The sequence below is a fragment of the Culex pipiens genome, chromosome 1 (assembly GCF_016801865.2).
Source record: "Culex pipiens pallens isolate TS chromosome 1, TS_CPP_V2, whole genome shotgun sequence".
NCBI classification, from domain to species: Eukaryota; Metazoa; Arthropoda; class Insecta; order Diptera; family Culicidae; genus Culex; species Culex pipiens.
Genome location: NC_068937.1, coordinates 72926443 through 72996846, shown reverse-complemented (window position 1 = coordinate 72996846; position 70404 = coordinate 72926443). Strand labels below are relative to the sequence as shown.

The 70404-nt window shown below is 42.7% G+C and overlaps 6 protein-coding genes and 1 long non-coding RNA gene across 9 annotated transcripts; 5 read left to right on the top strand and 2 right to left on the bottom strand.

The window, feature by feature from the left end:
* The first annotated feature begins 3267 nt into the window (after nucleotides 1–3267).
* On the top strand, nucleotides 3268–9715 carry LOC128092490 (uncharacterized). The gene is made up of 2 exons (XM_052706387.1): nucleotides 3268–7312; nucleotides 7373–9715. The coding sequence occupies exon 1, from the start codon at nucleotides 3406–3408 to the stop codon at nucleotides 5194–5196; it is 1791 nt and encodes a 596-aa protein (XP_052562347.1). The 5' UTR covers nucleotides 3268–3405; the 3' UTR covers nucleotides 5197–7312; nucleotides 7373–9715.
* Nucleotides 9716–13726: 4011 nt separating this feature from the next.
* On the top strand, nucleotides 13727–17525 carry LOC120429055 (putative U5 small nuclear ribonucleoprotein 200 kDa helicase). Its single transcript, XM_039594198.2, has 2 exons — nucleotides 13727–14985; nucleotides 15059–17525. Exons 1-2 carry the CDS (start codon nucleotides 14941–14943, stop codon nucleotides 15353–15355), a joined length of 342 nt encoding a protein of 113 aa, XP_039450132.1. The 5' UTR covers nucleotides 13727–14940; the 3' UTR covers nucleotides 15356–17525.
* A 22808-nt stretch (nucleotides 17526–40333) lies between these two features.
* LOC120429052 (paraneoplastic antigen Ma3 homolog) lies at nucleotides 40334–41215 on the top strand. Its single transcript, XM_039594193.1, has one exon. The coding sequence runs from the start codon at nucleotides 40334–40336 to the stop codon at nucleotides 41213–41215; it is 882 nt and encodes a 293-aa protein (XP_039450127.1).
* A 138-nt stretch (nucleotides 41216–41353) lies between these two features.
* LOC120429051 (uncharacterized protein K02A2.6-like) lies at nucleotides 41354–44544 on the top strand. Its single transcript, XM_039594192.1, has 3 exons — nucleotides 41354–42424; nucleotides 42468–44112; nucleotides 44534–44544. The coding sequence occupies exons 1-3, from the start codon at nucleotides 41354–41356 to the stop codon at nucleotides 44542–44544; spliced, it is 2727 nt and encodes a 908-aa protein (XP_039450126.1).
* Nucleotides 44545–44719: 175 nt separating this feature from the next.
* On the bottom strand, nucleotides 44720–51542 carry LOC120429050 (zinc finger BED domain-containing protein 5-like). The gene is made up of 3 exons (XM_039594191.2): nucleotides 51411–51542; nucleotides 50638–51350; nucleotides 44720–44759 (listed from the first exon to the last, which is right to left on the bottom strand). The coding sequence occupies exons 2-3, from the start codon at nucleotides 51213–51215 to the stop codon at nucleotides 44720–44722; spliced, it is 618 nt and encodes a 205-aa protein (XP_039450125.1). The 5' UTR covers nucleotides 51216–51350; nucleotides 51411–51542.
* On the bottom strand, nucleotides 51427–54551 carry LOC120429054 (uncharacterized). Its single transcript, XM_039594195.2, has 5 exons — nucleotides 53375–54551; nucleotides 53042–53311; nucleotides 52711–52980; nucleotides 52318–52650; nucleotides 51427–51780 (listed from the first exon to the last, which is right to left on the bottom strand). The coding sequence occupies exons 1-5, from the start codon at nucleotides 54020–54022 to the stop codon at nucleotides 51604–51606; spliced, it is 1698 nt and encodes a 565-aa protein (XP_039450129.1). The 5' UTR covers nucleotides 54023–54551; the 3' UTR covers nucleotides 51427–51603.
* A 221-nt stretch (nucleotides 54552–54772) lies between these two features.
* LOC120429057 (uncharacterized) lies at nucleotides 54773–57470 on the top strand. Of its 3 annotated transcripts, none has more exons than XR_008211821.1 (3): nucleotides 54773–54822; nucleotides 55148–55234; nucleotides 56965–57470. It is a non-coding gene; the product is annotated as an uncharacterized LOC120429057 (long non-coding RNA). The 3 variants fall into 3 exon arrangements; XR_005607203.2 differs by lacking the exon at nucleotides 54773–54822 and adding an exon at nucleotides 54838–54915 and having other exon boundaries at nucleotides 56965–57469; XR_008211822.1 differs by lacking the exon at nucleotides 54773–54822 and adding an exon at nucleotides 54860–54905.
* The last annotated feature ends 12934 nt before the right edge of the window (nucleotides 57471–70404 follow it).

Below are 70404 nucleotides of genomic sequence, written 5' to 3'. Positions count from 1 at the left end.
CGGGGTCATTATTTCACCATGAAATGGGGTTTCAAGCTAAAATTAATCCGATAAATTAACTTTTGAGAGTTCTTTTTTTTTATTTTGTTATATTCGCTAACGGAATTGATTTATTTATTGAGAATTTTTGAAGTGTGAATAACAAAAACTGTTATTATTTTCACAGAGCCAGGAAGTCGGAGCTGACGTTGAAGTTCGAGCTGGAGTGTGACCTCGGAGACTGCATCGGATTCATCTAATTTTCAGCAACTTTTACTTGGAGTCGGAATCTGTGAAGTCGGGTATTTTTGGAGAGCTAAAGTCGTCGTTGACGTCATATCCTGCATCCAGTGTCGGAGTTGTCTTCAAAGTATGGATTCAAAGTCGCTTGGAGGTACCCGACTCTACAGCCCTGACTAGTACAGAGGAGTTATGGCAACTGCAGGTTTATTTGCAAATTATAAATAAACCAAAACAATAACTTTTTTTGTTATGGAGACATACCAGTGCAATAACATTTTTTGTTATTATGCTGCTCCACCTCTCCGCACAAAATAACAAATCTTGTTATTCCTTCATGATTCCTTCTGTGTTATTGGTTTGTTATTGCAATAACAACATAATAACAGTTTAAGTTATTCTTCGAACAAATCTTTGTTATTGATTTTTGTTATTTTAACAACTAATCCGATCATCCCAATAACATATTTCGATCTTCTCACAATATCAAAAACTGACCTTCCCAAGTTATTTCCGTCTGCTCGGGATTGCAAAACCCGTTGTTTTCAATCTTGTGAAAACACAATTTTGACCGATTCCTAGTTTGTATATGGACAATCAAACACAAAGGATTTCAAAACACTATTTGGACAAGTTTGAAAAAAATATCCGCGAAAGAAAACCATCTTTGTTCGATGAGATTCATTTCCATCTTGGTCAGTATTTGAAAACAATCACCTTTTATTTGTTGACAATTTTCCGTATGTGGGTTTGATTTTGAGACACCCATTAGATCCGAATCGAGGTATTTTGCACCCGAAACGTCGACCTGTCAAGGTTGCTCGAATATGTGAGTACGGGGTCTAGCTCATTTCCCCGAATGACAATTCCCCGAATGCCATTTCCCCGAAAATCATTTCCCCTAATTGGCCACATCCCCGAAAACCACTTCCCCTAATCAGGCACATCCCCGAATGCCATTTCCCCGAATATCATTTCCCCTAATCGGCTATATCCCCGAATGCCATTTCCCATAATCGGCCATTTCCCCGAATGCCATTTCCCCGATGTGACACTTACGCCAACTGCCGTTTATTTAAATTTTAATTTTCCTGAATTTTCATATTCCCTAATCTTTATTTTCGCTAAAGCCTTTTCCATGACTAACAGTTATTTTCTCTCTCAATTTTGGGTCTAGCTCATATCCCCGAATGACATTCCCCCGAATGCCATTTCCCCGAAAATCATTTCCCCTAATTGGCCACATCCCCGAATACCACTTCCCCTAATCAGCCACATCCCCGAATGCCATTTCCCCGAATATCATTTCCCCTAATCGGCTATATCCCCGAATGCCGTTTCCCCTAATCGGCCATTTTTCCGAATGCCATTTCCCCGAAGTGACACTTACGCCAATTGCCGTTTATTTAAATTTAAATTTTCCCGAATTTTCATATTCCCTAATCTTCATTTTCGCTAAAGTCTTTTTCCATGACTAAAAGTTATTTTCTCTCTCAATTTTACCGAACAAACAGCTTTTTCGGGTATGCTGTTGATGAAATGTTGTAAATTGGGTTGTAAAGCCCTTTGTCAATTTTTATGAAAAACGGTAAGAAGCACGAAGCATTTCTGATAACGTTTTTTTATTTCATTTTTATGCAAAAAAAAGTTATTGACAAAACAACATTTTTTCGATGGATCAACTATGGTCCCCTTGGAACGAGCTGTCAAGAAGGAGCTTTTCTGCCAAGAAGGGCCGGGAAGTGAATTTTTAAAAATTGAATTAAAAATCCATTTTAAATACTTTTCGGTCGTTCAAAGGGTCATTGTACTTAGAAATCATTATGAACAATAATATCAGCTTAATTTTAGGAGAAAGGCCCCCGTTACGGTGTCGAGAGAAAACCGGAGCTGGGTCTCGGTAGCTTCAAGGTGGCAGCCCCACCCCGAGACTAGGTATCGCAGCCCCAATCCGGCTGCATACCGAAATCAAAACCATTACGAACAATCAAGAAGGAATAAGGATCCGGAACAAACGGCATAGACCTAGGCACGAAAAGGACACCGATTGGAAACTCGGAACATGGAACTGCAGATCGCTACGTTTCGATGGGTATGAGTACGCTCTGTTGAACGAGCTCAAACCCCGCAACTTCGATGTTGTAGCGCTGCAAGAGATGTGCTGGAAGGGAGCGAAGATGTGGGAGGATGATGCTTTGGAGCTCATCATGTACCAGAGCGGCGGAGCCGAAAACAAGCTGGGAACCGGCTTCATAGTGTTGGGCAAGATGCGGAGTCGTGTGATAGATTGGGAGCCGATCGACGACCGGATGTGTAGATTGAGGATTAAAGGCCGTTTCTTCAACTATCACATCTTCAACGTACATTGCCCACACGAGGAATCATCCGATGCCGAGAAGGAAGCGTTCTACGCGAAGCTGGAGCAGAAGTTCGACAGCTGCCCGCAGAGGGACGTCAAGATCGTCATCGGAGATATGAACGCCCGCATAGGAAGGGAGGAGATGTACAAGCCGGTGATCGGGCCGAACAGCCTGCACACCGTCACGAACGACAACGGCCAGCGGTGCATCAACTTCGCAGCCTCCCGCGGTATGGTGGTACGGAGCACATTCTTCCCCCGGAAAGACATCCACAAAGTCACCTGGACATCGCCTAACCAACGAACAAAAACACAAATCGACCACGTCCTCATCGACGGCCGATTCTTCTCGGACATACGGAACATCCGCACGTACCGCGGTGCGGACATCCACTCGGACCACTACCTGGTGGGTGCAAGCATGCACTCAAAACTGTCGACGACGTATCACCGACGACGGAGCCGGCTCCCACCGCCGTTCAACACCGAGCGGCTGCAGGACACGGCTGCGGCTCAGCACTACGTGCAGCAGCTGGAAGCGAGCCTGCCAACGGAGGAGGAACTCGGCGCTGCCTCGCTCAACGATGGATGGAGCAGAATATGCTCGGCCATCGGCAGTGCCGCTGAAGCCGCGCTAGGTAGTACGGTCCGAGTTGGAAAGCAGCGCTGGTTCGACGAGGCGTCTTGACGAGAAGAAAGCAGCTTATGCGGTGAAGCTGAGAGCTGCAACTGATGAGAACGTGGCCAGATACAAACAAGCGCTGAAACAGCAGAGAACGGTCTTCAAGCTCAAGAAGCGCCAGCTGCAAGATCGCGATCGCGCCGAAATGGAGCAGCTGTTCCGGCAGAACGAGACGCGTAAGTTCTACGAGAAAGTTAACCGGTCCCGCAAAGGCTATGCGCCGCAAGCCAACACTTGTCGGGACGCCGAGGGAAACCTTCTTATGGACAAAGGCGAGGTGTTGAACAGGTGGCAGCAGTTCTTCAACGAGCACCTCAACGGCGATGTAGCGCATGGAGACGGCTTTGAAGCCCAACTTGGACCGCCCGCTGCCGACGAACAGTTCCCGGCACCTGATCTGGAGACGGTGAAGAAGGAGATCAGGCAGCTGAAGAACAACAGGGCCGCCGGTAAAGATCGGTTACCCGGTGAGCTCTTCAAATATGGAGGAGAGCAGTTGGCGAGGGCGATCCACTTGGTGATTTCTAAGATCTGGAGGGAGGAGAAACTACCAGCAGAATGGATGGATGGTGTCGTGTGCCCCATCTACAAAAAGGGCGATAAGCTGGACTGCGGCAACTACCGCGGTATCACGCTTATCAACGCGGCCTATAAAATCCTCTCCCAGATCCTCTGCCGTCTGCTGACACCGTACGCACGGAGGTTCGTGGGCCCCTATCAAGCGGGGTTTACTGGCGCTCGGGCCACCACGGACCAAATTTTCTCGCTCCGGCAGATCCTCGAGAAATGCCGTGAGTACAACGTGCCCACACATCACATCTTCATCGATTTCAAGGCAGCGTACGATACAGTCGACCGCGAACAGCTATGGCAGATCATGCACGAGAACGGATTTCCGGACAAACTGACTCGGCTGATCAAGGCTACCTTGGATCGTGTGATGTGTCACGTGCGAGTGGCAGGGGAGCTAGCGGACCCCTTCCAATCGCATCAAGGGTTACGACAAGGTGACGGCTTATCCAATGCGCTGTTCAACATCGGACTTGAGGGAGTTGTGCGAAGAGCGGGTATAGACACGAGAGGCACGATTTGCAACAGGACAGTCCAACTTCTTGCTTATGCGGACGACATTGATATTATAGCGAGAGACCTAGAGACGGTGAAAAGGGTTTACACCGCCTTAAAGACGCAAGCAGGACGAATTGGATTGGCCATGAATACGACGAAAACAAAGTACATGAAAGGGAGGGGCTCAAAGGACGTTGACCCCCCAAGACTCACCCCTCTAGCTGTGGATGGCGATGTGCTGGAGGAGGTGAGCGAATTCGTGTACTTGGGATCGCTGGTAACGGCCGACAACGACACCAGCTTAGAGATCCGGACTCGTATCCACTCCGCGAATCGCGCCTACTTTGGATTACGGAAAACCTTGACATCTGATCGAGTGCAACGCGCCACGAAGCTGACCCTGTACAAGACACTGATTAGACCGGTTGCCCTCTATGGCCACGAGACCTGGACGCTGCGGCAAGAGGACGAACGAGCCCTTGGAGTTTTCGAACGGAAGGTGCTGCGAACGATCTACGGTGGAGTACGTACAGCTCAGAACGAGTGGCGAAGGCGCATGAACCACGAACTGCACGCGCTGCTGGGAGAACCGACCATCGTCACCCTGGCGAGAATCGGGAGGCTCAGGTGGGCCGGCCATGTCGCGAGGATGGACGAAGACCATCCTGTCAGGATGCTCTTTGACCGCGCGCGACCGGATGGCGGCACTGGCCGAAGAGCAGGAGCGCAGCGTGCACGATGGGGTAATCAGATCGAGGCGGACCTAAGAAAGATCTGCAACCTAGGAAACTGGCGAGCTGCAGCCCAGAACCGAGCAACATGGAACAACCTTCTTGATACAGCACGGGCACCGCGTATGGTGTTCTAAGCTGTTTGGTATGGTATGTATTAATTTTAGGACCCAATCACAGTCCAGACTCGATTATCCGAAGTTTCGATTATCCGAATTTCGATTATCCGAAGTGAAATTTTTCCGTGGTCTTCAGATAATCGAGTTGTTGTGTGTTCAAGAACCCAAAAATCGAACAAATAGGTACATAAGGCTTGTACAAATTTTAATAAAAGTTTTTGTTGATTATACTTTTCGCCAAATCCAAAACAAGCAATGTGAATAAAATGATCAGTGTGAACGGGGTTCTGTACTACGAAAATCGCACGGTATGTTTTTTGAATCATAAAAAATAACAAAACTTCTATTGCATTATTATTATCATGTCTATAAGTTAAAAGTATTTGGTTTGAGAATATATAACAAAAAGTCTGTAACAATATTCATTGTGTTTGAATGAATAGTACCAAACCTTTCAACACCCTTTCCCCCCTAAAATGCTACGTCTGTTCTTAGTGAATCCAAAAAGAAAGTTGATCATTCAAGGCCAATACGAACCTTTCAAGAAATGTTGTATGTAGTTTGATGTGATAAAAATTGCCATCATTTTTTTTCTTATCAAATGCTATTTCCCCGAACGGGGTCATGCGAAAATGCCCGGTGACCAGGAGCGCGCGCGCTCCTGGGCACCGGGCATTTCCGCTTGACCGCGTTCGGGGAAATGGCATTCAGGGAAATGACTATTCAGGGATATGACTAATCGGGTAAGTGGCATTCGGGATTGTGGCCTGTTCGGGAAAATGACTTTCGGGGATGTGGACGATTAGGGGAAATGGGAAATTCGGGTAAATGGAATTCGGGGAAATGACTATTAGGGGAAGTGTCTTTTCGGGGAAGTGGCATTCGGGGAAATGTCCCTTCGGTAATATGGGTTTCGGGGAAATGTCATAGATTCCTCAATTTTACCGAACAAACAGCTTTTTCGAGGGCTGTTGATTAAATATTGTAAATTGGGTAGTAAAGCCCTTTGTCATTTTTTTAACAACGTTAAGAAACACGATTAAAAACCATTTCTGATGACGTTTTTTATTTCATTTTTTATGCAAAACAAAGTTATTAACAAGACATTTTTTTTTCGATGGATCAACTATGGTCCCCTTGGAACGAGCTGTCAAGTAGGAGCTTTTCTGCCAAGAAGGGCCGGGAAGTGAATTTTTAAAAATTGAATTAAAAATCCATTTTAAATCCTTTGCGATCGTTCAAAGGGTCATTGTACTTAGAAAAATAAGCTTTATCATTGTGAACACTAATATCAGCTTAATTTTAGGACCCAATTACAGTCCATACACACAAAAAAATATTACGGTAATGACAAAAGTAACTTACTTTTGAATTAAAAAGTTGTTAAAATTTGCTACATTAAAAGTTTTTTTTCTTGTTTTGAAAATGAAAACTTTTACTGCTACAGTTTTTGAAAATCTCATTGCTCACTGATTTAAAAGTTTTTACTTTTAATTCGACTGTAAAATTTCTTTCATTTTGACGTTCTCGTGTAACCGTGTACGCCTAAGTCGCAAATGTAAACAAACACTTTGGTGGGTCCGGTGGTGCTGGTGAGTCTAGGACGCAAAGTAAAGCCGACCGCGGCAGCAGCCAGGACTCGGACGCGGATACCTTCGTGAGCCAAACAGCAGCAGCGGAACGCCTTCGAAGGAGGGTGGTGCAGGAGCGGGACGAGGTCGAGTGCTCGAAAAGGACAAGACCAGCTTCCTGCAGGAACTGCAGCTGTTCCACGGCCGGAATTCCTAAGAAGGAAGCTTGGGTGTTTTGTGGGGTTTGTGATTGATTTTGTTTGTTTTTGTAGGATGAGAGGTAGGAATGTGGATTCGCACCGGTTGTATTGGGTGCTGGTGGCCCGGGATTGAAGGTCAATTCGCGTGAGGACTGGGGCGAGATCATCGAGGAGATGGCGCTGCCGAAGCGTTGCGTGAACAACGAGATTGCGTTGAAGAAGATTAACTTCCAGTTTTTGGACAAGTACGCGAAAGTTTATTTTCACGATGGGCCTCCGACGAAGAGGAGGACGACGAAAAGCTACATAATCGGAGGTGGTCAGCGCAGATGTTGCACTCGGTGCCGGCGGTTTACAGCACCGGTGAGTATTGAAAATGTGTGCAGTGGTTAGCCAACTTCACTTACTTTCCATCTTTTTTAGCAACTTCCCGCCCACAAACACTCACGTCGCGACGGCGCAGCTTCAGCCGAATGAATCTGGACAGTGAGCCAAAAAAAATCTGTGTCATTCTCGAATTAGGATTACGTGCTCAAAATCGAACTCCGTTCCGAGGGCCTCATCAACTCCATGTTCCGGATGTGCTTCCAGGATAGGGAACTCCCCGTTCAGGCACTTTACTTTCCAGCCGGGAAACGTCGACCACCCTTCCCGAATCAATGGCCAACTCCTCCAAGACTGTCCTGATTGAGGCCGGAAACGTGACCATCGTGTTACACTGCTGTCGCGTCGAAGCCTCCATCCGGAACCGACCAAACTGGGGTATTCGGAAGTGACCGGTGGCGTACCGTATGAAGCAGAAGCTAGTGGAGAAGCGTTAAATACATAAAAAGGATTTTTCTAACATACTGTTTAATTTTTTTAAATAAATGTAAAAAACCAAGCACATTTTTCTGAAATTATCCCTGTAGTGCTAAATGTTGTGTATTCTTGCCATAAAAGGTTTCTTTTCCAAATAAAAGTAAAATACTTTTACCAATACAACGATTTTGTTCCATAAATGCATGGTAGTATCAAAAACTTTCCAACTTTTAAATTGAAAAGTTTGAACTTTCTACGAATATTCACCAACGCGAACTTTTAATCCAACGAACGATCTTTTTAAATTTAGAGTAATTTTTCTTTGTATGTACTCGATTATCCGAAGCCTCGACAGTTTTCATGCAGATTCTGATATACTTTCATGCCGCCATGCATCAGAATCATGCGACCGCCGGTTGGGTGTAGGCCGTCATTCTTGTAGGTCAGTGTAATCGGACACTCATCAACCTATTGTTTTTTCGTCTTCTTCTTCTGACATCTGTCATTGATTTTTTTTTTTGCTATCGAAAAAGTAATTTTCACGTTTTTATTGGTCTATTACCAAAAAAAGCTTAAGAAATATGCTAATTTATCTAATTAATTCCTATTTAATGTAAATCATATATCCAATTTATTTCTGCCAAACGTTGACTGCAAAACTACCCGAACTAAAAATAGTTATATTTGGTTCTCTTTCTATCGCTCTCATACTTCGCTGTTCCACTGCCTGTGCCTCGACCTGAACAAGTTGATGCTTTAGCCACTCGTTTATATAATGCAAAGATGGCTCAGTCGGCAGCGGGTAGCAGCAGTAACACCGAACATCCTACCCATCGTCCGTTCGATTACAGTCCAGCCTCCAGCATTATTCCACTTGGCCGTCGACGAGAAAGCGTCCCCTACCTGTGAAACATCTTTTTAAAATCTGAATTTCCTTTTGCTGCCCGCTTCAACCATTTTAAAATAGAACATAGGCCACACCCTTTTCCTACTGTAATCCAAGTCGAGCTTCTCATTTCCATTGGCCAATCAGAATTAGTTGATTTGAACTAATGTAAATTCCAAAACTAATGTAAATTTTCAAAATAATGTAAATTTTCAATGAATCTAATGTAAATTTCCAATGAACGTAGTGTAAATATACATCAGTTATCATGATACCTTTTGGTACATGATAAATAATGTAAATTTACAGGAATATTTTTTTCTGTACAGTTCCATGTAGAGTTGCTTTCGTCGTCACCTGGGTGCTGAATAGACAGAATGCGTAACGTGATTTTCGAAAGCTCCCCATTGCTCCCCACTAATACAACTGCACTACAGCTGTAAACATAAACAAAGTAGAAGGCTATGCTCAAGCTCAAGCGTGACATATTTTTTGCTGCTCATGTGAATTGTTTCGAAACTTTTTGGATCTGTTAATGTTAAAGTTTTCGCTAAAAAATTAAGTGCTTCGCACTTTTTTTGTTTGTAGTCTAAACGATGGGCGGCCAAAAGATGCCTATTTGCTTTCCACTAGATGAAAAATTATGTCAGAAGTGGGTGGAATTTTGTGAATCAGAAGAGCAACCGAATAGAAGTTCCGAGATTATGTATCTTTTAATGGTAGTGATAATATCGGAGTAAGATTATTCAATAGTATTTGGCAGGTGCCATTCATAGTTATTAATAATTCTTCGCTAATATTTCAAAACGAGTCATTAACATTGGTTTTGCGTGAAACCCAAAAAATGTTAGCGACGAATTATGCCAAGCGCGATTTCATCCCTCTTCTTAAAATATCCGTTTTTTTTCATAAAATATGTTGACTTTGAATACCTCAATAGCTCGACGCCATCAACTTTTTTTATTCCTCAAAATAAATTATAGATCGAACACAATACTTGCCACTTCTTGCTATCATTTTGCGAACAGTAAATTGGTTCCGCTTTGACAGTTCTAAATTGAGGCCGTTTTGCGAACCACTATTCTGTACCCAGGTCGTCACTTACAAGGTCATAGCCGTCCCAAGTGGCATTTCTTGATAGCAGCTCTCCAGTTCCAGGAACGTTTTGGGGGAAGCCACAAGAATGTTGGAATCAGTGTCTTGCGAACATTCGAGGTGAACGGACACTGTAGCTCTCCGAGCCAAAAACGTGTTTTTGACTCGGAAAACACGTTTTAGACCAGTTTTGAGCTCCCTGTATCTTTTGACAGGAGCAAGATAGCTCAATACTTTTTTCAGGAAAGTTTTAGAGAATTTTCTCAATTTTAACGCTTTTGTGTTGGTTTAAAAACTTTAGTGGAAAATAAAAATGATAAAAATCAAAATGTAAAAATTATGGTTTTCCCATACAAAATTGAAATGCAATGCGCAAAGTGTGGACGCAACTGTCGTAACTCTGGCTACATTCTGCCACACGCGGGAGCGAACCTTCGTTTCGTTTTATAGTCCCACCACCCACCACATAAAACTCAACCGCTCGCTTCAGGATTAAACGCCAGACTGAAGAACTCTTCTGAATCCCGAAACCCGAAGGCCGGTCCCGACACAATCGGTCTACAAGCGATCAAACACACGCGTAACTCTCTCAATTTCCCACAACCACGCCGCGCGAGTTCATCCCGAAGTTCATCAGCTACACTCTCACGACACATCCGCGTCTACGTTCGTTTTCGCTCTCTCTCTTTCCTCTACCAACGTGCGCGTTGCGCACACTTCAATCTACCCAGACGACGCGCTACACTTATACAGTTGCACCCGCGGAGCAGGCTCATTTCATTGCACACGAGGTTGCTCTCGCTTCGTGTGCATCTCCGTTGTCTAACGGAGAATCAAGAAACATTCGAATTGCGGCACTAACATTTCGAATGGTCACAGGCAATATCTCTGCAACATTTTGTGCTCATTTACGCATTCTTTAAATTCTACCATCATTGCCCGCCCTATCTGCGACATTTTCCTTCTCCTGTACTCCGCTTTGAATAAACAATTCAAATTTCGCAATTTTAACAATTCCCCTCCAGCGCATTCATCATCAGGTTTAAATTTTCCTTACAATTCAATCAAAATTCTAAAACATGATTGTTCTCTCTCGCAATCACCATCCTCTATTCTCACTAGAATTCAATCAACGGCTCCAACATAAGTCGTGTGGAGTTTCAAACTACCATTTCTTAAATCTTTACTCAAAACTGATTGAAATTCTCAAACCCAACGATTTTTCTCGCTCGCAAACACCATTTTTAAATTCTCCCTAGAATGAAATCAAAGGCTCCAACGTAAGTCGTGTAGGATTTCAGGCTATAGTTACTTAAATCTTTGTTCAAAACTGATTTAAATTCTCAAACCCAACAAATTTCTCGCTCAAATCAACATCTTATATTCTCCCTAGAAAACAATCAAAAGCTCCAACATAAGTACTGTAGAGTTTCAGGCTACCATTTCTTAAATCTTTGCTCAAAACTGATTGAATTTCTCAAACCCACCGATTTTTCTAGCTCAAATCAACATTTTAAAATTCTCCCTGGAATACAATCAAAAGCTCCAACGTAAGTCGTGTAGGGTTTCAGGCTACCGTTTCTCAAATCTTTGCTCAAAACTGATTGAATTTCTCAAACCCACCGATTTTTCTAGCTCAAATCAACATTTAAAATTCTCCCTAGAATATAATCAAAAGTTTCAACGTAAGTAGCCTGTACGGTTACTTAAATCTTTGCTCAAAACCGATTGAATTTCTCAATCCCACCGATTTATCTCGCTCAAATCAACATTTTAATTTCTCCCTAGAATACAATCAAAAGCTCCAACTTAAGTCGTGTAGGGTTTCGGGCTACCATTTCTTGAATTTTTGCTGAAAACTGATTGAAATTCTCAAACCCACCGATTTTTCTTGCTCAAATCAACATTCTAAATTCTCCCTAGAATATAATCAAAAGCTCCAACGTAAGTCGTGTAGGGTTTCAGGCTACCGTTTCTTAAATCTCAGCTCAAAACTGATTGAAATTCTCGAACCCAACGATTTTTCGCTCGAATCAACATTTTTAATTCTCCCTAGAATACATCCAAAAGCTCCACGTAAGTAGCCTGTACGGTTATTTAAATCTTTGCTCAAAACTGATTGAATTCATCAAACCCACCGATTTTTCTCGCTCAAATCAACATTTTAAATTCTCCCTAGAATACAATCAAAAGCTCCAACGTAAGTCGTGTAGGGTTTCAGGCTACCGTTTCTTAAATCTTTGCTCAAAACTGATTGAATTTCTCAAACCCACCGATTTTTCTAGCTCAAATCAACATTTTAATTTCTCCCTAGAATACAATCAAAAGTTTCAACGTAAGTAGCCTGTACGGTTACTTAAATCTTTGCTCAAAACCGATTGAATTTCTCAATCCCACCGATTTATCTCGCTCAAATCAACATTTTAATTTCTCCCTAGAATACAATCAAAAGCTCCAACTTATGTCGTGTAGGGTTTCAGGCTACCATTTCTTGAATTTTTGCTCAAAACTGATTGAAATTCTCAAACCCACCGATTTTTCTAGCTCAAATCAACATTCTAAATTCTCCCTAGAATATAATCAAAAGCTCCAACGTAAGTCGTGTAGGGTTTCAGGCTACCGTTTCTTAAATCTCAGCTCAAAACTGATTGAAATTCTCAAACCCAACGATTTTTCGCTCGAATCTACATTTTTAATTCTCCGTAGAATACATCCAAAAGCTCCACGTAAGTAGCCTGTACGGTTATTTAAATCTTTGCTCAAAACTGATTGAATTCATCAAACCCACCGATTTTTCTCGCTCAAATCAACATTTAAAATTCTCCCTAGAACAGAACCAAAAGCTCCAACGTAAGTCGTGCAGGGTTTCAGGCTACCGTTTCTTATATCTTTGCTCAAAACTGATTGAATTTTTCAAACCCACCGATTTTTCTAGCTCAAATCAACATTTTAATTTCTCCCTAGAATACAATCAAAAGCTCCAACGTAAGTCGTGTAGGGTTTCAGGCTACCGTTTCTTAAATCTTAGCTCAAAACTGATTGAAATTCTCAAACCCAACGATTTTTCGCTCGAATCAACATTTAAAATTCTCCCTAGAATACAATCAAAAGCTCCAACGTAAGTCGTGTAGGGTTTCAGGCTACCGTTTCTTAAATCTCAGCTCAAAACTGATTGAAATTCTCAAACCCAACGATTTTTCGCTCGAATCAACATTTTAAATTCTCCCTAGGATACATTCAAAAGCTCCACGTAAGTAGCCTGTACGGTTGTTTAAATCTTTGCTCAAAACTGGTTGAATTTCTCAAACCCACCGATTTTTCTAGCTCAAATCAACATTTTAATTTCTCCCTAGAATACAATCAAAAGCTCCAACGTAAGTCGCGTAGGGTTTCAGGCTATCGTTTCTTAAATCTTTGCTCAAAACTGATTGAAATTCTCAAACCCAACAATTTTCTCGCTCGAATCAACATCTTATATTCTCCCTAGGATACAATCAAAAGCTCCAACGTAAGTCGTGTAGGGTTTCAGGCTACCGTTTCTTAAATCTTTGCTCAAAACTGATTAAAATTCTCAAACCCACCAATTTTCTCACTCAAATCAACTTTTAAATTCTCCCTAGAATACATTCAAAAGCTCCAACGTAAGTCGTGTAGGGTTTCAGGCTACCATTTCTTAAATCTCAGCTCAAAACTGATTGAAATTCTCAAACCCAACGATTTTTCGCTCGAATCAACATTTTAAATTCTCCCTAGAATACATTCAAAAGCTCCAACGTAAGTAGCCTGTACGGTTACTTAAATCTTTGCTCAAAACTGGTTGAATTTCTCAAACCCACCGATTTTTCTAGCTCAAATCAACATTTTAATTTCTCCCTAGAATACAATCAAAAGCTCCAACGTAAGTCGTGTAGGGTTTCAGGCTACCTTTTTCTTAAATCTTAGCTCAAAATTGATTGAAATTCTCAAACCCAACAATTTTCTCGCTCGAATCAACATCTTATATTCTCCCTAGGATACAATCAAAAGCTCCAACGTAAGTAGCCTGTACGGTTACTTAAATCTTTGCTCAAAACCGATTGAATTTCTCAAACCCACCGATTTATCTCGCTCAAATCAACATTTTAATTTCTCCCTAGAATACAATCAAAAGCTCAAACGTAAGTCGTGTAGATTTTCAGGCTACCATTTCTTAAATCTTAGCTCTAAACTGATTGGAACTCTCAAACCCAACGATTTTTCGCTCGCACTTTTAAATTCTCCCTAGAATACATTCAAAAGCTCCAACGTAAGTAGCCTGTACGGTTACTTAAATCTTTGCTCAAAACCGATTGAATTTCTCAAACCCATCGATTTATCTCGCTCATATCAACATTTTAAATTCTCCCTAGAATACAATCAAAAGCTCCAACGTAAGTCGCGTAGGGTTTCAGGCTATCGTTTCTTAAATCTTTGCTCTAAACTGATTAAAATTCTCAAACCCACAAATTTTCTCGCTCAAATCAACATTTTAAATTCTCCCTAGAATACAATCAAAAGCTCCAACGTAAGTCGTGTAGAGTTCAGGCTATCGTTTCTAAAATTTTTGCTCAAAACTGATTGAAATTCTCAAACCCAACCATTTTGTCGCTCGAATCAACATCTTATATTCTCCCTAGAACAGCGATTCTCAACGGGGGTACCGGGGCTACTTGATTTACATGGTAGGGGGTACCAGCCTAGAAGAAAGTTGAGAATCGCTGCCCTAGAATATAATCAAAAGCTCCAACGTAAGTCGTGTAGGGTTTCAGCGACGACACGACAAGCCACTCGCTTCCAAAAAGTGGGCACCAAATCGGCTTACCCCTCCGCTTCCTTTGGAACTCGAAACGTCAAACCGGTCGAACTGACGTTTCCCTGAAAAAAATGATAAAATCAGCAGCACTGCTACTTGACATTTAGAAATGTCATTTTTTGTTTGTTTTTCGCAACGTCGTCAAATTCCTTCCCAACCTGGTTCTCAACTGGTTCTTTTACTCCGGAATGGAATAATATGGCCACGATGGCCTTTAAAACGAAACTCGGATGATTACGCGTTGTTGGCCAATTTAAGGATAAGATCACCGACCTTAGGACGGATTCGGCTGTCGCTGCGGGAGCGGGCGTCGGAGTGACTGTACGGGTCGGAAGAGGAGAGCGACAAGGAACGTGATGGACGAAGTAAATCAACGGAATGATTTACGCGGAAAATCTCGACAGCAACGAGGAAGGCAAGAAGGTAAAAGCACTCTACATACTGGGACAGCTGGTCCATTTGCTTAGGTTTGACTGTTTTGATTTTCTCTTTTCAGATTATTCTGTTCTGGACGATGCTGGCTTCGTTGCAGAGCGTAAGTGAGATTGATATTCGCGAAAAGGCCGATCCGTTCCTGGCGAAGATCTTGCACCAGCTGGACACGGGACAGCAAGAGTTGGATGATTACGATGGTGAAAAGAGATCCCATCTGATGGCAAACAAACGATGCCAGTTGCCAAAAAGAAGTTTCTGCGAACAGCGCAAGGGTTACGAAAAAGTTTACGTGCCGGCGTTAAAGCCAAAACCCTCCGAAGAGGCAATGGGACTGATGGTCATCGGTAAGCAGCTCTAGTACGTGCAACCCGTGTTCGCTGGCTTCAAAACCCTCAACAGAATCGAAAGTCGCCTGTACAAGACGGCCCTCGAGAGCGATGTAAATCTGCTACTTTGCGCCTCAACCAGTGCCGGTAAAACGAACGCAGCTTTGCCACCATGATGCGCGAAATCTTTAAGCACATCAACGACGAAGGAACGATCAACGTGGACGAGTTCAAGATTATCTATATCGCGCCGATGCGATCGCTCGTCCCGAGCATAGGTAAATAACAAGGGAAATGCGTAATAATACCTTTCTCTGGTATCAATACCAAATTTTGGTATTCCTGGACCCTTTAAAATTTGTCTTGAGGATTATGCAAGAGCAAAATGTGGTATCATACCAATTTAAGGTATTGTTTTGATATTGAAAAATTGCAGAATTTGTCAATGGTCGAACACCACATATTGGTATTCTTTTGGTATTACAGTGTTTTATCAAATTCCTCTGAAACTATGGGAAAATTTTGACCATTTTTGACAAAATAATTAATTTTGCACTAAAATGATGTCTCAAAGCGAATGCTTTCATTGAAAACCGGAAATTTCAAACTTTATTTTAAACATTTTTGATATACCCCCTAAAGAAATGACTTGAAATTGTGGAAAATTTTCTAAGTCAGGATGGCACATTTTGGTATTATTTTGGTATTGAAAGGTTTGATCAATTTTCTCTGAAACTTTGGGATTTTTATTTACCAATTTGGACAAGATAATAAATTTTGCGCTAAAATGACTTGAAAAAAACCAAATACTTTGAAAAACGAGTCAATCGAAAGATTATTGAATTTTGTTGAATTTCAATCCAGTTTTATTTTAATAACACTTATTTTTCAATCTTGTTATTTTTCAGAATCTTCAAGAACTTCATGCACAGGCCGTTCATCAATGACAAATGCATTCGGTGTGGTGAAGAATATCACTAAGAACAACATGGAATCATCAGGTGAGTAGATTTGGCTGTTGCATATGGATCATTTCCGTTTTTTCACTAACTGCAACTGCTGCACTAAAAATGGTATGAAAATACCAAATTTTGATATTACTTGTGCAAATATCAGCGACCAAAATGTGATCTTGGTTGCCCAGTAATAGATGGTAAAATACCATCAAATCATACCAAAATCATGTACCGTAAACTGGGGTGACTTTGATAGCCCGGGGTGACATTGATAGAAATTTGATTCGGCCACTAATTTTGATACATCGAATGTAGCAGTCACAATTTTGCATATATGTTCGATAATAAGCTATCCCTTAATGCTTACATACTCAAAATTCTCAAAAAAGTTTAGATATTAATTTGACGGGCATTTGAAAAACCTATCAAACTCACCCCGGGCTATCAAAGTCACCCCAGTTTACGGTATGTGCAAGACCACAGGAATACCAAAATCTGATTTTCAAGGGCGCGGGAATACCTAAAAATAAAACCGTGGTAATACCATGTTCAGGTATTCGAGCAATGTTCAAAAATCCAGAAGACCTCAACTTGGTATTGAAATGGTTTTATGTTGTGGTATTATTTTACCTTTGGAATATCATGGTTTGGTATTGTTGTGCCCTTCCACATACTAGGCTTTGGTATGATTTCATGGTATTTTACCATCTATTACTGGGAAACCAATGGCACATTTTGGTCGCTGTTATTTGCCCAAGTAATACCAAAATTTGGTATTCCCGTGTTATTTACCCCTGCTCGGGGTACAGGAAACAGTGGGTAACTTTGGCAAACGCATCGCGACTCTGACGCGTGTCCAAGTTGACCGGATATCATCAGCTTAGTCGGGAACAGATTGCCTCAACGCAGGTTGCTCGCCGGAAAAGTGGGACATCATCGCCAGAAAGCGCGGCGAAAAAAGTACACCAAGCTGTGTAGCAGCTTTACCTGCAGGGCATGACGGAGGCTAGCACACCGGTCGTAGAGGTCTGCCAAAGAAACTGCGGGTAGATTATCCTGTGACTGACACTACGAGTAGACTGACGATGGTCTACTCGACCAGCGAAGATGAGCGGACTGCCCGTGCCCAAAAACGCGATCAACGATACCAGCATTTGGACGAGAAAAAGAGAAGATCAAATAGCAGTCGGAGAAGCTGAAAGGACAGATCATGCTGCAGAAAAGTTGTAGCGAAGGCGAAACAACGGGAACCTACAGGTGGACGACGGAGTTTAATAGGAAATGGTGATAACTGTGCGTTAAGAGGCGTTGTAGAATGCAATAAAAACTCCAGGGGTGGAGGGGGGGGGATGTTTTCTTGACAATGATTCCGTTCATATGATGTCTTCGGCATACTGGTGGACTGGTGGAACCGTTGTCGCGATGACCCTTGCAGAACACGTGGTCGGGGAATTTGACCAGAGCTTTTTACGGTCGGAAGTTGTCCCGCATTGCCTCGACCGAAATTGAACTTGACCTTATGGAATCCTTACTGACGTCCGGAATGCAGCAGGTTTGTAATCTCTCCAATGCTAGAGGCAACATACTTGACCTAGCTTTCGTGAACGACGCAGATAGAGTTGACCTGATCGAACCTCCGTCGGCTATTCTCAAACCCGACCGACATCACAAACAGTTTGTACTGAAGGTTGACCTCCACCACAATCCCGACCAAGTTAGCCAACACTCTGCTGACGTTGCTGATTTTGACTTCAACCGATGTGACCATGTTGCTGTTACGGATGCATTGAATCAAATCGACTGGGACAACGTGCTGAACTCGGAAGACGCCAACACTCAAGCATCACATTTCTACAGCGTAGTATTTGACGTGATTCAACTGCTCGTGCCGAGGAAACGGATAGCTAGAGATCGATCAATCAAACAACCATGGTGGAATGCTGAGTTACGGCATAAGCGGAACATTCTGCGCAAAGCAAGGAAACGACTGTTTCGGTCGAAATCACCGGAGGATAACGTTTGTGTCGAGCGACTGGAAACGGAGTACGAGCTGCTGAACGAAACACTGTACCGTGAGTACCTCGACAACATTCAAACCCGCTTAACGGATGACCCTTCGTCGTTTTGGAGTTACGTTAAGAGCAGGAAGCGAACTGATGGCATTCCTTCCGTGGTCGATTCGGGTGATCGTAGCTCAAACAGTCCTGAAGAAGCAGCTAATTTATTTGTCGACTTTTTCAAAGGCGTGTTCAACCATGGCTTGCACACCGCTCCAGCAGATTATCTCGACGAAATTCCCTCCCACAACATTGACATGCCATTTCCGGTTCTTTCTGAAGCAGAAGTTCTAGAAGCTTTGGCTGCAGTTGACTCTTCAAAAGGCCCTGGTCCTGATAAGCTGCCACCTTCTTTCATTAAAATGTGCGCTGGATCGTTGGCACACCCTGTAAGCTTAGTCTTCAACCGATCGCTTACAAATGGTCAGTTCCCAGATGTGTGGAAAGTTGCTGCCATTACGCCAATTCATAAATCTGGACGAAGGAAAGATGTTCAAAACTACAGACCGATCTCAATACTATCCTGCCTGCCAAAAGTTCTAGAACAACTGATTCACAAAAGAATGTACGCTGCCGCAGTCCCCATCATATCGGAGTTTCAGCATGGGTTCGTGAAGAAACGATCCACAGTCTCGAACTTGGTGCTGTACGTTAGCTCGATAAATTCCAGCCTTGAGAAACGGTGCCAGGTTGATTCCGTGTACGTGGACTTTGCCAAAGCCTTTGATAAGGTGCCTCATAACTTGGCAATTGAAAAGCTGAGACGTATGGGATTCCCTCGCTGGCTCACGGTATGGCTCTCTTCCTATCTGACCGGCAGAACAGGGTTTGTTCACATAGGAAGCTCACGATCGCTCCAGTTTGCCGTGACATCCGGAGTGCCGCAGGGAAGCCACCTCGGCCCATTGATCTTTTTACTGTTCGTCAACGACATTTGCACTCACCTCAAATCCCAAAAGTTGCTGTATGCAGATGACCTCAAAGTGTTTCGTGTTGTTTCCTCTGCCATCGATTGCGTCGCCCTGCAGCAGGATATCTGCGCTATTAACGAATGGTGTGTTAGGAACGGGATGAAGGTGAATGAAGAGAAATGCAACGTCATCAGCTTCTCTAAGAAACAGGACACGATTCACTACCGATATGAGATGAATTCACACTTGTTAACTCGTGTCGACTGCATCAAAGACCTCGGCGTAATGATGGACCACAAGCTCACCTTCGACAAGCATGTCGCTGTCACTTCCGCTAAGGCCTTTGCAACGCTGGGATTCCTTCGACGTAACACGGTGGACTTCGAGAACATTCGGGCACTTAAAACGCTGTACATCTCTCTGGTACGAAGTATTCTCGAGTATGCTGTGCAAGTCTGGGCACCGCATTACGCAGTTCTGTGTGACCGCTTGGAGAAAGTGCAGAAAAGCTTTACACTATACGCTCTACGTCGCCTGCCCTGGAGGAACCCTGCGTACCTAACAAGTTACGATGACCGCCGAAGATTACTACAATTAGAATCTCTAGAACATCGCCGGATTTTCCTGCAACGTCTGTTTGTGTTTGACGTTCTTACAAACCGAGTAGACTGCCCGGAGATCCGTCAGAAAATGAGCCTTCACGAGCCCCAACGTGCGCTGAGAACCTACCTGCCGTTTAGGATCGCTAGGCACACTACCGTTTACGGACAAAACCACCCGATCGATCGCTGCTGCCGTTATTTCAACCCAGTTTGGTGCTTTTTTAATTTCGACATGACAAAAGAACTATTTAAAACTAAAATTAGAAACGTGTTGTGACGTACCTTTATGTTTTTAATGTTTTATATCTGTTTATACGTTTAGTTTATAAGTATATACAGTCTGTGCGGCATAATGCCGAAGACGGTGACAAATAAAAAAATAAATGACGCGCTGATCGTAGCATCTGGTGGGTTCGTCCTAGTAACCGCAATCAATTAGGCGTTCCAGCAGCGAAATTCCGTGGTTGATTTCGTCGAGGAAATCGTACTGGATAACCGGTAAATGCTGTTTCGGGTCGCTTGCCATTGTTCCGTCACTTTCGCGGCACCGAAGCTTGAGAAAGGGAACAGGTAGCTAATCTGCTTGGCACTGCCACAGTCGTCTAAGAAAACGTTACTTAAGTACCTGTTCCACCCATAGAACCCACCCTAGAACTTAAACAACCGAGCGGCCGCGTTCGAAGTGGCCATGGCAATGGTTGTGGGCGGCCTCACTCAGCTATAACTACTCAAAACTTGTTATTCGGTTCTTCTCTTTCCCCAGAACCTTCTTGGGATCCTTTTCGATAAAGCTATTCTTGAGCAGTTCTATAACGTGATACACCAACGGAAGAAACCTTCGCGACAACTCGATCTACTCTACCGTCGTTTTTCTCGGGAGCATCAACTAATCCCCCATAATCTCCGGGAAAAAAGCTTTGCCAGCATAGCCAGTTTTTCTGAGGCAAATATCCCGCGAATTATCCACGGCTTCCGACAGCTGACGCGCCACAATCGTTCCCCTTCCTAGCTTCCAAGAGCCAGTCCCGATAAATGCCGTACATATTGTCGTGTTAAATCTGGTTAAGCACCTGCAGCCGGTTACGCCAGCCTCATCGAACCGATCCGCTTTTGATAAGTTCTAGCTCCGGCAGCAGGAAGCTAGAATTCTTAGGACAAAAATGGATAGTCCTTCGGAACGGTTCCGGAACTTCGTACGGCCTGAGCAGCTCCAAGCGTTTTGGTACCTTGTCCTCCAGACATTCTAGAATCTCCTTGCAAGCCAAATGGTCGCTGTTAAAAACGGAAGTGTTTCGGAAGAGGCCGTAAAAGTCATCGGAGGGATGCTTCTTGCGCTGTGCGTGTTATTTCTCGAGAATATAACATAATTTCCGTCGTCTTCACGTCTTGGCCAGGGCACCGGCCAATGCCGTAATGAGACCAAATTCCGGCGTTAGAAACGCCGGAAAAGAATCTTGAACCTGAGAATTTTCCAAAAAAATGAATGAGGTTATGACCAATGTAAATATTTACATTCAAACAGTGTTGCGAGTTGATTTGAATTTAAGCAAAACCCGAGGGGTCTTTCAATTTACCGTGACTTTTGTCAATCACGGTGATTTCACGGGATTCACGGTGGGACCTGTTTTAACTCAGATTTTTGCACCGAGTGTCTTGTCGTGTCGTCGGTTTCAAGCTACCGTTTCTTAAATCTTAGCTCAAAACTGATTGAAATTCTCAAACCAAACGATTTCAACATATTAAATTCTCCCAAGAATACATACAAAAGCTCCAACGTAAGTCATGTAGGGTTCAGGCTATCGTTACTTTGCTCAAAACTGATTGAAATTCTCAAACCCAACGATTTTTTCGCTCGCAATCATTATTTTAATTCCTTAGAATTCAACCAACGGTTCCAACAAAAGTCGTATAGAGGTACAAGCTACCTTTTATTAAGTCTTGTCTATTCCTAAATATCTATCCTTGTTTCAAACGTAGCATTTCTTCTACCAAATATGTTTCTTTCCGTAACCGTAAAATGCTAGTTACACAAAGATCCTGGCAAGGTGGCTCGTGTTAATACCCACCAAGCAAAACTCGTCTCGAGAAATTTCGCCTCAGTGGCCAACGAACAACGCTTGTCTCACGATTTTTTTCTAGCGGCCATCGAGCAACGCTCATCTCGCAATGTATCCTCCTTAGTGGCTAACGAGCAACGCTCGTCTAACAAATTTTACTCTCAGTGTCCAACGAGTAACGCTCGTCTCACAATTGTCCCTCTAAACGGTCAACGAGCAACGCTCGTCTCACATATTCATCCTTAGTGGAAAACGAGCAACACTCGTCTCACAAAAGTTCTTCTTATTGGCCAACGAGCAACGCTGGTCTCACGAAATTGTGTCTTTGTGGCCAACGAGCAACGCTCGTCTCACACATTTCACTTTCAGTGGCCAACGAGCAACGCTCGTCTCACAAATTCTTCCTCAGTGGCCAACGAGCAACACTCGTCTCACAAAAGTCCTTCTTATTGGCCAACGAGCAACGCTCGTCTCACGAAATTGTGTCTTTGTGACCAACACTTTATTTAATAAACCTACAGACTGCGCCATTGTCGTAACTCTGGCTACATTCTGCCACACGCGGGAGCGAACCTTCGTTTCGTTTTATGGTCCCACCACCCACCACATAAAACTCAACCGCTCGCGTCAGGATTAAACGCCAGACTGAAGAACTCTTCTGAATCCCGAAACCCGAAGGCCAGTCCCGACACAATCGGTCCACAAGCGAACAAACACACGCGTAACTCTCTCAATTTCCCACAACCACGCCGCGCGAGTTCATCCCGAAGTTCATCAGCTTCACTCTCACGACACATCCGCGTCTACGTTCGTTTTCGCTCTCTCTCTTTCCTCTACCAACGTGCGCGTTGCGCACACTTCAATCTACCCAGACGACGCGCTACACTTATACAGTTGCACCCGCGGAGCAGGCTCATTTCATTGCACACGAGGTTGCTCTCGCTTCGTGTGCATCTCCGTTGTCTAACGGAGAATCAAGAAACATTCGAATTGCGGCACTAACATTTCGAATGGTCACAGGCAATATCTCTGCAACATTTTGTGCTCATTTACGCATTCTTTAAATTCTACCATCATTGCCCGCCCTATCTGCGACAGCAACCAATCGCTCTCAAATTTTAGGAGGTTGTTTTGAGACCCCAAAGGTATCAAACGAACTTTGTCCTGGTTGCCAACGTACCCGAGGTAGAACGTTGCGCGAGATGGCTTCGAAGCAGGTCTGGCAATTTTCGAACAGCAATCGCAGCCGGCCAGGATATCAGCGTGCCCTCGTGTTCGATCGTGACAAAAAAAAAACAAGTTAAAATCTGGGTTGACGCGAGGGCCACGTTTAACGCTTACTTGTGCTTCCGGGTACCGGCCTCCTTTGAATATGATCTCTTCGGCGATGTCCTGTGACGTTTCCAGGGCAACGCCGGTCATCTCCATGTAGCCCTTGCCGACGAGGTTGGCCGAAATGACGCCACAGTTGCCGAACACTAGCTGTAATTTGTAGCAAAAGAATCACTGAAAGAAGTCCCTTACATTCATCGCGACCTGCGGATCTACAAACGCACGAGAACGTCACGTCCGTCATCTCGATCACGTTCGAAGGCATGTCAGAACCTTTGCGCCCGCCTCCTGGAAGTGTCCCGAGTTGAGCAGATTCTTGAAGATACCGGATACCATGATGTCGAGCACGAGGAAGCCAAACATCAAATTTGGGTCGTTAATGTTGCGCGACTGCGTTCAACACGCTCGACATGTCATAATTTCGGCTGTGGCAGGACGCGCCACCATTACGAGGCGGTTCAGCAGGTGTGATTTTGCGACGCACCGGCGAAAAGAACCGTTTATTTTTCACTTGCGTATATTTTCGCTTGCGGCCTTGTCCTTGTTGTCGATGACGTGCGCCTTGAGCGTAGAAGCGACCTAGAACAATATCAAAGTTTAAATAAAATTGAAATTTAAATTAAAAAAAAACAATCAAAACCTAATCCAGATTCAACTTGATGGACAGTGAGGCACGTACTTTTTTCTTGGCAGCGGACTTCGTCGTCGTCGTCGTCTCGGCCGATTCAGCGCACCCAGCGTCGTCGTGTTGTTCATGCTCTCGCCCTACTTGCCGTCCTCAGTCTTGTCGTTTTCCGCCTAGCCCAGCTTGTTAAAATAGACGTCTGGATCGGGACGGTGGTCTACTTCGCCCGTGAACAGATGTTGCCACGAGGTTGGCGATTGAGTTCCCAATCTGCTGGACCGCTGTCTTGAAGCCGGCCACTTGAATGACGACAGCAGCTTTTCCTTGAACTCGTGGTACGTTGAAAAGCGAAGGGCGTACGTTACGCATCAGCGGACGTTACTGATCGTGTGTTCCGCCTTGGAACCGCCCTGAGCGGCTGAAATTTTTCAATTTCGTCCGCCCTCCATTCGCCTTGGTGTGCCATTGGCGCATCGCCTGGGCGGTTCAAACTGATCGCTGAAATATTTCAAAATCGTTCGCCCCTCAATCGCCGCGGCGAGCCAATGGCTGATTTCCGTGGCGGTTTGCATCTGAAGGAATTTATTTCGAATTTGACATTTTCAGTCAGTTTTCAACGACCGTGTTGTCATTTAATCGGCGGCTCCTGAATTTCGTTGTTAAGTTTGTGTTGGGAGAAGTGTTGTGTTGTTTAGATTGTTTACTTATGTAAACAAACAGTTAAAAGTGCGTTTGGAATGGTGATTGAAGGTTGTTTTGCAAGAATCGTTATTATTGGTGTAATTTATGTGACACCCCTTATAAATATTGCTGGCAGATGTGCAATCATTTGAAATTGTTGAAATTTGTTATGTTTCATTGTTGTTATGATTTGATTTGTTCTTTTTTGTATGTTTGTATGGAAATTTGGTGGACATTTTGGTAAAAAGTATTACTTTCCCAGTTGCCCTAAGGGAATCCTCTTGGAGAGTATCGAGGTGGCATTTACAAAGCGGATTTTTTGGCAACTCAATTAATGTTGATGTTTTTTTGTGTGAATGTTAACACTCCAAAGGATGCGGGTTCAGTGCCAGCAGTTGAGGCGATTAGTGGTGCAGCAGCGATTTTTGTCTTTCTTTTGTTTGCCGTTTTTTTAGGTGTGCATGATGCAGGACGTGGGTAGGAAGATATTTCAATTATTTTCAATTATCAGTTCAGTGGCAACAGTATCATTTTAAATTGGGTTTAATTTTTTTTACAGCTTCCTGGATCATTTATAAATGAACTGCTTATATGTATTTATCTATTCTTGATTTGATTTATTTATCATTCCTATTCCTTGTCCTTTTTTCTACCATTCCTCCATACCATATATGTATGATCAAATTTCATGAACTAACAACAGTTACTGAATTAGCAATGGAACCATCTGAAGAATTTTTCTTTAAAATATAATTATCTTTCTTCCAGCTTCCGGGAATCTTCTTCAATTTTAATGCCTACATTCATCTATTCACTATATGATTTATTTAAATGTTTATATCCTTCCTTATCCTATTCCTTTTCTTTCAGCATTGGAACCATCTGGAGCATTTGTCTTTTTAATTATAGTTGTTTGTTTTGCAGCTTCCCGGAATCATCTTTTAAATTACTGCTTATTTGTATTTTTCTTTTCACTGTAAGATTTATTTTTATATTCATATCTACCATTCCCCCATACAATATATGATTTTTGAAATTAAATATGTCTTTATTGAACATTCTTATAATAATAACATTTCTTTTACATGATAAGTGGTATGGCCTAATGCTCTTCATCTTTGTTGTATTTTTCGTTTTATTATTAACTGATCACATTTATTTATTTGCTTCAAATTGTTTTACATTATTGCATTGAATTGAATACATTTGGGTAAAAAAGAAGAAAAAAATCACTTTAACAACTAATCCTAACCTAAAACTAAACAAATAAATCCATTGAAATATTCAAAATCACTAGAACGAGTAAACTACGAACTGTATTTTAAGATGAATGCTCCAAGAGTTCTTACTTGTTCCTGGCGAGTTTTGCACCCACGCAGAGTTGTTGTCATCTCGATGAAAATGTTCAGAAGTTCTTGTGGTGAAAACAGGTCACTACTGCCTTCACCCGTTGATATTGGTTGGTTTTCCCTCGTTTGCTGACTGAAGCCTGGAGGAGTTGTATTCTCTGCAACTTTTTGCCGCTGATTCAACGGCAATGGCCGAAGATTTGGAACCACTCGAGTAGATCCTGCTCCTGGTGACGCCAAAGCAGGAAAATCCACGTCCGTGTATGCTGGTGGTGTTTTGCGACGATTTGGTTGGTGCCTCGTCGTCGCTTGCTGCCGAATTTTTACAAACTCAGCACGTTTTGGGCAGCTTCGATTCTTGGTCGAATGGTCGCCGCCGCAATTGAAGCATTTCACTTCGATGTTCTCGTTGATTGTTTCGCAAGCTTGAGTTTTGTGCTCACCTCCGCAGGTTGCACAACGACTCTTGATGAAACAGTTCCTTCCACCATGTCCAAACTGCAAGCAATTCGAACATTGCGTCACGTCACGGTGCATTGGACGATAACGTTCCCAAGTCACGATGATGTTGAAAATTGCCCGAACTGCTTTCAGCTCAGACGGCGTTGTCGATCCTTTCTCGAGATGAACCAGATACAGTTGATCACGATACTTGATGTCCTTGTTGTGTCTCGTCATCTTGAAGACTTCGATCACGTTCAACTTAAGAGTTTTGAGCTCTTCTTTCAGCACACTCACATCCATGTCGTACAAGCCACGGAGGACCTGTTTCATGGGGCGTTTACCTGGATCGTCATGGCTGTAGTATTCAATCTTTGTGTTGTTCAGGAAATCCCGAACGTAGTTGTAATCCTTTCTGGTAGGTAGCAGAATTTTGAGTCCATCAGCACACAAGCGAATGGAAGCTCGTAAAGCACCAGATTTGATAAACCCGGTCAGCCACTTTCGCACCGAATCCGATGACGATGTTTTCACAAAAATGGGTGGCAACTTTTCCCGTCGTTCAAATTCTTCCTTCTCGCTCACGTCCACAGGGAGGGTAGCGAACTGGTTTCCAGACAATTTTTGAGCGTCCTTGCTCAAACTGCCTGGCTTTGCAGGAAGCGCTTCGGCATTCTTTAGCTTCTTCAAATCTGCCGATCCTGCTGGTGAGGACCGCCTCTTTTTCTTGCCCTGAGGCATTTTTGCACTTTTTAAGCACTTTTCAGGAGCTAAAATCCAGGAGTACCTCACTGAATGATGGTCCACAAGGGAATACAACAATATATGATAAAATTGAATGACAAGAAAGAACATGGGGTGTAATCTATGCATATGTTCTTCCAGGATACTTTCTTCGGATTAGCTGGGCTTGTGTTCGATTAGATTAGAGAAGAATTGTTAACATTCAATACGTTGCCGTTTTATATGTAAGTACCAATAATACATGAACATTTTAAATAATTTAGTTTTTTTGCACGTCAAGAATTATTTTTATTTCCAGGAAATGACAAATCTTCACAACAAGTTTGCTTATCAATATATTATTTTATTTCTTTATTTTTTTCATCATTTCACCTCAAAGCCGGGTCCGGTGGCGCAGTGGTTAGCGTGGTAGCCTCTCACCCTAGTATGGCCTGGGTTCAATCCCTGACGGACCCGGTGGCATTTTTCGAGACGAGATTTGCCTGATCTCGCCTTGTATCGGATGGGGAAGTAAAACGTCGGTCCATTAGCGTAAAAGAGGTTTTGAGTGACTCACCACACATAACCTTCGGACGCCTAGAAATGAGTAGAAACTTGCAACAGATCCCACAAAAGACCCGGGGTCGTTAAAGTGGATTGCTTTGCTTTTTTTATCTCAATGAACTAACAACGCATGTAAGATGTATTGAGAACAAAACTCAGCTGGATGTCCAGGGAATGTGCTTGAAAATTAAGTTTTTTTTTCATATTTTTGTTTTATTTCTAAATTTCAGCACACAAGAATCTACAAAGATCTGCATTTCTATATAAGGCACTTTGTGTTTTTTTCAATTTTAGATGAACTTGAAACAACAGAATCAGAATCCTGAAGGAACCTGATCGGGTATTCTGCTTGGGCGGATGAAATTTGTATGAAAGGCGAATCGAGGTGGGCCAATGCGGTTTGGCTTTCGGGCGGATGAACTATATATGGGAAGCGTATCGAGGGCGACCCGCTGGCGGACCAACCACAGGAGCAGACGAACCGTATATAAGAGGCGCATCGAAGGCGAGCCAAGACGGTTGGGGCTTTTTGGGCGGATGAATTTTTTTTTTTTTTTTTTTTTTTTTTTTTTTTTTTTTTTTTTTTTTTTTAATACCGAATTACGCACTTCCCAGCAGAAGCTGGGAATATTTCACCTACCTTTTATTTTTTTAAAGGTTAGGCTCGGACTGCTATGCACGTATGCCAGTGAGAAAAGTTTCTCTTTAAAGGCTGTGCAAACTATTACATAAATTAAAAACTATAGCTAAATCATTCTAAATCATAAAAATACTGGGTGCGGGTTGTAAGCCGCAGTTGCTGGTAGTGGGCGGTTGGTGGCGGTTGGCGGCGGGGGGGGGGGGGCGGTGTGCGACGGGTGGCGTTGGGCGGCGGGTGGTGGGCGGCGGGCGGCGGGCGGCGGGCGGCGGGCGGTGGGTGGTGGGCGGCGGGCGGTGGACGGCGGGCGGTGGCGACCGGAAAGCAGAGAAGAAAACTCTTTAGTGGCGGGTGTTTAGACAAGGTAGTCAATTATTTTTGACTTGATGTGGTTCCGTAACGACAGCTTGAAAGCACCCTGACTCGCATTTTTACAAACCGTCGGCAACTCGTTGTGCAGTTTGCACCCAACATAAGCGACCCTTTTCATACCGAACTCGGTTCTCGGTAGGGGCAGAATGAAATCACCAAGTTTTTTTTCAATTAGATTGATTGTTTGTTTATTTGATCAATTTTCCTTGGACAGGAAAAGCCACTAGAATGCTGGCATAAAAACCTGCTTCTTTTCGGTAAAAAATACAATAAATAAATACAATTATAAAGTAAATAATGAACTGCGGCTGAAGACAGAACTCCATCGGTGGAAACCTTTACAGGAGTTCGGAACTGGCTGTTACGGGCTGGAAAGAAAATAAAAGAAAAAAGAACCTACGAGATGAATGTGGCAAATGAAAATATAGAATGGCCAACTGTATCGGAACAATAAAGGAAACATGAAGTTTAACTTAAAATGTCAATGGATTTAATAAGTTTCTCAACTATTTCAGGTTGAGCTAGATACAATTTCAAACGATCTTTGAAAATGCTTAGGGATGAACATAAGCCAAATTTATTAAAAAAGAAATTGAAGTAATTTGCACCTTTGAAAGTTATACTACGTTCACCAGACAAAGTGGAAACATTTGGACGTTTAAGCAGATTATGATTTCTTGTACCATGTTGGTGAGAAGAAAGTTCGAATTTTGTATTTGTATGAGTTTGGTTTGATAAACTTTTATATATAAAAGAACAAACTTGAATAATGTAAATTCCTCTGACAGGCATAATGTTTTTCTCTTTAGTATATAGATCAACGGTATGACTTCTAAGTGGAAGGTTGAAAATCGATTTAAGAAATTTGTTTTGTACTATTTGAAGTTTATTTAGAAGATAATCGTAAGTATTCCCCCAGACGGCAGTTAAGTAAGACAGTAAAGAGTTGAATAAAGAATGATAGATCAGAATAAGAACATTTCTTGGAAGCTTATGCTTTATTTTAAAAACAATACCGGTTATTTTATTAAGTTTTAGAATTAACGAGTTAACATGTGATGACCAGTTAAGCCTGCTGTCCAAAAGAATACCCAAATATTTAAATTCAGATACAATATCAATGTCTGGAAACTCAATTTTAGTTTGAATTAATGGGTTAGGTGTAGAAAGGCTGGAATTTTTGATATTGATGATATTTGTTTTATTAATGTTCAATGTAAGTTTATTTATTCTAAAATATTCAGAAACAATCAAAAGGTCATGTTTCAAATTTAAATCATTTACAGAATTTAGTCTACTGTTATAAAATAAAGAAGAATCGTCGGCAAATAATCTAAGGTCCCCTTTAAGAGGTAAACGAGAAAAGTCATTAAGATAAATAATAAAAAACAAAGGACCAAGTACAGAACCTTGAGGGACTCCAACATCAATTAAATTCATTAAACTACTTATTCCATTAAAACAAACAAATTGAGAACGATTTGTAAGATAACTTTTGAACAAGTCTAAAGCAACACCGTGAATACCTGCAAATTTAAGTTTTTCAAACAAAATACGTCTATCTACCGTGTCGAACGCTTTGGACAAGTCCAAAAACAGTCCCAACACGTCGTCACGATTATCAAGATCATGTTGAATTTTATTCACAAGATCAACAACAGCATTAAAAGTTGATGATCTTTCCCTAAATCCATATTGCTGATGGCAGAAAAAATTATTACTATTTAAAAAGGTAGTTAAACGGTTGAATAATAATTTTTCGAAAACTTTGTTTATTGCAGAGAGCACAGAAATAGGTCTATAGTTGTTGAATGAGGAAGTGGAACCAGATTTATGAATTGGGGTCACTTTCGCAACTTTTAGTTTGTCAGGGTAAACACCAAGGATAATACATAAATTAAAAATTTCAGCAAGGACAGGAGAAATGACATGATTTATTTTTTTTAATGTAAAAGCGTTAATATGATCATTACCGCAAGCAGTGTTATTTTTAAGTGAATTGATAATGTCAAAGATTTCAGTTTGACTAATGGGTGTAAGAAAGAAAGTAGAATTAGGACGTTTTAAAGTTTTGAATTTATTGATATTGTCATTAGGAAAGGAAGGAATTTTGTTTGCCATTTTTTCTCCAATAGAGGAAAAATAATTGTTGAATTCATTAGATATTAATTGAGCATTATTTATTTTTTCATCATTTCCAAAAGCATCAGTAATAAGCATTTCGGTTGGAAGTTTGGAATGAATTTTTCGTCCAAGAATATCATTAATGTTTTTCCAAGTATCTTTCGCATTAGAAGCATTAGCAAATTTATTAGTGTAATATTGAGTCTGTAATGTGTTTGAGTAAGTGCGAATTTTGTTAGTTAAATCATGAATTTTTGAATCAATTTCAGAAATACTTTTACCTGCAGCAAAGAGCTTATTTCTTTTTTTGCGCAAATTTTTTGAAGAATTTAATAATGTTTTAAGACCGTCCGAAAACCATGGACAAATATGTTTAGATTTCGATTTTAATTCGGTTATAATGGTACTCTCCTGAATAGATTTAGTTAAAGTAGAAATAAAATAGTTGTAAAATTCATTGGGATCATCAAAATTTCCCATATAAACAGGATTAAATCTCATTTCAAGTAACTGTTATAAACGGACATAGTTGGTTTGATGTTTGTATGAAATTTTAGCTGGTGTTGAAATGGGAGTAATGTCGAATAAAGATAAGATAAAATTATGATCACTGTCAGGATTAGTTATAGTATCGTTTGTAACAGTAAAATCATCGGTATGATTAAAAGCAACATGGTCTAAAATGGAACTGCTGGAAGGTCTGGTTATGTTGGTGTTGGTTAAGAGGAATCCATATGACGTCAAGATGTTAAGGTAATCAAGGAACTTATTTGAAGAAGAACTGGAATCAATGTTAATGTCTCCTACTAGCACATGTATGGAATTACTTGCAGATAAAATTAATTCTAAATGATTAAAAAAGTCTGTCAAATTACGATCATCTGGTGGTCTATAATATGCTGATACTACTATTGATCTATTGTTACTAACACTAATTGAAATTTGAATAAAGTTTATTGGTTTAGGAACAGAGGAAAGTTCTAAGCTACAATTAGTTGTAAAAGTTAGATTATCCAAGACGAACACAACCAAACCCCCACCAGTACTATTTTTACGACAAGAAAAAACTGAATTGTAACCATCAATACGGTATAACTGAATAAGATCATTTGAAACCCACGTCTCACTGACAACGATCACGTCAGGTTTGCGCTTTAACTGTTCTATTACAAATTTAAGCTGATCAAATCTCGAAATCTTACAAATGCTCCTTGCATTCACTTGAAAGATTAACAATCCACGAAAGTTACTAAAATCGCGGTCGTAATTATTTATGCTATCAAAAAGGAAATTATGGGAATGAAAATCAGGTAATGTCTCAATGTCTTCCATTCACAACTTACTGTTCCGATACAGTTACCTTAGAAAGTTGTCTTGTAGCTCGGTCATTTTCTGAGGTTTGCTCTCTTATTGGGAACGTTGAAGCGGTGGTAGTTCTCAGGTGACATTTTCGGACGTGGGTCAGCATTTGGAGTTTTTGGAGGGCTCGAAGAGGAAGGAGTGAGTCGGCCGGGTTGGAATACAAGAGGCTAGTTGGGTACAGGTACGGCTTGCGAAAGACGGCTTTGATACACCTGTTCTGTATCACTTGCAGGTCATGGAGGTGTACAGCATAAGCAAGTCCCCAGGTCGTGACAAGGTAGTTTAAGCGGGAGTGGACAAGGGAGAAGTATAACTTTTTGAGGCAACTAATAGGCAGGAACGATGACAGCTTCCAAAGTATTCCGCAGATTGGAGCTAGTTTCTTTTTCAACAGGTCGATGTGTGCTAACCAGCTCATCGTGTCATCAAGGGTAAGACCAAGGAACGGGTACTGGTTAACTTCTTCAATCTGTTGGCCGTTGAAGACTACAGGCTGGCGAGCTGGGAGCTGCTTCCGGGGTGATCGAATCAACATGTACTTTGTCTTGGACAGGTTCATGGAGAGCAGGTTTGTTTGGAAATAGTCGTCAAGGAGTTCCAAGTCCTGGGTAATCTGGCGTTGAATCAGAGCACAGTCTTTCCCGTGGTAGAAGACCGAGGTGTCGTCGGCAAACAGGCGTGTTGTCCCCTTGAGTTTCAGCTTCCCGATGTCGTTAATGAAGAGCAAAAACAGAATCGGTCCAAGGTTGCTTCCTTGCGGGACGCCAGTTACAACAGGACTGAGCGTACTGCGTACTTGTCCGAGCGATACAAACTGGAGTCGGTCAGACAAGTAACTCTCAATAACTGCCTTGGCTACACCTCGTATGCCGTAGTTTTCCAGTTTTTCCAGTAAGAGTCTATGGTCGATCGTATCAAACGCCTTCTTTAAGTCGATGAACAATGCTCCAACGAGTTCTCTTTTGTCCAGCGAGTCGTAGATGTCATCTACTAGGTTACACGAGGCGGATAGTGTGCTCAGACCCTGCCTAAAACCGTATTGGTGGGCGTAAAGGAGCTTGTGCTGAGTGATGAAGTCTACAAGTCGCGAAACAATCAATTTTTCAATGACTTTGTCCAGGATGGAGAGACAGGATATCGGACGATAGTTGTTTGCTTCCTTTTTGTCACCCGACTTATGCACAGGTGTAACACGGGCCACTTTCAAGACAGCAGGGTAGACTCCAGTTTCAACTATTTCGTTGAATACGTCAGTCAGCAGGTGCGCGAAGAAAACGAAGTTTGCTTTCAAGAAGGAAGCGGGAATTCCATCTGGGCCGGGGGATTTTTTTGGATTCAATGCATTGATGAGGGCGATTGTCTCGTTGATTGATGCTGGTCTCAGGAACAGGGAGTTTCCCTCAGGTAAAGCAGATAGGGTTCCAAATTTGTGGACTTCACGATCGCTGTTGATAGTTGCTGCAAGGTTGGGTCCCACGTTGCTGAAGAAATCGTTGAAGTGTTGAGCTATCTGGTTCGAATCCGTTGTCTTGTTGCCGTTGATTAGCAGTTCGGTTGGGTAAGCGCGAGAGCTGTTCTTCCCCATAGCTTCGTTGATGACCTTCCACGACGCCTTTTGATCACCGGAGGAAAACTGATTACTGTAGTAGTTCCGCTTGCATTCAGCCTTCTCTTTCTGAAGTTTCTTGGAGACATGCGCCAGCAGTTCGGACAGGTGGGCATCATTCGGATTACGCCTCTTCCGCTTCAACGTGTTATCTTTTATTTGGATAAGCTTCCATAAGTGGAGCGTCATCCATGGACAGTGCCCTTTGACATTGACCTGGGCTTTGACAGTGTGGTGCTCTAATCAACACTCTCCACGCTACTCCAGATCAGACTGACTCTGTTGATGTTTACTTCCCTAATCCCTGTCCTCAACCTCACATGACAGCTTACCGCTCTTCGCTCAGGGCTGTACTCAATCACCCCCACTGACATTGGTGTCAGGGCCGTACTCAGGTACCACATCTCTCCCTTTTTATAATAGATTAGATTTACAGCTTTATCCTATTATTTCTGGATCACAGTTTACAGACTAGTAATAATAGATAATTTTTAAGATAATTTGCAGTTGAGTCAAGAGCCTTTAAGTAAGAACTTACAGGTATACCTGGTTTACATTGCCACTAATTTCCTCCTCATACCAAACGCTAAGTCGACCCTTACCCTTACTTGGCCCTTACTCCTTTTTAAAAAAAAAAATCTGTGTTGATCAATAAGGCCTTCCATTACAAAATTCGCATCCGTAGCCAAAGTTTAAATGTTTGCTTTACCGGCTTTCCCTCCCCGTTTTGTTACTATTGTTCTGAATTTGAACATCAACCCATTATAAAACTAGGGGAAATTCTCATATGTTTGGCAGGTTAAGCACCCGCTTCCAACTTCATCCAATTTGATGACTTTCACTATTTAAATAATTTTTTTGTAAAACTTGATAGAAACTTGCTTGCTCACTTTTCTATTTTGCTATTTACCACTCGGTTTCAGTTGAAAACCCTTTTTATGAGCTGTAATTGATCGTCAAAATGCTGACATGCCAACATTAGAGGCACGATGGAATTGGATGCTGTTCCCCTATCTGCTTGCATCTAAGTTAATTTGGTTTCAAGAGCTCTTTCTGTTCTTTAGTTCATTATAGCTTTATACAGTTTATCTCTTAAAATTTCTATTCTTGGGCAAAATCATGATATTTTTCGAAATTTTATAAACTCTTCATTTTTCCTATTTTTGCTAATGAGGTGCGTTTTTATTATGTAATTTTTTTAACCTTTTTTTTAATTTCTGGTTTCATTTTAATTTCATTTCAAATAAAATCTAACAGTGAAGGATCACACTCTACCGAACTGCTCTAATTTGACTTCCATTAGTTCGACCGAATGCTTTTCTAATTATTTCAAATTTTGATTATGTTTGGTCTAATCATTGCACTTCAATGCTGTCTACTAGATTTTTTTTTATTACTCTGAGAATTTTCCCTGTACCATTAGATTTTGTTTTTTTTAGCACCAGCAAAATTATGCAGTGTGGAAAAGCTAAAAAAGTAGTTCTCAGCATCGATTTACCAGTCTGTTTGACCTTGACAATCTATACAGTTGACGTTTTTATCATCAAATGGTCTTGAAACTGTTTTATTTGAGATAGTAATTTCACTTTAAACATGATTTGAATCAAACAGTAGTTTTTCAAAACCGCAGTCGACACTGAGGGAATCATTATAGTTTTCAAACCTTCCGCATACCAGTTTAACAAAAACTCTATCATGCCTGTACGGGAATCGAACATTCGATATTTGAATTTGCAATTTATTCCATTTGTTTTAGTGTTTGATTATTATTTTAACGAATTTTGGGTCCTATAATTAAGCCCTATTGTTGATACTACTGTTCACAACGACAAAGCCTACTTTTACCAGTACTTTGTACGTCCACCAAAGGTTCAAAATGGATCCCCAAAAACATTTTTGAAAACTTAACATCGCGGCCCCTCTTGACAGCTTGCTCCAAGAGGACCATAGTCTATCCATGGTAAAATGTTGTCTTGTCAATTCCCCTTTTTTCACTAAGATCAAACAAAGCGATCAAAAATGGTTTCAAGCGTCTTTTTTTTTACCGTTGAACACAAAAAATTTACTCAAGGTTTGAGGACCCTATTATGTATTTCCGGCCTCTAACTACGTGCCAACATTCCTAGTATTTTCAGAAATTCTTTTTTTTTTGTGCAGCAGTCTGTTTCCCTCAACTTTGTCTTCAGACTATTTTTCTTTACTTTATGTGTTTTGAGAAACCAATCCTCTGAAGTTCACAATCTAATTGTCTAAATAACGTGGATTTAAGAACTTCCCGTTACTATTTTGTTTTAGATTGTTTTTTTTTTTTTTTTGTTTATTGACTAACTGCTTGCATTTGACCAAAACAACACCCTGATAATATGATGTTACACCCGAGCTTAGTTAATCTCACCTCAAAGTCAGCCAGTTAATTACAGCTTTTGAGTCTGCCTTTTTGTATCTTCTTTGAGACTGTATTTTACAGTCTTCTAACAGATTGGTTATCATAGGCCGTTTATGAAAACCCAGCTTTCCTCTTGTCAGCTTTTGTAGGTATTCTCTTTTTAAAGAACACCTCATTTGGAAATACCTCATCCGTCTTCTTTGAGAACTCTCTTTTGACTCCGTGGAGACTCCTTTTTTTTTTTTTTAAAGTCTTCTTTAAGACTCTTTCCTTTTAGTCTCCCTTAAGACTCTATTTTTTTTTTAAGTCTCCCTTGAGACTATTTTCCTGTCTCCCTGGCAGTGTTGAAAATCCGACGACTATTATTAATTTTGCGATTAATCGCTGCCTGTTACACCTCACGAATAAGACTGCTGAGAATAGTCTTGATTCTCAAATTGCCACGACTAGCTGTCATTCTTCAAGTGTACAATCGCTGATTGTAACAACCCATGACTGCTGGCGGTAAATGGGGAAGATTGTAATCAGATCGTAGTAAGTTGACGACTAAACCCAATCGTCTAGATTTGTATTTGTCTCTGTCTTACCCAGCGATCAAGTGGCAGTCATGAAAAACGAGATCCAAGCATACTCGGAGGGCCTTTCTTTAGGCAATCTTATTCGCTAGAAAAGATTTTTTTTTTTTGCAACCTTGCTCCCTGGTGAATCTTTTCTAAAATCTCAATTGAGACAAGTCCCTGTCTTCCACGAGGTTCTTTTCTAAAGTCTCCCTTGAGACTAGTTTCTTCTAAAGTCTCCTTTGAGACTTGTAGATTGTCTCCATTTCGATTATTTTCTAAAGTCTCCTTTGAGACTGATTCTTTGTCTCCATTGAAACTCTTTTTTTTTTTTTAATCTTCTTTGAGACTGGTTCCTTCTCTTCCTTGAGACACTTTTTTAAAGTCTCCCTTGAGACTGATCCTTGTCTTCCTTGAGACACTTTTTTAAAGTCTCCTTTGAGACTGATCCTTCAGTCCTTCTGTGGTTTTTGAATCTTTCGTGACCACCAAGTTTCAATCACCCTTGAGACTGATCACTGTTTACGGGACTCCGTTCAAACATTACGATTTTCGTATCATGCAAACGGAAAACTTTTTCTTTCCCTGTATTTGTTTACAAGAAAAGCAAACTCATTCCGTGTCATCTACGAATTCTCATCAAAAAGATCCCATAGATCTCCATTTTCCAGACGCTCTTTCCATTTGGAATAATTACGCAAACTACCCGTACCAAGGGCAACGAATTACCACTCACAACACTCCAAGGAATCGTCAAAAACCACTGAGAATGCAGCTGTATCCATCTCGGGCTTCCCTTCACCCGTCATCGGCTTTTCTTCTGCTTGGAACCGTTCTTTTATCACACTAAACTTTTCAATCCGGATTCCAAGCCTTGGGTGTAGGCGGAGGACAACGGAGCCTTGCCCCTTCACCCAACGAAAACCCACAACCACATTTTTCTCTACTTTTTCCTGTGAACAATAAAATCACAAATCACTCAGAATCAATTTTTCCTCGTCGCCATTGTGGTGCTCTAATCAACACTCTCCACGCTACTCCAGATCAGACTGACTCTGTTGATGTTTACTTCCCTAATCCCTGTCCTCAACCTCACATGACAGCTTACCGCTCTTCGCTCAGGGCTGTACTCAATCACCCCCACTGACATTGGTGTCAGGGCCGTACTCAGGTACCACAGACAGTTCTCGTACATTGGGGCAGTAGGGTATTGTAGCAGTTAATTACGTGAGAAAGCTTCTGATCAGCTGTTAAGGTTTGCGGCAACGTTGTAATGCGATCGAAGAACAGTTGGTTGAGACGACGGTGATCAATGATCTGCTTCTCCAGAGTTCTTTTCAGGATCGGTTCAACCCTTCTGAATGTGGAAAGGACCACACAATGGTCACTCAAGTCAGAGGGAATTGTTTCATTGGTAACCGAGTGCGATAGTTTCTCATCACATATCACATGGTCCAGAATATTACCACTCGCCGGTCTCGTTACAAAAGTGTTCGTAACCACCATGCCGTACGATGATAACAGGTGAGAATACTGCTGCACAATATTGATCGAGGGTTTGTTTACGGGAATGTTCATGTCACCGACTATGATACAATCGTGACCATTTTTAGTTTTCGACAAGATTTGATCCATCTCGTCAAGGAACCGAGTAGCACCAAATGACGGTGGCCTGTACACAGCATGGCAGTCTATACGTTTGTTTAAGGAACGTAGCTGGCAGTGTATGTGATGAAATCCGTCAGCTGTTCGGTTCTCGAGTACATCCATAACAATATCGTTCCGCACGAACACAGCCAAACCTCCGCTCGATTCATTACGACAGGAAAAAGTTGCGATGTATCCATCCAAGTTGTAAATACAAGTTCGATCTGCCTTCAGGAAGGTTTCACCAAGCACCAACACATCGATACGTTCTCCATACTGCTGCAGCATCTCCCGTACACCATCAAACTTGGCCAGATCGTTCATGCCCCGTATATTTAGTTGAAGAATTTTCAGAGAAACAACATCAGTACAAAATTTATTTACAATCCACTGTTGCATACATTCAAACTCAATATTACAATACATAGACATAATTAAAGTAGTTTACAGTAAAAATCGCTTAGCAGCTAGATCAACCAGATCACTACCATCAACGTTTCGGGTCCGGCTCGGCCAAGATCGACATCGAGAGATCAGTTGAGTGTAAGAGCGACTCATCACGCGACCTTTTAGACTGCTGCAGTTTGCGGACATCCAGGAGGCTGCGGACCTTCTCGACCTTCGAGTCTGACGATTTTTTGGTGAGAATTACCCCGTCTCGACCTGGCCAGACATACTGTAAGTCGGCTTGTTCCTGGAGAGATCTGACGTCCTTCAGTAACTTCATACCGAAGCTGGTCATCTCGTCGCGAATGATGATTCTGTTCGTCGCAGGGCCCGAACCAGCACCTAGAGCAGATGTAAACAGCAAACCGTGGTTCTTCTTCTTTGCGAAGAGGTCCTCCTTGTGTTGTTCTTCTGCGAAGACGACTCGAATCGGCACGGATTTACTGGTTCGCTGGGAAGGATCTTTCGACACCAACCGAGTAGCTTCAACGATAGCATCCTGCGGTAGTTGACATTTGACGGCAGCTGCAATTTGGCGCACGAGTTGTTTGGTGTCCTCAGTTTGGGTTGTTGGTACGCCCAGAATGACAGCGTTTTTGATGAGCGCAGCTCGGTTGACTCGATCAAGGCTTAACTGCAGGTCGCTGATTGTTTCGTTGGTTTGCTTCTGGTCACTCTGGAGGTACCCAACGTCCTGTTTCACCTTCACGTAGTCCCGCTTTACAGACTTGATCTCCGTGACGAGTACCTCGATTTGGTTCCCAACGTAGGTGTTGAACCGTTTCAGCTCCCCCATGGTTTGTTGGATATCATGCATCTCGGTGTTTGTTTTGCGTACCTCGATGAGAATTTCGCTCATGACTTTGTCGTCGATCCCGCTGAACAGCGTTGGATTCTGGCAGCGATGATGAATTTCACAACATTGCACTGAGCAGAAGTAGGGCTTCGCTCGTAGCGCAGCAGCTGATGACCCGTACACTCCTTTGCATTCTGTGTGTTCACTTTTGTAGCAGTTGGCACAGGTGACAATTTTGGTTGCCTCAGGCTCGGCAACTTTACACACCGCGCAAATACTCGGGTCGGCAGACATTTCCACCGAATGTTTTTTTTACAAACAAGTGGGGGCAGCGATAAGTGACAGACAGTAATAACCGGCGAACTAGTACTGCATCAGCGAAAATTCTGGAACTTAAGCTATCATCTTATTGACTGTTAAGTATCCCTCGTTTAGCTGGTCTAGATCATTGTAATTGTATCTTGAATCTCTTTAATTATATTGCAAGTGTGTTGCATTTCTAGTACCTAAGCTATTTCCTGTACGACCCTATATAAACCATTGTTACACTATTGTATTCCTCTTTCCCGATCCAGCAGTTGAAGAATAAAGTTCAAAGGTAAAAGTGAAATAGTCTTTTAATTCCGCACAGAAAAGACATTGGCGACGAAGGAAAATAGCAACGAGGTTGCTGGTAACGCGTGGAGTAGTCGAGTAAGTAGAGTGATCGGAAGGGAGAAGTTTGCCGTGGACGCCAAAAACCACGTGCTGTGTGATCGTTGTGCTCAAGGTCAGTGCCATGACGAAGCCGGAAGAAGAAGAGAAGAACGCCGGCGCGGCGGAACACGCGATGAAGCTGATCGGAACGCTGGAGAATTTCGTTCCCAGTGCGGATTTTGATGACTACCTCGAGAGAGCCGAAAACTTTTTCGAACTGAACTGCATCACGGATGATGAGTTCAAGCGGAAGCTGATCGTCCATTTTATTGGCTTGCCCGCGCTGAAGAAGCTGCAGCAGTTGCTGTACCCGAAAACCCACAAGCAGTCGACGTACAAGGAGGTAACCGACAAGCTGAAGTCGTACTTCAGTCCCCAGAAGAACCGGATCGCCCAGTCCGTGGAGTTCTTCAAGCGATGCCAGCACGAGTACGAGAAGGTCGCGGATTTCGCGGTCGAGCTGCAAGCCCTGTCGAAACACTGTGTCTTCGAGCAGTTCCTCGACGCAGCCCTGCGCGACAAATTCATCGCCGGTCTACGGAACGCCAAAATCCAGGCCGAGCTGATGAACAGCCCGGACAACACGAAGTTCGATGAAGCAGTCACGAAAGCCAAGAATCTGGAGCAGATCGAGGAGGACCAGCAGAAGATGAAGGCCAAGCAGCAGTACGCCAACCGAGTCAATGGCGGAAACACCAACCGACGAAACCGTTCGCAGTCCCGGAAGCCGGAGCAGTCCGAGAGAGGCCAGCGCAGCAGTTCGCGAGGCAGACCCAGCTCGCGAGGAGGACCACGTGGCCGCAAGGATTTCCGTTGCTACGCTTGCGGAAAGAAGGGCCACATGGCGCGGTCGTGCTGGAGCAACAAGGCGAACGTGGTGAACCGCAGCGACGACGACAGCGTGGTCGACTCTGACGACGAGGTCAACCACGTGGTGAACGTTCCGCTGTTCAAGAGGTTGTGACTAGACGGTAAGTGGCTGGAATTCGAGATCGACTCGGGGGCATCCTATACTATTATCAGTGTGCACGATTACAAAGAAAATTTTGCGCGCTTGAAGCTGCAGAAGTGTGAAGTGAGGTTAAGGGTTATTTCGGGCACGATGTTGAACATTGCGGGGTCAATACGAGTGAGAGTGAAGTGCGATGGCCGATCGTACACGATGACCTTGATCGTGATCGATGGGAAAAGTACGTTCCATCCGTTGCTGGGGCGAGACTGGTTAGATGTGCTGTACCCTGAGTGGAGGCAATTTTTTGAGAACGAGGTCGCAGAGGTCGACCAAAGTGAGGTTAAGTTGGACAGTACTCGCGCCACGTTGCTTTCTAACCTCAACGCACGCTATCACGACTTGTTCACCAAGAACTTGGAAGAACCAATCGAGACTTTTGAAGCTAGTGTGGTTCTGAAGGAGGACGCCAGGCCGATCTTCTACCGGCCGTACGAAGTTCCGTTTGCCCTGAAGGAGAAAGTGTCCAGTGAGCTGGATAGGTTAGTGCGTGAGAAGATTTTGGTTCCGGTCAAGCACAGTGAGTGGGCATCGCCGATCGTGGTTGTGCCGAAAGCAGACGGTAGTGTACGGATCTGTATGGACTGCAAAGTGACCGTGAACAAGGCGATCTGTACCGAACATTATCCTTTGCCTAACATAAGTGATGTTTTTGCGAACCTAAGTGGTTACCGGTACTTTGCGAAGATCGATCTGCAAGGGGCGTACATGCAGGTTAGAGTGTCGGAGGATTCCCAGAAGTATCTGGTGATCAACACGCACAAGGGACTTTTTGCCTACCAGAGACTACCCTTCGGGATCTCAAACGCGGCCTCCGCGTTCCAGTTTATCATGACTGAGGGCATTTTGAAGGGGGTAGAAGGAGTCCAGTGTTATCTAGACGACATTTTGTTGGGAAGTGAGACCGTTGAGGGGTTAGTGAAAAAAATTCACGAGGTTCTGGGACGGCTGGAAGAGTTCAAGGTCAAGGTGAACCTTGAGAAGAGCGAGTTCTTGGTCAAGAAAATCGCTTATCTTGGGCATCAGGTTTCTGAGAAGGGTCTCAGTCCGTCGGAGGAGAAGGTCAAAGCGATCGTAGATGCACCAAGGCCGAAAGATGTGTCCCAGCTGAAATCGTTCCTCGGAATGATCAACTACTACTCCAAGTTTGTCCCCAATCTGTCCGTGAAGTTGTGTCCCCTGTACGCGCTGTTGAAGAAACGTTCAGTTTAAGTGGTCTGCTGAGTGTGAAAGTGCGTTCGACAAGTGCAAGAAGCTCCTGTTGAGTAACCGACTCCTAGAGCTGTACAACCCTGATCTACCGATCGTGGTCGTGTGCGACGCGAGCTTGAATGGCGTGGGAGCCGTTCTGTGCCACAGGGTTGATGACGTGGAAAAGCCCGTTTTCTACGCGTCGAGCACTTTGTCCGCTGCTGAACGAAACTACCCGAATCTGCATCGAGAAGCTCTTGCCGTGGTCTTTGCCCTGACGAAGTTCTTCAAGTACATCTACGGTAAGCAGTTTACGGTTGTCACCGACAACAAGCCGTTAGCAGCCATTTTGGACCAGAAGAGAGGTCTGCCGCCGTTGGCCGCGGCGCGGTTGCAGAAATACGTGTATTTGCTTTCGATTTTCGAATTTGGGATCGTGTATCGCAAGGGGTCGAAGATTCCAAATGCGGACGCTTTGAGTAGACTACCGGTTTCTGGTACCACCGGGGTCGACTCGGAGATTGCTGAGCTGTTGAGCGTGACCGAGGAGTCAGCCATGATCGATCTGGAGGTCATAGGCCGGGAAACTCAGAGAGATGTTCTGCTGAGTACGCTTTTCCAGCTGGTGCAAAGTGGGTGGGACGAGAGTAACGTACCCGCCGACCTGAAGTTTTACTTCGCAAACCAGAGTTGTCTGTCGTTGTTTAACGATTGCGTACTTTATTCGGAAAAAGTTATTGTTCCGAAGTCTTGCCAAAAACGTGTTCTAGAGCTGATGCATGGTTGTCATCTTGGAGTGATCCGGATGAAACAAGAAGCTCGACGGTACGTTTACTGGCCGGGGTTGGACAAGGACATCGAAGAATTCGTACAGCGGTGTGAGGTTTGCAGTAAGACCGGAAGAATGCCGAAGAAGGTTTACTCGAAGTGGCCGGAGGCAAGTAAACCGTTCGAGAGAGTCCATCTGGATTTCTTTCACTTCGGTGGAAAAACGTTTTTGATTGTCGTTGACGCCTACTCGAAGTGGATCGACGTGAGGTTGATGAGTAGAACCGATTCAGATTCGCTGATTAACGCTTTGAACTCTGTGTTCCGTATTTTTGGGAAAAGCGATCTGATCGTCAGCGATAACGGACCACCGTTTAACAGTCAAGCATTTGTGGACTACGCGAGACAGATGAAGATTGAGTTGAAGAAGAGTCCGGCGTATTCGCCCGAAAGTAATGGTCTTGCGGAAAGGGGGGTCCAGACAGCCAAAAGCGGTTTGAAGAAACTGATGGCTGATCCGAAGTACGGTAGCTGTAAGATTCCGGAACTGGTTGAGATTTTCCTGTTTAGTTACCGGAACAGTTACTGCCAGGCGCTAGGGTGTTCGCCTGCAAGCAAAATCTTTTCTTTTGTGCCAAAAACCGATTTGGACAGCAATTTGAAGCCGGAGCAAGAAAAGGTTAAGAAAAGGGTTAGATTTGATCTGCGGGTCAAAGAGAAGATCATTGATAAGCGGGAAAGTGTCAATGAAAAGCCAAGGGTCAGGAAAAACGACGATTACGCTGTAGGAGATCTTGTGTGGTACCGTTGTGAGTACAAGACGATGAGATCTTGGTTGGAAGCTGTGATCGTGGGTGTTAATAGCAAGAATACATACTACATTGAGGTGTCAGGTAATACGAAGTTGGCTAGCAGGAACCAACTGAAGAGAAGAGTTGTGGAGAAAAACGATTATATTTACCCAAAAGTTGAGCCCAATGTAATTGTAACACCTAAGAAGAGATACAAGCGAAGGAGAGAGAAGAGTTCACCTCTCAAGACACCTGAACGACCTGCGAAGTTGCGTAGGAGTAAGCGTGTCAGGAGAAGACCAGAGAGATACGAAGTTTTTAGATTCCACAAAATGTAATTTTGAATTTAAGCGGGGAAGTGTTAAGTATCCCTCGTTTAGCTGGTCTAGATCAGAGTAGTTGTATCTTGAATCTCTTTAATTATATTGCAAGTGTGTTGTAATTCTAGTACCTAATCTATTTCCTGTACGACCCTATATAAACCATTGTTACACTATTGTATTCCTCTTTCCCGATCCAGCAGTTGAAGAATAAAGTTCAAAGGTAAAAGTGAAACAGTCTTTTAATCCGCACCGAAAAGACATTGACAACTTATGAGTAAGTGTAACGTCTTACTACGCTTCCCAATGGAGTATATTTACCAGGAAATTAGGAACTTTTCCCTCAAGATTCTTGCACTGTCCATACACCGGCATCCAAGATAACACGTTCACCTGTCCTCCGCCTCGTGATCTTCACTTTTCACGTAACTGCAAATACCACGAATCAGTTTTTCCTCCTTAAAAACTGTTAGTTTCAGGACACTGTAGAAAGTGATGTGCTCGTCACTTGCAGGGTGGCAGCTAAATTAACTTTATATAGGGGGCGACCCGCTGGCGGACCAAGCTACAGGGGTGGACGAACCGTATATGAGAGGCGCATCGAGAGCGAACCAAGGCGGTTGGGGCTTTTTGAGCGGATGAATTTTATATGGGGGCGTATCAAGGGCGACCCGCTGGCGGACCATCCTATAGGGGCGGTTGAACCATACAAAACGGCTTACACAGAAAGAAATATTTCTGTAAATTTACATTATTTATCATGTACCAAAAGGTATCATGATAAATGATGTATATTTACATTAGGTTCATTGGAAATTTACATTATATTCATTGGAAATTTACATTACTTTTGAAAATTTACATTAGTTTTGAGATTTACATTAGTTTTGGAATTTACATTAGTTCAAATCAACTAATTCTGATTGGCCAGTGGGAATGAGAAGCTCGACTTGGATTGCAGTAGGAAAAGGGTGTGGCCTATGTTCTATTTTAAAATGAGTGAAGCGGGCAGCAAAAGGAAATTATGATTTTAAAAAGTTGTTCCACAGGTAGGGGACGCTTTCTCGTCGACGGCCAAGTGGAATAACGCTGAACTGGAATCGAACAGACGACGGGTAGGATGTTTGGTGTTACTGCTGCTACCCGCTGCCGACTGAGCCATCTTCGCATTTTATAAACGAGCGGCTAAAACATCAACTTGCTCAGGTCGAGACACAGGCAGTGGGCCAGCGAAATATGAGAGCGATAGAAAGAGAACCAAATATAACTATTTTTAGTTCGGGTAGTTTTGAAGTCAACGTTTGGCAGAAATACATTGGATATATGATTTACATTAAATAGGAATTTACAGGAAGCCGAACACGGGTAGAAATTCATCAGATTTGAGTTTCCATGCTCAACGTTTCCATTAGATTCATGATTTACATTAGATTTAGATTTACATTGGAGTAATTTCCATGACTTTTTACTCTTTACATCATATTTCAACATTACATTGAGTGAGTTTACATAAGAAACAGTAATTACGTGCTGTGTAAATTTACATATTTTTTTCTGTGTATGTGGGGCGGATGAACGGCGGGTGAAACATTTCAAGGCAAACCTGGGTGACCCCGGGGCGGGTCGCTGGCGGACCAACGTCTCGATAAAAAAACTGATTGTGCGCCAAATTGTTGCAAATTTTATCCGCCAGCGGGTCGCCCGTGGTCCGCCAAATTAAACGCCGGCGAATCGCCAGAGCGGTTTGGTGGTCCACCAGCGAACCGCCGGCGGGCTGCGCCTCTCATATACGGTTCGTCCGCCCCTGTGGGTTGGTCCGCCAGCGTGTCTTCCTTGATACGCCCCCCATATAAAATTCATCCTCCCAAAAAGCCTCAACCGCCTTGGTTCGCCCTCGATGCGCCTCTCATATGCGGATCGGCCACCCCTGTAGGTTGGTCCGCCAGCGGGTCGCCCTTGGTACGCCCCCATATAAAATTCATCAGCCCAAAAAGCCCCAACCGCCTTGGTTCGCTCTCAATGCGCCTCTCATATACGGTTCGTCCGCCCCTGTAGGTTGATCCACCAGCGGGTCGCCTTCGATAAAATTCCCATATATAGTACATCCGCCCGAAAAGCCTTGGACCACCCTCAATTCGCCTTTCATACAAATTTCATCCGCCCAAGCAGGTTTCTTCAGGATTCTATTGAGTTGTTTCAAGTTCATCTAAAACTGAAAAAAACACAAAGTGCCTTATATAGAAATGCAGACGTTTGTAGATTCTTGTGTGCTGAAATTTAGAAATAAAACAAAAATATGAAAAAAAACTAAATTTTCAAGCACATTCCCTGCACATCCAGCTGAGTTTTGTTCTCAATCCAAATTACGTGCGTTGTTAGTTCATTGAGGTGAAATAAAGAAAAAAAATAAAGAAACAAAATAATATATTGATGAGCAAATTTGATGCGAAGATTTTTCATTTCCTGGAAATAAAAATAATTCTTGACGTGCAAAAAACTAAATTACCGTCAGTAGGGGTGACTATGGGTCAAGAAACGATACACCTCTCGTAATTTTCACAATAACAAAAACAATTTAAATAACATCAAAAATCTTTTTTCGTAGAATTGTTCTTAGAGGGGTGACGTTGGGTCAAATGAAACTAAAATGATGCTCAAATACAAAGATATGGTAAAAACAAGTCATCCAACAGTGTTTCTTGTTCGAGGTAATCGTATTGACATGCTAAAATGTTTGAAGTAGATATTTTCAAACATTTGGGTACTTTTTGATAAATTCCAACAAAAATTTTAAAAAGTTTATTTTTCGAGAGGTCATTTTTGGCCAAAAACGTACCTCAATTTTAGACATTTGTTCGAGGAACGAGATTTTTTCAGCAAAGTCATTTTAAGATGTTCCTTGCACAACCCTTTTAACAGAATTTAGTTTTATAGAGTAATCTACGTGCGTATGTATTGCGTGTACGTACTCGAAAATAAAGTGCACTCAAAAAACGTTTCACCACATAGTTGCATGAAAATTCCGGTAGCAGCCAATTTTTGGTCCCAAACACCGTTTCACATGAGTCATGCAACTACCACAGTACATTCACGTCAATCCTACTTGCTTCCAACGCAGCCTACACTAAAACAACTAAATTTTACGTGAAATTCTTGCCTGAAAACTTGGAGGCGTGGCTTGCAGTCAGCTGATTTGGGTTTGCATGGAATTCATGCACTAAAAATAGTGTTCACCACAATAGACAAATCCAGCGAAAGCTCAACGCTGCTTTTTGATGGTGAGAGATTTGACAGCTCCCATACTAAATGTCTCGATTTTCATACTTTTTGTTAATTTTCTTCTAAAATAAAATACTTAACATATGAAAACTATATATTGGAGAGTAGCAGCCCAAGACCGAGCTCAGTGGCAGCGCATCTGGAGACAGCTCATGACCCGGAGGTTGTACGAGCAGTAAAAGTAAAGTAAGTAATGAAAACTATATATTTTTGGTGCCCAAAATTCCTGCTGAATCGAATAGTGTACTTATCTCAATTGCAAATTTTTCGAACAGTTTTTATTTTAATAATATTCTAGACACATTTTGTGCACCAAATCAATCAATACTTTTATCATAAAAAATCATTTTATTGCTTAAAAATTGAGTTTTCCTGAGCTCCCATATTCAAATACATGGAAGCTGTCATTTCTAACACCATTGGCCACCTAGCGGCCATTTCAAACTGGATACGTCTATGTTGCATGAAAATATAGGTGATTTTTTTCCATGTGGTTGTTCATGCGAAATCTACGTGAACCTCAGGAGTCTTGGTTTTTTTAAATTTTCAAACGAACCAATACATTCATGTGTAACAACACAAGAATTCACGTCAAAGTTGCAACAAATTCACGCAGCACCTACCTTCTCAGAATGTGACCATCACATGATTTTAGAGGTGATTATGGGGGTTTTCATTCATTTTTTTGTTGCTTTTGGTGATTTCTGAGCAATGAAAACATGGAGTTGAGTTTTAACTTTTTTATTTTCAAAATATGTCGATTTTTATGAACACATATCACAACACAGAAAATAATACTTTCAATCACTTATCACAGTATTTTTTTTGCAATAAATCCTCCGACATCAGCCACTTCTGAAGCACAGGCGAATAGTTCACGATTCCGGCACGCTTGCGGTTTGGGTGTAGTCTAGTCAGCAGCGGTTCTCAACCTTTTCTCCATGTGGTACCCCTTTCAATTTTTCGGTGGCCAGAGGTACCCCCTCTGTATTTTCCCAGATTGGTTTTAATTATAAAAAAAATCGATTTTTTTTATCTTCGATACAATACTACATAGTTTTTTCAATAAAATTTCTTTTATCGTGATTCTTACTGAAACATAACAAACTTAACGCTCGGTCACAGAGTTAACTCGCATAATCAAAGAACTGTGTTTTCCTGTTCCCGATGTCATTAATTTTGTTCACGTATACGCGAACTTATCAAGAACCGAGCAGTTTTTGCTTTTATCATTTCTACCACTAGAATCGGGTGCTCACCTCAATATCATTAATTGAACTGACAATATCTAGACTGCGAATCCAAGAACCAGGGCAGGGTAAGTTATAAAATCGTCTGTTAGGTTCTAATTCCAATATATATTGCCTTTCTACGCATAATTGTCCCATGTCCCATTTTGGACGATTCTGAATTTTTAACAAGTTTAATTTGTTTTTTTTTTTCAAAATTATAAGGTTTGGATTTTGCTCTGGGCGGAAAGTTGTTAAATTTTGCTGGAGACCGTTTCCCCTTTCTGGACGTCGAGTTAAAGAAGAGAGGGTAGATAGAGGTTTGCTATTGTAGTGTGTTTGATGTGTATGTGACGATGATGTTAGAAATATGGTTAGGTGGGGAATTGTGATTGAAGTTTGGTTTAGTTATTGGGGTTTGAAAGAATGTGAAGTTGGGTGGTGTTAATTGTGTTGGGGTAATGGATATATTTATGGTTTTGAAGGTATGTGAATATGTATGTAGAAATGTAAGTATGATAGTGAAGGGGGGAAAGGGGGTGTAGTGTGGGGGAATTGGAGTGAGATTATTATAGAGGGGAAAGTTGGGGGGTATGGTAGGGGAGTTGTTGAGGTTGAGGAATGGTTGAAGAGTGGGAGGGTAGGATGGGGGGGTGGGATAGAGTGGAGGTATTTAGATAGGGAGTGTAGATATAGAAGGTAGGGGGGTTTGGGGGATTATGTATTGATTAGTGGGAGTGGGTGGGAGGTTTGGAGTGTTGGTGTTGAATGTGAGGTGGGGGAATGAAATTTATGGGGGATTGATTTGGGTGAGAAGGATTGTTGGAATGGGGGGGTGATTGAGGGTAGAGGGGTGTATGTGAGTGATAATAAGAGTGTTGAGTAGTTTGGAGTATGATTTGAGTGAGTGGGGAGGTTTTGGTGGGAGATGAGATTAGGTGGTGATTTGAAATGATGAGTATATGTTTGGTGGGAGAGGGGTTAGGTGGGGAATTGTTTGGGATAGTGGATTGGGGATTATTGGGGTGGGATTGTAGATGTATAGATATTGATTGGGAGGTTGTGAGGAGGGGTGGGGGGTGGGGATAATTTGATGTGGTTGAGAGAGTAGAATTTATGGGAGGTAAGTTAAAGGATGTGTTTAATTGAATGGAATTTTTTAATATTGAGGGGGGTGATGGGATGTAGTTGGGTGTGATGGTAAGGATATATAAGGGGTAGTGGTAGGGTGGGGGGGGTGGGATGGAGGGGGTTGGGTGGGGGTTGTGTTGATTTGATTGATGATTGTGTGGGGGAGTTGAAGGGGGGAATTAAAGGATTTTGCAGGGGGGGGTTAGGTGAGGGAATTAGGTGGGAGGGGGGAAGGATTATTTTGTGTGGTAGGAGAGGGGTTAGATTTGTGGAGGTGTTGAGAGTGGGAAGAGAGGTATTAATAAGATTATGGATGGGGGTTGACAACAAGGATCCGTGCGGTGCCTCAGGGATGTCTTGGCAGGGGGGATATTGGGGAGGATACAATCGGCATGTGTTATGGGTAGGTGGGACGTTTGCTTAATGGAGTTGTGGTGATGGTGGTATAACAGCCGCGTCGAGAACCTCACTCAGATGTGGCGAGGGATGGGTTTAGGGGGGATTGAGCTGGAGTCGTGGGTCGGGATGAATGGGGGGGAAATTCAGTGTGTCCAAGGACGGCCTGGAGGTCAGGAGCGTACCTTCGCGTCAAGAGCCCGTGAAACCGCCGAAGGCTCCCAAGAACGATTATGAGCTGGGTCGGGGAGCAAGGCGGGATCCGAAGGTACTTAGGGCCCATGGGGGTTGGGGGGGGTTTCGAAAAGTAACTATCGATGGCGCCGAAGATGTCGGCGGCTTTGGTGTGTTCCTCCAGTGGGTGGCAAAGCAGCAAGTTCTCCTCAGGCTGGGTCCCGTTCATGTATCGTACAATCACAAGCAAAATTGCAAGGTTTGCGACATCCGTACTCTCATCTACCTGCATTACGAAACCGGCGCTTCGTTGGAGTCTCGTGATGACCTCAAGCTCGACGGCTTGGGACATATCGTCAATTCTGCGATGAACAGTTGAATTGGACAAAGGTATGTTAGAAATTTTGTCCACGGACTCATCGCCTAGAACGGTTTGAACGGCATCTTTTATGCAGGGATAAACAAGAGTTTCGCCAATCGTGTGTCCTTTCCCAGATTTTGCGATGTTATAACTGATCTTATACGACGCTTCAACATAAAGTTGGTTTTCTCGTTTGGATTTGTTAAAATGATCCGCTACGGTCGGTTGTTGCATATTTTTAAAATACTGGTTTGACTTTCCCACCAAAGTAGGATGTTTTCGTGCCTGGTGACGGATGAGCAGCGAAGGTTTCATGCAGCTATTCGCAAGCACTTCATTGCAAACGACGCACTTGGGCTGTTGATTATCCTCGTCGCCTATCCACGTGAATCCAAATCCGAGATAACTTTCAGCGTACTTTCTCTTTTTATGTATATTTACTTTGCGCACCTTAAAAAAAAGGTCCAGTTAATTTTAATAAAAATCCACGACTTATTGATAAAAACTCACTTTTTCAGCAGGTTGGATCGTTTTCGATGGATCTTCAATAAATGGTCGCTTTTTAGACACCGTACCTGTCGGCTTCGCAACACCGAAATCGGCCGTGAGCACATTCCAGTGAGGAGTTCCATTAGCAGCACCTATTCCGGAATCAGAGCTGCTTGCGTCGTCCGTTAGGCCACCGCTATCGGCCGGAACGTAACTAGCAGCTGATCCAACAGCTTTCGTAGAGCACATTCCGGTGAGGAGTTCCATTAGCAGCACCTATTCCGGAATCAGAGCTGCTTGCGTCGTCCGTTAGGCCACCGCTATCGGCCGGAACGTAACTAGCAGCTGATCCAACAGCTTTCGTAGAGCGCGGAGAATCACCAAGAGCCGTCTATTAACATTCCAACGCCCAAGGCTCCGAAAAAGTTGGAACGGTAACTTCAACTCGCTGGTTCTCGGGCATAACTCACCCAATCAAGACGATTCTTTTTTCCAGTGATTTGTTAGGATGTCTAGATGATCCTAGAACTTTACAGAACTCAATTTGATCAAATCTGTAATTTTTGCGATCAAAAACATCGTTCCAACTTTTTTTTTCGCGTGTAAAAAAAAATTCGCCAAAAATTCCGCGGAGGCAGTCTTTTTGAAAAAGTTGGAACGATGTTTTTGTTCGCAAAAATTACATATTTGATCAAATTGAGTTCTGCAAAGTTCTAGGATCATCTAGACATCCTAACAAATCACTGGAAAAAAGAATCGTCTTGATTGGGTGAGTTATGCCCGAGAACCAGCGAGTTGAAGTTACCGTTCCAACTTTTTTGGGAGGCTTGGGCGTCCGTGTAAGTTGGACATGCGTTGGGCGTTCCAGTGTTAAGAGAGAAAAAAGGGAATTTAACATAAAATACATTTTTTATAGGCCATTTCTTACTCTGAGATGTTTATCCATTGATTTATCATTGTTCCGAACAGAACCGGTTGCAAACCAGCGCAGGATTGGTTTGTTGAGCTCGCGATCCGTTTCGATCGCATTTGTTCTTGAAGTCGACACCTCGGTATCGGTGCAGGCCGTACCATCCGTGACTGTCCGCTGCGCGACATTATTATCGATCGCCGAACAGCTGAGCTCCGCCCGGTGAAGACTTCTTGCGGTAGACTCACTTATTCCGGAATCAGAGCTGGTCGTGTCGTCCGCGACTGCCGGTGTTAAGACACCGTGATCGGCCGGAGCGTAACTGGCGGCTGATCCATCACCGGGAGCCGTCTATTAAGAGAGGAAAAAACGAGTTAAGCATAAAATACTACTTTTATAGTTCAATCTTACCAAGCCGAGCTCCGCTTGAAAAAGACTTCCAACGGAAAGTACACTTTTTCCAGTTCGCTCCGTGCCTGCCGGATTTAGGACACTGGAATCGGTCATAGTACAGCTGAGCTCTGCCCGGTGAAGACTTCCTGCGGTAGGCTCACTTATTCCGGGATTAGAGCTGGTCGTGTCGTCCGCGACTGCCGGTGTTAAGACACCGTGATCGGCCGGAACGTAACTGGCGGCTGATCCATCACCTTTCGTAGATCGCGGAGAATCACCGGGAGCCGTCTATTAAGAGAGAAAAAAACGAGTTAAGCATAAAATACTACTTTTATAGTTCAATTCTTACCAAGCCGAGCTCCGCTTGAAAAAGACATCCAACGGAAAGCACACTTTTTCCAGTCCGCTCCGTGCCTGCCGGATTTGCGACACCGAAATCGGTCATAGTACATATGAGCTCCGCCCGGTGAAGATTTCCTGCTGTAGACTCAATTATTCCGGAACCAGAGCTGTTCGTGTCGTCCGCGACTGCCGGTGTTAGGACACCGTGATTGGCCGGAACGTAACTGGCGGCTGATCCAACAGCCTTCGTAGATCGCGGAGAATCACCGGGAGCCGTCTATTAAGAGAGAAAAAAGGGAATTTAACATAAAATACATTTTTTTTATAGTCCAATTCTTACTCTGAGATGTTTATCCATTGATTTATCATTGTTCCGAACAGAACCGGTTGCAAACCAGCGCAGGATTGGCTTGTTGAGCTCGCGATCCGTTTCGATCGCATTTGTTCTTGAAGTCGACACCTCGGTATCGGTGCAGGCCGTACCATCCGTGACCGTCCGCTGCGCAACATTAATATCGATAGCCGAACAGCTGAGCTCCACCCGAAAAGGACTACCACTTGTTCCGAAATCGGTGCTTATCGCGTCGTCCGTGCCTGCCGGTTTTGCGACACCGAAATCGGTCTCCGGACATTTGAGCTCCGCCGGGTGAGGACTTTCTACGGACGCAATTCTGTCCCTTGTGCTCGTGCAAGCAACGTTCTTGTCCGCTGACTGTCGGGAAACACAAGCTTGTTGATTTCCGTTCAAATCGCACGAACTGGCACTTCCATCACGAGGATTTCCTCGATTTAACCATGCTTGAAGTACTGCGGCGGATTTGGCACTTTTTGCTTTTTCATGAATGCGTTTTTTTTTCGGAGGATCCATACTTTTACGAACACGTTTTTTCACTGCAGCAAAGCAAATGATACGACAGGTTTTTTTCCGCATCAATGACAAGCACCCCGTGAACGTTTTGTAAAAAGTGCACAGATAACTAAAATCCATACCTGCCAAAATAATTTAAGCACTTCTCATACGATTTCATTCAGTCTAACTCGGATAACCAAAAAATGGTAATCTAAATCGAAGTGAAAGATTCATTCGAGAAACAGCATTACACTTTTTTCAGTTCACTTTTACACACTTTCATTGGATTTTCTAGTTCAAGTATGATAACACGAAAGTGTGTAATCCATTACACGAAAGTGTGTAATCATACTTGAACTGAAAAATCCTATACAAGTGTGTAAAAGTGAACTGAACTGTGTGTAATGTTGATTACCAGTGTAAGAAAATTTTAAAAAATATTAAAATTAAACTCCATATTGCTGGCAGATCAAGACCAGAGGGCTTTTGTTAATCTGATTTGGTTAACCGCGGTGGATTTTCTTGAAATAATTCGAACTGTCAAAAATCCACCAAAGGATCTACCGGTGGATACTTTTCTACCACAGTTTTTTGTGTGATCAATGTGGTAGATGTTTTGGTGGATTTTTGACAGTTCGAATTATTTCAAGAAAATCCACCGCGGTTAACCAAATCAGATTAACAAAAGCCCTCTGGTCTTGATCTGCCAGCAATATGGAGTTTAATTTTAATATTTTTTAAAATTTTCTTACACTGGTAATCAACATTACACACAGTTCAGTTCACTTTTACACACTTGTATAGGATTTTTCAGTTCAAGTATGATTACACACTTTCGTGTAATGGATTACACACTTTCGTGTTATCATACTTGAACTAGAAAATCCAATGAAAGTGTGTAAAAGTGAACTGAACTGTGTGTAATGTTGATTACCAGTGTAAGAAAATTTTAAAAAATATTAAAATTAAACTCCATATTGCTGGCAGATCAAGACCAGAGGGCTTTTGTTAATCTGATTTGGTTAACCGCGGTGGATTTTCTTGAAATAATTCGAACTGTCAAAAATCCACCAAAGGATCTACCGGTGGATACTTTTCTACCACAGTTTTTTGTGTGATCAATGTGGTAGATGTTTTGGTGGATTTTTGACAGTTCGAATTATTTCAAGAAAATCCACCGCGGTTAACCAAATCAAATTAACAAAAGCCCTCAGAGTTTTATTCTGCGATTAGAAAGAGAAAACAACATTTTTTTTAATCAAGATGTAAACAGCTAACAAGCGAAAGAGGCGCGAAGCATTGCGGGATAGCGTTTTTTCACGGCCTGTTCAGCCGAAGCCGCCATTACAGGTAACTATTTTCGGTACCCCCTGAGAGCTGTTGTGGTACCCCCAGGGGTACATGTACCCCAGGTTGAGAACCGCTGAGTGGGACAGTTTCGTTCACGTCCGCCATTCGGGGCCAGCTCAAATTAAAATTGGCCACAGTGAGAAACCGATGATCGCGCTGAATTTTCTGGCTTCGATGCCTGGAAAATAAGAACACAGAAAATTAATGCAAAAATTATCAACAATGGTGCAGAAAATACTTACAAATGAATCTTGAATTGCTCCGGTTCTTAAATCAACCAAGAAAGAAAAATAACTAAAATCTTGATTCCGTGCCCGACTGAAACCATGTTTAGCTGTTGAGAATCACCAGCAGACTGATTGTCCTCAGACTTGCTGGCTGGCTCAAAATTTTCAGACAGGAAAATCATGCAACTCTGCACGTCGTCGTCACTTTTCACCACAATGTTGCATGAAATGGTGAGTGGATATTTTCCATACCACTTTGCTTGCGAATGTGACATGAATTCCATGCAAACCCAAATCAGCTGACTTCCAAGCCACGCCTCCAATTTTTTTTTTTTCATAAAATTATTTTTATTAGGTCCTTTTCGGTACTGGGACCTGGTTAGGACCGAGTCGGCTTTTGTAATTACAAAAAACTTAATAATTACAGAGGATCTTGTGTGTAAATGTTAGTGGGAGGGGAGCCGATTACTCGCGGCCTACTCGGGGTTAGTAGAGAAGGGATTGATGTTAAAGACAAGGCGTGGGATGGGAAGGGGGATTGTGTAGGGGTCTTGGTTGGCTCTTCTGGCCTTTGCGTTTTGTCCTCAGCCGCAACTCGGTGTCCAGCTGCTGAGGCGATCTTGCTTTGCTTCCGGTGCAAACCAGAAACGACGGCGCCTCCAATTTTTCAGGCAAGAATTTCACGTAAAATTTAGTTGTGATAGTGTAGGCTGTGTTGGAAGCAAGTAGGATTGACGTGAATGTACTGTGGTAGTTGCATGACTCATGTGAAACGGTCTTTGGGACCAAAAATTGGCTGCTACCGGAATTTTCATGCAACTATGTGGTGAAACGTTTTTTGAGTGCAGGAAAATCATGCAACTCTGCACGTCGTCGTCACTTTTCACCACAATGTTGCATGAAATGGTAAGTGGATATTTTCCATACCACTTTGCTTGCGAATGTGACATGAATTCCATGCAAACCCAAATCAGCTGACTTCCAAGCCACGCCTCCAATTTTTCAGGCAAGAATTTCACGTAAAATTTAGTTGTGATAGTGTAGGCTGTGTTGGAAGCAAGTAGGATTGACGTGAATGTACTGTGGTAGTTGCATGACTCATGTGAAACGGTGTTTGGGACCAAAAATTGGCTGCTACCGGAATTTTCATGCAACTATGTGGTGAAACGTTTTTTGAGTGTGTCACATTCGCAAGAAAAGTGGTATGGAAAATATCCACTTACCATTTCATGCAACATTGTGGTGAAAAGTGACGACGACGTGCAGAGTTGCATGATTTTCCTATCTGAAAATTTTGAGCCAGCCAGCAAGTCTGAGGACAATCAGTCTGCTGGTGATTCTCAACAGCTAAACATGGTTTCAGTCGGGCACGGAATCAAGATTTTAGTTATTTTTATTTCTCGGTTGATTTAAGAACCGGAGCAATTCAAGATTCATTTGTAAGTATTTTCTGCACCATTGTTGATAATTTTTGCATTAATTTTCTGTGTTCTTATTTTCCAGGCATCGAAGCCAGAAAATTCAGCGCGATCATCGGTATCTCACTGTGGCCAATTTTAATTTGAGGCCGAATGTGCGCAGGTTCATCGGGACCGGTAATCAAGGTAGCCAAGGGAATCAAAGCAGGCCGAGGAGATGGAGACGAAGGCGCTGGCCCCGAATGGCGGACGTGAACGAAACTGTCCCACTAGACTACACCCAAACCGCAAGCGTGCCGGAATCGTGAACTATTCGCCTGTGCTTCAGAAGTGGCTGATGTCGGAGGATTTATTGCAAAGAAAAATACTGTGATAAGTGATGGAAAGTATTTTTTCTGTGTTGTGATATGTGTTCATGAAAATCGGCATATTTTGAAAATAAAAAAGTTAAAACTCAACTCCATGTTTCCATTGCTCAGAAATCACCAAAAGCAGCAAAAAAATGAATGAAAACCCCCTCCCCCAAAACCCCCATAATCACCTCTAAAATCATGTGATGGTCACATTCTGAGAAGGTAGGTGCTGCGTGAATTGTGCAGCGACCTCAAATTTAAATCATTAAATTTGTCCATTTTTTGATCCTCACCACAGTTCTGACCATGCGCGCTTACGCATTATTTACGGGTAAATAATTTTACCCGTCGACTCGCGTTGCGCGACAAATAATTAAGCTTATGTACAGGTGTGGATCATGAGTCATGACCTGAAAAGCCCTTTATTAAATTTCGCCAATTATTAGGCAATCAAAAAAATGGTTAAGCTTTCAATTATGAATGTGCGATGTTATGTTCCACAGGGGAAATTGAGGGTGTGGCTTAACCAAATTAATTGGCATGTTTGTTCAATGGAGAATTCGACCTTCTCATTATTGACCTACATTTTTGAGAATGTTTGAGGAACATAATTTTGATATTCCAATAACATAATTTAAAGATTCACGACAAAGGTTCGAACTCATGACTTCCGATTTTGAGGTGTACTCACGACACCATACGGAAAGTCATGAAGAATTGCAGAGGTCTGCATAATTTAATTCATGAGGTTCATCGATGCTTCTCATCGAAACGGACCACTTTTAGCAGAACAAAATTTAGTAGAGTTTTCGGGGACTGACTATAAAAACCCAAAATTCTTGAGGAGGTTAGTTAGTTCCAGTTCTTGTTCCAGTCCAGTTCCAGTTCCAGAAGACGCCCCAGACCAGCCAGACCCGCCAGCAGCCACCAGTAGCAGAGGCCCCAGTCCAGCCGGACTTAGCGGTGGAGGCCGCAGTCCGCCGGGACTTAGCCGCCGTGAAGAGTCCAACCGGGACTTTGAGAAGTCCGCCGGGACTTAGCCGCCGTGAAGAGTCCGTCGGGACTTAGCCGCAGAGAAGAGTCCACCCGGGACTTAGGAGTTCGGGGTCTGGCATGGCTCGGCGAAGAGGTCTGGAGGACAAGTCTGGCTTCAACGTAGAGAATTGGCTCGACGAAAGTCTTAATGAAATTAGCAACAAAAAGTTGAGTGATGTGATCGTGCGCGTAAAAGTTGAGAGTGTTACCACAAAAATGTAATCTTGACGTGAATTCTTGTGTTGTTACATATGAATGTATTGGTTCGTTTGAAAATTGAAAAAACCAAGACTCCTGAGGTTCACGTAGATTTCGCATGAACAACCACATGGAAAAAAATCACCTATATTTTCATGCAACATTGTGGTGAACACTATTTTGAGTATGAGGTTAAATTTTGTCAGGCAGCAAAATCAAATGTTGCGCTAGTGTGCGTACGCGAAACGTCATAAAGCTCTATTGAGAAGTACCTGAGAAATGATAAAATCCGTAAAAAATATTTTGACCCAATCTCACCCCCCAGACCCAATGTCACCCCCACTGACGGTATTTAAAATGTGCATGTGTTATTGGTACTTACATATAAAAAGGCAACGTGTTGAATGTTAACAATTCTACTCTAATCTAATCGAACACAAGCGCAGCTGATCCGAGGAAAGTATCCAGGAAGAACATATTATATGTATGCAGCAATTCCCCACGAAAACAGCATGGAAAAAAACAAAAGTGCTCGGATCGGGCTCAATATTTTTCTGGGTGTTCCCTGGCCGAAATAATTAGACCCTTATTTTTTTGTTTGGCCATTAGGGTGAGCTACGCCGTGTTAGGGTGGTCTGAAAAATTGCCATTTTCGTCGATTTTCGCAAAAACCACTTTTTTCGAAAAATCATAACTCATCGCCATTTTAACCGATTTCAATACGCAAATGAAAGGTGATAAGTTGATCTTTCAAAGAAAAATAGTAAGAAGTTTCAAAAATCTAGCCTAACTTATGAAAAGGGGGTAAGAAACATTAAAATGTCGTTTTGACGGTGTCTAGGCCAAAGAGCCTATGTCTGGAAATATTTTTATCGGATTCTCCGGACATTTTTACATAACATATTAAAAAATGGGAGGAGTTCATTAACAGGATTCCGAGATATGATTTTTTGAACAAAAAAATCGTGTTTTTTGACGCGCCGCGCGCAAAAACCGGAGAATGACGAAATTGGCAAAAAATCAACTTTTTTCACTAAAACTGCGATAACTTTAAAATTTCAGCAATGACCTATAGATGTTTGGGTACCAATTTTCGTAATTAAAAGACGCAACTTTTGGTACCCACACATGTATATGTCATCGCTGAAATTTTAAAGTTATCGCAGTTTTAGTGATTTTTTGCCAATTTCGTCATTCTCTGGTTTTTGCGCGCGGCGCCTCAAAAAACACGGAATTTATGTTCAAAAAATCATATCTCGGAAAACTGTTAATGAACTCCTCCCATTTTTTAGTATAATATGTAAAAATGTCCGGGAATCCGATAAAAATATTTCCAGACATAGGCTCTTTGGTCCAGACACCGTCAAAACGGCATTTTAAAGTTTCATAGCCCTTTTCATATGTTAGGCTAGATTTTTGAAACTTCTTACTATTTTTCTTTGAAAGGCCACTTATCACCTTTCATTTGCGTATAAGACAATTGAAATCGGTTGAAATGGCGAGGAGTTATGATTTTTCGAAAAAGTTGGTTTTTGCGAAAATCGACGAAAATTGCCATTTTTCAGACCACCCTAACACGGCGTAGGTCACCCTAATGGCCAAACAAAAAAATAAGGGTCTAATTATTTCGGCCAGGGAACCCCCAGAAAAATTTTGAGCCCGATCCGACTACTTTTGTTTTTTTCCATGCTGTTTTCGTGGGGAATTGCTGTATGATTAGATAACGGCCCATGTTCTTTCTTGTCATTCAATTTTATCATATATTGTATGGGGGAATGGTAGATATGAATATAAAAATAAATCTTATAGTGAAAAGATAAATACAAATAAGCAGTAATTTTAAGGAATAATTGGCTTTGTTGTAATCAGGAATCTCTTCGTAATCTGAACCATCTGGTCTATTACAAGCCATGTGCACAGAAAGTGAAAATTCAATTGCTGTACGATGAGCATCGGTTTCCCAAAGTGGGGTTTTGGCCTCTGTTACACAGAAGTCTTCTGTCATGTTAGTGAATAGAAGATCTAAAAAGCGATTATTACGATTTTTTACATGATTAATGTTGGTCAGGAAGTTGTTCATGTCATCATAGTTTCCCTTTCGGTAGTCCATAAAAGAGTTGCCAGCGACTTCACGAAAAGGGAGCACCGTGCAAGATATCGATACGAGAAATGGCAGGTGGTGCCGCACGTCTTTAACCAACGGTAAAGGTGCTGGGAGAAGAGTATAGTTGATCGGTGTATCTGAGCTGGCAAAGCACAGGTCGAGAACGTGGTTTGAGTTGTTGCGCATGTCATTCAGTTGGCTAAGGTTTGCGGTGGAATAGTCATCCAGGAGGTTGTGTTTTAACGCGTTGGTCGGAGTAAGGGCTAGGTTTGGAAGCAGTTTGTTCGTCGGGGTCCGCGTCCAGCGAATGGCTGGGAAGTTGAAGTCACCGAGGACCATAACACTATCGTTTACTTTCATTTTGGAGACTATCCACGTCAAAGAATGTCTGTGCTGATCGAACAGCGGCTTATCGTTGTCAAATTTAGGAGAAATGTAGATAACACACATGAACATCGTAGATGCAGCGAGTGGAACTGCGACCCATACTTGCTCTGGAACGGTAAAATTTGGTGGGAATTGTTGGCGTGGCTTTAGTTTGGAGCGGACGGTAAGCAGAACTCCCCCGCCTGACTCTTTAATACTGTTCGAGACGGTCCGATCTCCACGGAATACTTCGAATTTGGGACCAAAGATTTGACCAGATAGAGTAGCTGAGGTCAACCACGTTTCAGAGAATGCGTACAGGTCTTAGGAGGCAGAAGAGATTTCAAGGGCGTAGTTGGCGATAGTGGTATTAATGCCTCCAACGTTCTGATAGTAAAGCAGCAGATTCGTAGATACAACAGGTTGAGCAATTCGATTTGAAGAGACTAAATCAGCAGGTAAAGTCTGAGTAGATGATCTAGGTGAGATAAAACCATTGTTGTTGCTCGCACTTTGGCGATCAGGTTGTACACGATCTGCTCGGGTCTCCCGTAGAGAAGTTTCAGCGAGGACAGTAACTTCGGCACCGTGGATAAGTCGAGCAGTAGGCTGCTAACCATCTTCTTCGCGTACCCTTTGATAGCTCGATCTAGACGTAGCAGATTTTCCGAATCAGTGTAGCCACACGCTTTTGTGGAGTGATTGTATCTACTGATGAACAGTGGCCATTCAGCAGGATCACCAAAGAAGTCTGGCAGTTCCTTGGACACCACTTGCCCTACAGCTATTTGGTGGGATGTAAGCGGGGGTGGATCCAGACACGATTTAGATGGTCGGGTATGAGAACCGGACGGAACGGGATGTGGCGGAATAGTGGAGCAGCTTGAAACTTCTTAATCTTCCTGCGGCGGTATCGTAGGATGAGATGATTGCGTGCGTCCTCCGTACGGGCTTCTGATTCCCTCCGAAATGGAAGGCAAACTAGAATGCACGCTGTGTGTAGGTGTGGGTTCGTTTCGTTTGAAGTTCAACTCTCGTGATCGCTGCAGCTGCCGGTCATACAAGTTGTCCGAGGATTCAGGTCCAATGTTCGCGATGCTTCCTCTACTGCCACTTCTCGTGTGCGGGAGTGACCGTCACCACCGTTAATCTCCAGCCGTTCATTTGTAAGACCTGTATTCCTCGCGGGCCGCCAGAGAAAACCCCTTCAGCCCGCTCTGGAACAACTTCGAACTTACGTAACTCACAGCTTTCGTTGGAACTACGAAGAGAGGAGGAGGAGATACAACTGGAAGAGAAGATTTCCAAGCAGCTTGAACGCAAGAAGAAGTTGATTGCTAAAAAATACGATCTTATGAGCCAAAGAGATGATGTCAAGTCACGCAGCAGCGGTCGTAGTAACCGAACGACGCCAAATAGAGTTCTCAACTGGATCGAGACACAGGGAAAAGCCGGTAAATCCGACCCTGCCGATTCCGTGAACCTACTGAGCGGTAATCCGGTCGGCCGGCTCAACGCGGAACTACACCGGCTATTGATGTTGTTCTGCTGCTGATTTAGCATCTCGTTGAACTGGTTGATCAAGTCCTCTTGAAATTCGTCAAAGCGCTTCTGGTGGTTTTGGTTTTCGGCCAGGACACGATCCTTCTCTCTAATCAGCTCTAGTCTTTCCGGCTCTGCACGTTGCAGTTGATGTTTCAGCTTTTGTTCTCGTTCGCGTTGTAGGTTCTGGTCCTGTTTACGTTGATCTTCCAATCGTGCAAGCTTCTCAGCTAATACTTTATCAGTCAGTTGACGGCCGACATCATCCGGCTTGTTAGCTGGTGGCTTCCGATTTATTTGATCCAGCCAGTTTTCATACCGCGTAGTCGGTTTGAACAATTTCCCAACGGCTCCTTTCGAGAAAGGTTTGTCCGGAACTTCGGGAATCGAATCGACGTCCAGTTGGCCAGGAGGTTTGTTTGGATCAGGACCGCTGATTCCTCCAGCTGGAAGCTTTTCAAGTTTTGCCAGGTCGTCTACAGATTTGCTCTTATTAGCCGGTGTAGTCCCGCGTTGAGCCGGCCGACCGGATTACCGCTCAGTAGGTTCACGGAATCGGCAGGGTCGGATTTACCGGCTTTTCCCTGTGTCTCGATCCAGTTGAGAACTCTATTTGGCGTCGTTCGGTTACTACGACCGCTGCTGCGTGACTTGACATCATCTCTTTGGCTCATAAGATCGTATTTTTTAGCAATCAACTTCTTCTTGCGTTCAAGCTGCTTGGAAATCTTCTCTTCCAGTTGTATCTCCTCCTCCTCTCTTCGTAGTTCCAACGAAAGCTGTGAGTTACGTAAGTTCGAAGTTGTTCCAGAGCGGGCTGAAGGGGTTTTCTCTGGCGGCCCGCGAGGAATACAGGTCTTACAAATGAACGGCTGGAGATTAACGGTGGCGACGGTCACTCCCGCACACGAGAAGTGGCAGCAGAGGAAGCATCGCGAACATTGGACCATAAACGTCTCGGCATTATTGGGTCGAATGCAACTACCGCAGTCAACTTCTTCCCCTCCTTGAAGGTCTACCACAGAGGCTTCAAATTGTAGAACTGCACCCTCATCAACAACTTCCTCGGTTTGTAGGTTAAGTCTCGCAAGCTCTTGGGCAGCTCTCGTCTGGGAACGAGTCTGCCGAGTAATCGGTGGCTTGGTCATGATGTTGAACAGGTAAATCTTTGAGTTTTCTGTCAGCGGTATTTGTTCGGGCCAATCAAAGAAGCAGACTTAGTTCGTACTTTGGTTCAGCTCAAAGCTAAAAAGGGAGATTTATTAGTTGCTGTGTCTTCATGACGGTAAATTTCATATTTACATTTAGTGCCCTTTTTAAGTTCGTCCACTTAACAGAAAGAACTCTTCAATTCGCGCAATCCTAGGTAGAATCTATAAATTCAATTTTAATTCTAATTAGCCAGTTCAAGAAAAATGCAAATAATTCATACCATTAGATTAGTAATTCTGCTGCTGTTACGATTGCGTATGCGCGTTCGATTAGGTGAAATTGCACTGTGATAACAAGACGACCCTGACAAGTCAAACTGACGTTCTTCTCCCTACCAGAAAACTAAAGCTCATGTATAGCCAGTGGCTCTTGCCCCAACGGGGAGTATCGTCAGCGCAGATTGGTACTAACATTCTCCCCCTCGTGTCGCCGGAAGTGTTCCTTCGGCGTCACCAACATTTCCTACATCCAGCAATGCGCGACTTGGTAGAATCCCTTTAGCTGTTTGCACATCTACCCGTCGTACACGCCCGTCCTTGCCCGGATACGTCCGCAAAACTCGTCCACTTTGCCAGCGATTTCGCGTTCCCTCATCTAAGACGACCACAAGATCTCCTTCTCTGAGCGGCCGCGTTTCCTCGAACCATTTCGATCGTCTTGATAAAGTTGGCAAATATTCCCTTACCCACCGTCGCCAAAACTCATCTAAGGCGTGCTGGATCTGGTTCCAGCTATTCCTCAAAGCCGCGCCTTCGCACATCGGATCCTTCACCGGCTGTTAAACCCCGCTCGAACTCATGAGTAAAAAATTAGTCGGCGTGAGTGATTCCTGATCGGCGCCTTCTAAAGGGATAAACGTAAGTGGGGAATTCACCATGTTAACATGGTCACCATCGATTCCTCGTCCAATTTGCGCTCCAACGGTATCGCTCCTAGCGCAGCTTTCACGGAACGCACCATCCTCTCCCACGAGCCTCCCATGCGGTGCCGCGGGGGGATTGAAACGCCACTGAGTATGAGCATCGGTGAACGTACTGGCCAGCTCCTTGTTGATGCTCAAATTTATTTCCTTCGTTAACTCACTGCTAGCTCCTTGGAAGTCCTCGGTACTAACACCATTTTTCGATGTAAAATTAAATTTGCAATCAAAAAGTACTTTAGTGGAATTTTGATAAAGTGCACCGTTTTCAAGTTAAAGCCATTTTTAGGTACATACCATACCAATCAGCTTAGAACACCATATGCGGTGCCCGTGCTGAAGAAGGTCAAGAAGGTTTTTCCATGTTGCTCGGTTCTGGGCTGCAGCTCGCCAGTCTCCTAGGTTGCAGATCTTTCTTAGGTCCGCCTCGATCTGATTTCCCCATCGTGCACGCTGTGCTCCTGCTCGTCGGCCTGTGCCGCCATCCGGTCGCGTGCGATCAAAGAGCATCCTGACAGGATGGTCTTCGTCCATCCTCGCGACATGGCCGGCCCACCTGAGCCTCCCGATTCTCGCCAGTGTGACGATGGTCGGTTCCCCCAGCAGCGCGTGCAGTTCGTGGTTCATGCGCCTTCACCACTCGTTCTGAGCTGTACGTACTCCACCGTAGATCGATCGCAGCACCTTCCGTTCGAAAACTCCAAGGGCTCGTTCATCCTCTTGCCGCAGCGTCCAGGTCTCATGGCCATAGAGGGCAACCGGTCTAATCAGTGTCTTGTACAGGGTCAGCTTCGTGGCGCGTTGCACTCGATCAGATGTCAAGGTTTTCCGTAATCCAAAGTAGGCGCGATTCGCGGAGTGGATACGAGTCCGGATCTCTAAGCTGGTGTCGTTGTCTGCCGTTACCAGCGATCCCAAGTACACGAATTCGCTCACCTCCTCCAGCACATCGCCATCCACAGCTAAAGGGCTGAGTCTTGGGGGGTCATCGTCCTTTGAGCCCCTCCCTTTCATGTACTTTGTTTTCGTCGTATTCATGGCCAATCCAATTCGTCTTGCTTGCGTCTTTAAGGCGGTGTAAACCCTTTTCACCGTCTCTAGGTCTCTCGCTATAATATAAATGTCGTCCGCATAAGCAAGAAGTTGGACTGTCCTGTTGCAAATCGTGCCTCTCGTGTCTATACCCGCTCTTCGCACAACTCACTCAAGTCCGATGTTGAACAGTGCATTGGATAAGCTGTCACCTTGTCGTAACCCTTGATGCGATTGGAAGGGGTCTGCTAGCTCCCCTACCAATCGCACGTGACACATCACACGATCCAAGGTAGCCTTGATCAGTCGAGTCAGTTTGTCCGGAAATCCCTTCTCGTGCATGATCTGCCATAGCTGTTCGCGGTCGACTCGTGCATGATCTGCCATAGCTGTTCGCGGTCGACTGTATCGTACGCTGCCTTGAAATCGATGAAGATGTGATGTGTGGGCACGTTGTACTCACGGCATTTCTCGAGGATCTGCCGGAGCGAGAAAATTTGGTCCGTGGTGGCTCGAGCACCAGTAAACCCCGCTTGATAGGGGCCCACGAACCTCCGTGCGTACGGTGTCAGCAGACGGCAGAGAATCTGGGAGAGGATTTTATAGGCCGCGTTGATAAGCGTGATGCCGCGGTAGTGCCACAGTCCAGCTTATCGCCTTTTTTGTAGATGGGACACACGACACCATCCATCCATTCTTCTGGTAGTTTCTCCTCCCTCCAGATCTTAGAAATCACCAAGTGGATCGCCCTCGCCAACTGCTCTCCTCCATATTTTAAGAGCTCACCGGGTAACCGATCTTTACCGGCGATCTCTTTCTTCACCGTCTCCAGATCAGGTGCCGGGAACTGTTGGTCAGCAGCGGGCGGTCCAAGTTGGGCTTCAAAGCCGTCTCCATGCGCTACATCGTCGTTGAGGTGCTCGTTGAAGAACTGCTGCCACCTGTTCAACACCTCGCTTTTGTCCATAAGAAGGTTTCCCTCGGCGTCCCGACAAGTGTTGGCTTGCGACGCATAGCCTTTGCGGGACCGGTTAACCTTCTCGTAGAACTTTCGCGTCTCGTTCTGCCGGAATAGCTGCTCCATTTCGGCGCGATCGCGATCTTCCAGCTGGCGCTTCTTAAGCTTGAAGACCGTTCTCTGCTGTTTCAGCGCTTGTTTGTATCTGGCCACGTTCTCATCAGTTGCAGCTCTCAGCTTCACCGCATAAGCTGCTTTCTTCTCGTCAAGACGCCTCGTCGAACCAGCGCTGCTTTCCACCTCGGACCGTACTACCTAGCGCGGCTTCAGAGGCACTGGCCGATGGCCGAGCATATTCTACCCGGCTAGCGCCGCGGGGAGGCCAGGGTATCGGAGTTACTGGACAAGAGGCTAATGGACCGCTTGGTGGGTCTATTTTTTTCCTGCGGTACTCGAAGTACCTATGGTACGCCATGTCCAGTCATTCGTCAACCATTTTTAGGTAACTTTTTTGAAAATAGTCGCAGTTTTTAATTTTTTTTAAATTAGTGCACATGCTTGCCCACTTCTGAAAAAAATAATTTGAAAAGCTGAGAAAATTCTCTATATTTTGCTTTTTTGAACTTTGTTGATACGACCCTTAGTTGCTGAGATATTGGCATGCAAGTGTGTAATCAACAAACAAACAACAAACCTTCAATGATATCCAAAAGAGGGCAATTTAAAATCGAAATAAGAAACCTTCAATTCCAAAAAATCCAAAATAGGTACACTTAAACTTAAAAAATCAAAAAACTCTTTCATTACTGAAAAAACAGAAATTTTACAAATTCTAGAATTCAAAAATGGTTTCTTAAACTGTAGTAATTTCAAAATTTCGATAAAAAAATCGATATTCTAAAAATTTAAAAACTTATAATATTACAGAAATTCTTTACATCTTAAACCCAAAAAATATTAACCCTCTACTGCCCAAATTTTTTTTTTCGAAAATATTTATTTTTCCCGTGTTCAGGAGGTCATTTTGAGCAACTTTTGTTCTACGAAAAACTTTACTTCTCTTGTTTTATGTTTTTCTTGTTTCATTTTTAGTATTTTAATTTGCATTTATCTTGTTTAGTTTATGTTTGTTTTTGGTAGTATTTGGCCATCTAAAATAATTACATTTCGCCTATCTAATTTTTTCATGTTTTTACAGTCACTTTTTCAATTGTTTGCATGTTTTTCACATTTTCTGCCATAGAATCGCACCATCATCATTTAAATTGCAAAAAAATGCGTAAAGGCATAGTCTGGGACACTACAAAAATTACTGCATACTTCTTTTTACTGAAAATATAGGAAATGTTAGTAAAAAACACAGCCAAAGTTGACCCCTAAAAAAATGACATTTTTAAAAACATTGGCAAAGTCACATAAAACAAGTTAAACTTCCAACCCTGAAATTTTCTAAAATTTTAAGAGATTTTTTTTTGCTTTTTAAATATCAAAAATCGGTTGGAAAATTGATTTTTGGCGATTTTTTAGATCGAAGCCCGTCTAAAGGCGGGGTTAGGTTGTAGAGGGTTAAAACTACAAAAAAATCCTAGAATTCTTACTATTCGTAAAACTCTAAACAAAAAATCCAAGAATTTGAAAACATCATAGACAGTTATTTCTGAAATCTCTAAAATTCCTAATGCACTGTAAATAACTTGAATTTCCTTTTTTTTATTTCCAAAATATCTAAAATACCAAAAAACCCAGATAACTAAAATTTATAAATTTTCACTATAATTCTTAAAACAAATTAAAACAAAATTCCAAAAAATCTAGCAATCTTAAAAAAAATTCAGGAATTCATCGAATTCCAACAAAATTTCAAAAATTCCTGAAACACTTAAAATTCAAATAAATACAGAAATGGCTTAAATGCTATAGTTCAAAAAATTCTTCAAATTCTGATATTCTAAAAATTCTTGAAATTTTTAAAATTTCAGAAGTTATTAAATTCCAGCAATTACTATTTTTTTCAATCCCAAAAATTCCTAAGAACTCTAAAATTCCTGAAGTTCTGAAAATTCCAAACATTTTTTTTTAATTTGTATTACAGAAATTCCTAAAATGCATTAATTTCAAAAATTTCCTAAAATTCCCAAAATTTCTAAAATGTTGTGGAATTTCCAAAAATTCTTAAAGTTCTTGAAACATTCTTAAATTTTTTAAAAGAAAATGAAATGAAACCATGCAAATTTTGATATAACTTTTTTGTAATGTTTGGAATTGAAGTTGTTTCAAGAATTTTTGAGATTTTAAGAATTTTAAAGATTTTAGAAATGAAAAGAAAACTTATAAATATTGGAATGTTGAATGAATTCCAGGATTTTTCATGAAAAATATAATTGTTATAAAATTCCAGATATTTAGAATTAAAAAATTTATTTAATAAATTCTGTTTTTTCTAACTCCATAAGTTTTAGAAACTTAAGAAATTTTAGAATTTTCTGAATAATGAGAATTTTCGGATTTCAGAAATTCTTAAAATCCCTCGAACTCATCCATTCCATTCGAGAAATAAATCAATGTAAAATACCATAAACTCTTAATTTCAGATTTTTTTTTTTAAATTTTGAAATTCTGAAAGCTTTTGAAATTCTTTAAACTTTCATAAATATTCAAATTACATAATCTTAAAGTTTATAAAATTCTAAAAATTCATAAAATATATTAAAAACAAGCTCTTCCCGGCAAACTTCGGCCTGCCCTTGTTTGGTTTCCTGACGTTTCTTGCTTGTTCGCTAATTCAGCCTCCTGTGATCTAAGTTTGAGTTTACGTAACTTTTCCCATGCAATCCACAGATTTTCCGGAATCGGTTCCAGAGTGGCCAAAGTTGTAACTTTTTGGCGTAAGAACCTTCCTTGAGCTTATACGAACCCAACGCAACAAAAATCACCTCGATCCGACGCTCCGTATTGAACTGATTCGCGTTCGAACAAAACCGTCGAAATTTTTTATATATATAGATAGATTAGGGTGCCCAGAATATGGGACTTTTTCTCAAAACCTCGCTCCACAAGCTGAATATTGTTCCTTGAGCTATTTTAGGACTCTGGGCCAAATATGAGCAAAATCGGTCAACATTTACCCATTGATACTCGAAGGTGAAGTTTGTATGGAAAAAATTGAAAAAATGTATGGAAAACCCAACTTTTTCACGGTTTGGTTTCCACGGTGCGCTACTTTCATCCAAATATTCCCAAAAGTGAGATTCTCATTGGAAATTTAATGCTCTACAACTTTGTAGAACATACCAAAGCTGTAAAACTTGATCCTGAAAAGTTATTAGCGATTTAAAAAAGTCATTTTTGTATGAAAAACATTTTTTTCACCAACTTTAGGCTCGGGTATCAATGGGTTAATCTCAACCAATTTCGCTCAAAATTTACACAGATGCTTAAAATTACCCAAAAAACTGTTTTCCGCTTGTGGAGCAGGGGGTCATTTTTTCTGGGCACCCTAATATAGATAGATTTAAATGTATTAAAATTCCAGAAAAAATTTTTTATCTTCTTTATGTTCCAATATTACAAACATACCAAGAATTGTTGCTTAAATTTCAAATTCCATAAACTATAAAAAAAAATTTAGGGATTATAATCGGTCGTACTATAGTATGCGTGCGTACTAACGCGGTGTTGTACTTCGGCCGGTCCGTCGAATTTACTCGCGAATCCGTGGTTATCCGGTTTACCGCAACGTGAAGTTCCCGTCAGCAGGTGTTGGAACCTGCAGTGAAGCGGTGCAAAACAAAATCCGCGTCCAGCGA

Excerpts from the sequence above, each read along its gene's own strand:
- LOC128092490 (XM_052706387.1), top strand. The coding sequence starts at position 3,406 with ATGGAGCAGCTGTTCCGGCAGAACGAGACGCGTAAGTTCTACGAGAAA.
- LOC120429055 (XM_039594198.2), top strand. The coding sequence starts at position 14,941 with ATGATTTACGCGGAAAATCTCGACAGCAACGAGGAAGGCAAGAAG. Across the intron at positions 14,986-15,058 it reads GCAACGAGGAAGGCAAGAAG|ATTATTCTGTTCTGGACGAT; the intron begins GTAAAAGCACTC and ends TTCTCTTTTCAG.
- LOC120429052 (XM_039594193.1), top strand. The coding sequence starts at position 40,334 with ATGACGAAGCCGGAAGAAGAAGAGAAGAACGCCGGCGCGGCGGAACAC.
- LOC120429051 (XM_039594192.1), top strand. The coding sequence starts at position 41,354 with ATGTTGAACATTGCGGGGTCAATACGAGTGAGAGTGAAGTGCGATGGC. Across the intron at positions 42,425-42,467 it reads AGTTTGTCCCCAATCTGTCC|TTTAAGTGGTCTGCTGAGTG; the intron begins GTGAAGTTGTGT and ends AGAAACGTTCAG.
- LOC120429050 (XM_039594191.2), bottom strand. The coding sequence starts at position 51,215 with ATGAAACCTTCGCTGCTCATCCGTCACCAGGCACGAAAACATCCTACT. Across the intron at positions 44,760-50,637 it reads CCAACCCCCATGGGCCCTAA|TTACGTGAAAAGTGAAGATC; the intron begins GTACCTTCGGAT and ends TGGTATTTGCAG.
- LOC120429054 (XM_039594195.2), bottom strand. The coding sequence starts at position 54,022 with ATGGATTTTAGTTATCTGTGCACTTTTTACAAAACGTTCACGGGGTGC. Across the intron at positions 52,981-53,041 it reads TTCAAGCGGAGCTCGGCTTG|ACGGCTCCCGGTGATTCTCC; the intron begins GTAAGAATTGAA and ends CTCTCTTAATAG. Across the intron at positions 52,651-52,710 it reads TTCAAGCGGAGCTCGGCTTG|ACGGCTCCCGGTGATGGATC; the intron begins GTAAGATTGAAC and ends CTCTCTTAATAG.